The sequence below is a fragment of the Nannobrachium achirus genome (assembly GCF_963921795.1).
Source record: "Nannobrachium achirus genome assembly, chromosome: 1".
NCBI classification, from domain to species: domain Eukaryota; kingdom Metazoa; phylum Chordata; class Actinopteri; order Myctophiformes; family Myctophidae; genus Nannobrachium; species Nannobrachium achirus.
Window position 1 is genome coordinate 58,018,043 of NC_137810.1, and position 67,427 is coordinate 58,085,469.

Sequence of the window (67,427 nt, forward strand, 5' to 3'; positions counted from 1 at the left end):
GTGATCCCCGTCGTGGAAAATACATGGCCTGCTGCCTGCTGTACCGCGGAGACGTGGTGCCCAAGGATGTCAACTCTGCCATCGCAGCGATCAAGACCAGACGCAGCATCCAGTTTGTGGACTGGTGCCCCACGGGCTTCAAGGTGGGCATCAACTACCAGCCTCCCACGGTGGTTCCTGGAGGAGACCTGGCCAAGGTCCAGAGGGCCGTATGCATGCTCAGCAACACCACGGCCATCGCTGAGGCCTGGGCACGCCTTGACCACAAGTTTGACCTGATGTATGCCAAAAGGGCCTTCGTCCACTGGTATGTCGGCGAGGGGATGGAGGAGGGGGAGTTCTCTGAGGCTAGGGAAGACATGGCTGCCCTAGAGAAGGATTACGAAGAGGTTGGCGCTGACAGTGCTGGGGCAGATGACGATGAGGAGGAGGATTACTAGGCCACTTGTCTTCTGGTTTGCTGTAGGCCGGAAGTGATGGTCCTTGCTCCTGTTTTCTTGTAATTTGTAACTAACTGTAATAAATTTGTCTTTATGCTTCATTTGACTCAAGTAATTTTTTTCTTCAGTTCAGCTGGTACTCTCAAATATTTATCAGTGCAATCTGGTTATAGTATTTGTTTAAAAACCTGTGTTGGATATTGTACATTCTAAAACGGCTAGTTCCATTCCTTGATTCTGATTGGCTGGGTGCCATGGTATACCTGAGACTGTAACCCATACCTTGAATCAGTTTATATCAAAGCCAGGTGCGTTATTTCTTTCCACAGTGCTGTGAGGCTGAACTAGAGAAGCGAGCGTTTGATTTCCTCTCAAATCCTGCCGTGCGGGTGCTTTTAAGCACCGCTCGCATGCATAGGACAGTGACTGAATGGCTCTGGGCGGGGCTTGTAAAGGCAACAAGCGCCCTCTATTCTCCAGGCACCACTCGGCTGTTTAGCTTAGGTTGCTATGCTAGCGTTTTTGATGTGATACATAGCAGCTAAATCTGGATGAAAATAAACATGTGTATGGATCGAATATGGTTCTTAACTTCTTAACATGAGACTGATCTAACACAAGTGTTTCCCTATTTTTTTTTTTTTGCAAAAAGAATTACGTGACTTTGTAAACACACACTGGCTTCCGTAAGTCCTGTTCCTGCTGGTAAACGCAAGGACATGTCTCTTCCTGGTGGTGGAGAAGTGTACTTTTTTCTTTAAATAATGCAATGCTATGATATTCATGTTGCAATATTGTGACCGTTTTAGAATAAAGCAATAAGCCACAAGAGGCGAGTGGTTACCGGGGGAGTATACACCGGCTGAGAGGGTCGGAAACACTCGGCTGCGCCTCGTGTTTCCCAACGCCTCTCAGCCGGTGTATACTCCCCCGGTAACCACTCGCCTCTTGTGGCTTATTGCTTTATTCTGCTAATGGGTAGTTAATGAAGTGAAATGCTAAAAGTTTGCATAGTTGATGTAGGCTACGGCTGTGACTGACATGTGTGATCTTTTTGGGTACTGTACCCTTTGTGTTGGGCTACAACATACAACTTTTGTTTTGCTTCATTTTCTGTCCAGCTGTCAATAGATTAATAAGACCCAAAATGTACTTGAGTAGCCACATTGACATGGCTTAATTCAACCAACAGCCTTTAAAGCACATTTTATCAGTTATTTTGGTCAGTGTTGATAGGAAACTATCAACACTTTGTTTAGAGGGAGGGGGACGTGGTGTTCTCTACAAAGAGTGCAGAGGTCTACAGTACTTTCAAAGCCCCCCCATAGGGCACGTGGACACTATGGGGCGACCAACTAGAACATGGCGGCCACATCCATTGAGTTCAGAGTGGTGCCCTGTTCTAAATTGATTTGGTCCCACAAGCTGTACCAGTAAAGCCCATTCAATGTGAAACTCATGTCGGACTTGAAAATGCATCCTCATCCTGGTGACCGATGTTGTCCAATGCATGAGACGTTTTTCAACCATGTTGAAATAACATGCACTTTCAATCAATGTAGCCTGACGGCATATCGCAGGTTTGAGTCCTGTTCCTGGCGATATTTGCATGTCTCTCTCCCCGTTTCCTGTCCATCTCCACTTACATTATCAAAAGCCCCACATATCTTAAATGTGGTGCATCAGGGAGTTTTAAACGTAAAATGATTGTTTCCTCATTCATTAAAAGGATAATCTGTCACCAGAACCAGGGATGTTTTTATTGATTTTATCATGTGATATTACATACATTTCATATAGGCCTATTACAGATACACAGCAATAGATCACCCCCAGTTATGGTGCTGCGTGAGTCAGAATTATCATAGTTGTCTCCACCAGCCGAAGGCAAGGGAGAGAGTATGTTTTGGATCTGTCTGATTGTCCATATTCCATCCTGATTGGCTTTCAAGTTTGTAAGATTGCTCCGTTTTGGACAAAATGCCTCAAATCACAAACGCAGAGTGCAATTAACATGAAACCGCGCCCACACGTTTCCACTAGGCCGAGGAAGAAATGCCACTTCAAATTTTTGAAATCACTTCATGGTGGCGCTATAACAGGCCAATTTGTGGTTTTACCTATAACTCCACCGATCAGTTTCAAACTTTGTAAGCACACTCCCTAGAGGCCAAGGAAAAACCCTTTCCTTGCATTTTTCACATCAGCCTTTTATAGCGCCACCAGGAGGCCGACATATGTAAGACACATTTTTGGATATTACTCCTTCAGATTTTACCCAAAATGAACACAAATCAGTACACAGTATCTCTACAGTCATATGATCAAGACGCATCTGTCCCATATTAAAATTCCATCCTGATTGGCTAAAATTGGCCTCCAAACTTTGCAGGATTGATCCGTTTTGAACAAAATGCCTTAAATCATGAACACAGCGTGCATTTGTAATGAAATTGTGCACGCACATTCGCAAAAGGCCAAGAAAGAAATTACACTACAAAATGTTCAAATCAGCCTCATGGTGGTGCCATGAAAGGTCTTAAGATTGGTGAAGAACACATGCCACCCTTTTTACATTGGCCTATTATAGCACCACCAGGACCCCTGGCCTGGTGGAGACCTGTGCTCGGAAGAGCACTGCTTCTAGTTTTGTGTTTTGGTCTTGTGCATGCAATGATAATCACCTATTATTTGTTTAAAATAAACACATTTTCTCCACCAGGGGGAGATGTCAGACCTTTAGTCATCAGGCAGAGGCTCTGTACTGGAATGTTTGTACACGTTTTCATTCAATAGAAAGACAAGCACAAATTTTGGTGAAGTAGTTGTGCATATTAGAAATGCTTACATGATAAAGAAAACAGGTGAACCAGTAAAGTCAACAATAATGGTGGGTGGGTGGGTGTTGTGAACTTGTGACATACCTTTTGTATTTAACAGGCAGGAGAAGCTATAGGGTACAGTAGCTGTGGTGAAGGGGCGAGATGGGTTGGATTACCGTATTTTCCGGACTATAAGGCGCACTTAAAAGCCTTTAATTTTCTCAAAAAACTACAGTGCGCCTTATAATCCAGTGCGCCTTATATATGGATCATTCATTGACATTGACATTCCCTTTAGCACAGCTCCATCTGTTGGATGCATAACGCAACGGTAGCGTCTATTATGTGCGCCTTATAGTCAGGTGCGCCTTATATATGAAAACAGTTTGAAAATAGACCATTCATTGACAGTGCGCCTTATAGTCAGGTGCGCCTTATAGTCCAGAAAATACTGTATACTGAATTCGCCAAAGTTTTCACACAGCTTTTTGCTGCCATTCCTTGCTTTCCCAGAACTTGGAATACCGTAAAGGTGTTCAGTGTAGCCAACTAGTTGCTACCATTGGAAATGAATGACTGCCAGTCACTTTCACTCTTGTAGTTGCTTTTATGAGTGCAGGGTTAGGCTAAATACATTATCAGTGGGTGTGTTGTTGGTGGATTTAATCATGACAAATGAAATTATGTCTTTCATTAGGGGCTTTTAAGCCGTAACATCATTTTGTAGGCAGAGGAGAACTCTGCCCCCAGAGCATGTTCTGTCCCTCGCTATTTCAACAGATCCGAGACAAAAATAACGACTAAAGTATAATTCTAACACTTTCCTTTCAGCAACAAAGAGAAGAAAAATGTGTAAATAGTAAAAAGATTCACGGAAACTGGGGGCAGAAATTCTCCTCTGCCTACAAAATGATGTCATACTTAACAGCCCCATAGAGCTATACACTGTGCTCAGTGCCAGGGTGGAATGTTCACAGTAGCCTACCATGGGAAAACAGCCTTGGAAACAGAATTTCACCCAAGAGCAAACTGCTGTCATCAACAACACATCTGCAGGACTTAAAACAGACTAATTATCTTGGGAGTTACATAACAATATATAACGCAGTGAATACAGTAATCTGAGAATTATCTCAGTATAAAGCCAAGTTCATAAGCCCATTTCATATCATCAAACTACATGGCCGGACACAAAAGATTACATCTGCAATGGACCTCCTAGGCGGACATCTGCTCAGGGTCCACTTTGGGACCATGGCTACATTATAGCAAACTGTGAGCAGAGGTCTGCATATAAGTCATTTTCTTTTCTGTCCTTGTGAACCTGTCTCTGTGATTTATCCATTAGAAGTGCTGCTCATAATGGGGTTGATACGTTCTTAGTATGACGGCTCAAACCTTGAACTACAGTATGGGAACATATTGAATTCAGTTGTTACAACTGCCATTGTGCCACTAGCATGCACATAAACAAGATTGGAACATGTTTAATTATCTTCTGCTGTTTTAGCAATTTGTGAGTATGTACATTACATTAGCCAGTTGGTTTTAATTAGTTGATTAGGAGAAGATGATTGCATGGAATACACAGTGTTTCTTAGCTCTCTCAACTCTCATATGAAATAATAAAGGCGTAAAGAAACCTTCACTTTATACCTACATCATTACAGCAATTCAGCTAGTATGGAAAACACACATGCCCCTTTTAAAGCAGTAACAATCTAAGTCCTAATTAAACATATTGATAGATTACAGGGTTTGTGGACCTCAAGGCACATTCATCTCAAGATACCTCTAAGGTTTATCACTCTCGCTTATTTTACATTGTTTGACCAGCTGTTCCACCTCCCTCATAAAGCGCAGGCAGAGTTCATCTTGCCAGGGCAGAGCTACACACTGTACGGCCACGGGCAGCCCTTCACCTCCAGCAACAGCCTGCAAGCAAACATAGGAGTCAGTCAGTACAATATGAGTTTAAATGAATGACCCCAATTGAAACAAGCCAAAAGTTGAAATGTACCAGTGAACTGTATTGTCATGTACCTTTTCCTATGCAAACCTCTAATAAAGTCTTCAATCAATCAACATTGTAGTAAGCCTTGTGGTCAGTGGTACTCTAGCCCAGGGGTTTTCAAAGTGGGTGATGGGGCACCCTGGGGTGCCGTGATGCCAGTCCAGGGCATCAATATCAGTCATCAATATCACTACATCAATATCACTTCACTATGCTTAGTAAAACAGACCTGATTTGCACTGTACTTGATGAGTTCTTTTTCCATCTACGAACACCTCTTGTCACCAAAAATAGCTGATCCACAAGCTCACAACGCGTCACAACAATTCCTACCAGAATAGGGTTCAAGTGGTTAAACGTCAAGTATAAAGTTATTTTCAGTCGGTTCTGATGGAAACAGATATTTCTCCAATAGGATGTAAGATTCTAAAAATTAACAGTGTAATTCAGGGGTGCCGTGGATGAAAAAGTTATTTACAGGGGTGCCCTGAGTCAAAAAAGTTTGAAAACCCCTGCTCTAGCCTACAATGATGCGTATTAGCGATTCCCTACAGGGCTTTACTGAGCTGAATGTCTGTGAGTGTGAAGTGAACAAATTATTATTCTGGTGAGAAGACATTAAATTGATATATTAATCATCAAGTCCATTCTTTAAAAATAAGTCATTATGTCCTGCTCTGTCTTCCACAATTTTGATGGTTATTTTGCAACCACCACTCATACACACTCATACACGATACACACACGCAAACACCACACTAGCAATTCGAACTACACTTGAATGACAATGCCAGAGAGGAGGGGGACAGGGCTTTTTGAGTGAGCACTGTTTCCACAAGGTCCTGGCTGGACCTAGAGTGTGCTGTTGTGTACAGCAATTTAATTTTGCCAGGAACATTACATATCAATGCTCAATTTGTAGTGGGCATATGGCTGCATATCATGTCAGGACAGGACAGGACAGGACAGGACAGGACAGGACAGGACAGGACAGGACAGGACAGGACAGGACAGGACAGGACAGGACAGGACAGGACAGGACAGGGCAAGGGGGAAATATACAGTAACAAGCAATGTGCAAGCAACAGCCTTCACAATGTATAGCAGGGTTCCCCAATTAGTTTTCCCCAAGGGCCGAATTATGTCTAGGGTACCAAGCCGAGGGCCACAACATTGCAGGGAGCGACAGTGGCGTTCCCGCTACTCCAGCGACAGTTCAGATATCGTCGTTGTCGGGTGAAAATCTTGTATGTCCAAAACCGTTCATTTTGCATTTGTCATTTTAAAAATGATTTAAAGTAGTGAAAACAGCAGATCTACAAGCACACAACGCCTCGCACCGCGAGGCGTTGTGTGCTTGTAGATCTGCTGTTTTCACTACTATTGTGCGATGGCCTTGTATGATTTGCAAAAGAACGTACAAATTTGGAGATAAAAGCTTTCCACCCGACAAAGGCGATATACTAGTGTTGTTGCTGCTTTTATACCACCATTATTACAGGGGTGGGTGTGGGCCAGACAGTAGCCCCCCACGGGCCGCAAATGGCCTGCGGGCCGCCTATTGGGGAACCCTGATGTATGGGCTATAATTCAGAAGTGGCGCGATTCACGGCTTATTGACTGAACGTGAAATTATCCACTACTTTCTCACCCTTTTGAAGAGCTTGTCCAAGGGGTCCTGAAAATTGCCTTTGTAGTGTTTAAGTTCCTCCTCATCCTTTGTGGTCACCGTGGAAACAGGCACCACTCCAGCAGGGAAGTTGAGCAGATTGTAGAGCACGGTGTAAGAGAGCGCAGCTGGTGGTACAGAGTTACAGGCATATGAAGTAAGATTATCAGAATTTTATTTGGTATATTTGTATATTCGGTACTAACGGAGAGCAGAATCGTGTACCGTACAGTTGATCTTGGTACAGTAGGAAAGGTTGTAGGCTGGTCCGAGCATGGGACACAGCAGCACGTCCATCTCGAGTCTCCTCCATTCAGCTATAGTCTCATGAATGTAGTCCTAATAGGGGTGTAACGATACAGTAATTGCATCGATAATTACAATTTGGAATTCCAATGATCAAACTACATCGATATGTAAACAGCAACTACTACGTCTATATTGCTATTTGTATTGATCTGAGGTCCTTTTCGATTGTAATACTAAGAACTTGTGACTTGTATTTAACAGCGTTAAAACAAGAAAGAGGGCTTTGATTAGTTAACGCTGTGTTCCGCTACACTTCGTCTATCTATAAATGTGAGGATTATGTGTGTGACTGCTAGTGTGTCTGTCAAGGTGAGAGTTTGTCCAAATGTCTTCAAATAAAATGTCTATGTATTTGCAAGTGAATCATTGTGTTCACTTATTTATGTCCATAATAATATTTGTTTCCCTTAAAAGAAAGATCTGCACTATCCATATATATATATATATATATATATATATATCACACAGATTTAAGATTTTGACTAAATAGCTACTATATGGGTTTTAAATCACTGAATCATTGTATCGCTACAGTATAAACTAACGAATATCGTCCATGTATCTTACCATCAACCATGTTCGTGATGGGTATTGTATCGTTACACCCCTAAGTCTTAATAACGCAAAAACAAACTACATTTCCCATGGATACCACACTGTGAATATGCAAGCATTACTGGGCTGGCTGAAAGACCACAGAAAGCTGGGTTGAGTGGTGACCGTAGTGACCCGAATGTCTATCAGTAGCCTACCTCCACATCAATATGCTGTTGCCACAGAGCTTGAATGGAGCTGAAAAAGAGGGAGGGAGGATCTTTTGTTTGCTGCATGTTTACTCTCATCATGCCATGATAGGATGTATGGTACATAATGTATAACAACAGGCACGATTAGACTCACCTAACTCCACAGACAGCATCCATGGTTTCAGCCATGCGAGGAAACTGGGAAAGAGTCACACATGAGTATTTAGGCCTGACCTAGGTTTTCTGAAAAACGTCAAATGTTATTCAAAATGTATAAAAACAAATATGTTGCTACATACTGTAAATGTACTGTACTACACAAAAATGTGTTCCCGGCCTGAATGGGTTAAGCAAATATCTGACAATAATGTATTAGTAAAATAAATAATAAAAAGATATGACCACCTTTCAAGTCACCCAAGGACACATCAAATCACAATACTATCAATACTTAATATAAGTTAAAGGAGCTATAGTCAACTTTTTCATTGTAGGGCCGACTTTACATTCTAGTCTATAGACTAGGATGTAAACAAAGTGTCGGTCTGACAATGGCCCAAATGATTATTTTATCATTATTTTACGCTTTTTGTGGTCATTTATGAATAGAAACACATATATGAAGCTTATTCTTTTATAAAATATTTTCGAAACATTATTTTTATTTTAGCATCCGTTTTTCAAGAAAAAGTTGACTATAGCTCCTTTAACATAAAAAACATTATTAATGTGTACATAGCCTAATTTATGCAATGTACACATCATGTGATACATTATGATGTTTGATCCATAATCCTGTTAGACACCTTTATTTATAGACTTAGACTTTTGACTGATTATGGTACATGTGTTTAAAGGAGCTATAGTCAACTTTTTCTTAAAAAACAGACACTAAAATAAAAATAATGTCGAAAATATTTTATAAAAAAGATTAAGCTTCATATTATGTGTTTCTATTCAAAAATGACCACAAAATAAAAGATAGTGATAAAATAATAATTTTGGCCATTGTCAGGCTGACTTTGTTTGCTATGTTTGTTATGTACACATTATTAATGTGTACATAGCCTAATTTATGCTCAATAGTACAAGGGTGTGGCTTGTCAATGATAACTACCGGTATTCTGTCAGTAGACCCTGCATATCTACACTTACAGAACAGAGGGAGCACTCACCAGGGGCTTGAGCAGGATAGAGATGAGTCTTTTCACAGATTTTGGTAGTCCATAAGTGAATGTCTGCATGGTCAGAGTAGAATCCACAGGGCCTTCCCTCCTGAAACGTCACAGTGACTGGTTGTTCTCAAAGAATGTCACTGCACATTTTAAGCACTTTTTTAAAAAGTTGAAATATTGTTTGGCTAAAAGGAAAGTTTTGAACTCACGTTCCACTGATAAAGGTGGCTCCACCGTCTGCAAGGATACCCCTGATAATCAGCTCATGCATGGCATAACTGAGCCTCGGTGGAGAGTAGGACACAAACTAGATGGAGAGGAGAGATGAATAGAAACTTTCATTCATTAATTTCTGTGTGTGTTAAGTGTTTGTGTGTGTGTGTGTGTGTGTGTGTGTGTGTGTGTGTGTGTGTATGTGTGCGTGTGCGTGTGCGTGTGCGTGCGTGTGTGTGTGTGTGTCTTACAGTGTGTCCCGCTCTCTCCAGCATAGCCTTGACCTCCCTGAAGGCTCGAGCCATGCTTGGAGATGGCTGCAGGTAGCCATCGTTCTCATAGTAACCAATCCTCAGTGGTTTGGAACTCTGGTACACCTACGTGAAAAGAGAGTCCAAAAGAATACTTTCTATTATGGTATTATATTAAGTCAACATAGACAGGAAATCATGTGATACACGTGATGTTTGATCCATAATCCTGTTAGACACCTTTATGTATAGACTTAGACTTTTGACTGATTACGGTACATGTGTTTAAAGGAGCTATAGTCAACTTTTTCTAAAAGAAACGGACGCTAAAATAAAAATAATGTCGAAAATATTTTATAAAAAAGATTAAGCTTCATATTATGTGTTTCTATTCAAAAATGACCACAAAATAAAAAATAATGATAAAATAATCATTTTGGCCATTGTCAGGCTGACTTTGTTTATATCCCTCTTCTATTCTTTTCTTCTTTTTTGAATAGAAACACATAATATGAAGCTTAATCTTTTTTATAAAATATTTTCGAAACATAACGTTTTAACATTTCCGTTTTTTAAGAAAAAGTTGACTATAGCTCCTTTAAAATACCCCTGGATTCTGCAATCCAACCCACAATTTCAGTTTTCAAGTGACATTGATTGTACATGTATTAATGAGGCAATCAAGATGGCTGATTTGACTTTGAGACAAATAATTCAATGTTGAACAAAACTGTATATTGTCTAGCTTCAGGAGAGACTTCACAAATTCACAAATGTTTCCCAAGTTTCCTGTGGTGTGGTGTCTTCCCATGAATTTAGGCGATGTTTTATTTGTTGCATCACCATGTGTTGCTTGATGAAAATCGTCATAAAAAAGAATAGAAAAACATGTCAAAGTAACTGATGTTCAACTGAAAAACATCATTGCTGGTCTGGCTGCATACTGTCTCAGACCTCTATCACTGATCCCGAATGCCTATTCTTCAACCTCCCATAAAACTTTCACATCTCACCATTTCTGGCCTCCCATCACTGGCTCATCCTGTTTGCTGCTCACATCCAATTCAAAAGATTGGTGATGATGACCTACAAGTCGACCAAGGCCACGCTCTTACCTTCAGGACATTCATGACCCACCACTACACCTCTTCCCACTTAGATCATCTAACACTCTGTGTCTCTGACACCCTGGCCAATGTGTCAAGGATCCTCTCTCCTGTCTCCCAAGCTTTTTAGATATAGATGCTAGTTATGTAATCCAGATGTATTTTTGGTTAATTGTTCACCCACTGTATACTACTGTACAGTACTACTGTAAATGCACTTGACCGCTTACAGTTAGTTAATTCCCACCACTTACTCCAATCTGGCACTGGATAAACTAAATGCCAAGATTGTAAATTGGGGCTGAGCTGTAAAATGCATCGTAGAAAGGTGGACAAACCTCAAGGTTAAAAGGAATGGGTGGAACAGTCGGATCCAGGCTAAACATGTGGTCAGAGAGCAGAGCCTGCATACACAGGGAAAGGCTGCCCACATCTTTGGCCATCGGCCCAGCAGATGAAAGCACTGAAGCAAGAACAAACAGAACATCAAATCTCTAAGGGCACTCATATAGTTTCCATTTTTATGACTAGATGGGCTGATCTGTGTGACCTGTGGACAACTTTATTCAGTCTTACCTGACTTTTGTCCCCGACTCAGGGTGTTTATGCCTCGTACACTGAGTGAGAAACAAAGACATTCTGCTAAATCTAACCTGGCAGGCATTCAACCTCAAGTTTCATTGATATAATCTAGTTCAAGATCAGATCAAGATAACCATACAATATTATGTTGTGCTTTAAACATTAACGTGTTACTTACTAGTATTATGACTGTAACATTGTTACTCTTACAAACCTGATTGGAGTTAAAACACCCACCTCAGCCTCCTTGCAGTGGGCTTGAATCCACAGATCCCACAGAAGGCAGCAGGAATGCGAATACTGCCCCCTATGTCAGTGCCGATACCCAGCACAGAACCTCCAGCGCCGATGAGAGCCCCCTCCCCACCAGACGAACCACCGCTGGTCTTCTGAAGGTTGTGAGGGTTGAGAGTCTGTCCATAGATGGGGTTGCTGCAGTCATAACTGGAGAAAGGGCCAGAAGGGGAGGCCAAACAATGAAGCAATGTGCATCACAACTTTTTCTAACGATGATGCATTCCTGCGGTGCTTGCACTAACTGAACTTCTATAAACATTGAACATGATTTGAAGTAATCACTTATTGACCCTGAGATTGTATTTAACCACATGAAGGACTAGGGGTGCCTTGGTCAACTATATAATATCGGGTTCAAGTGCATGGTCAATACAACACAACTAGCTAATAGACATGGATTACCCTGAAAGACCTTGAGGCAGATTGGTTTTCACAAACGGAATTGCTCCTTGTCTCTTTAGCACTTCTACAATCACACTGTCCATCAGAGCAGGTTTGTCCAGGTGAGCAATCGCAGCACATGATGTGTCATAACCCTAAGAAAGAAAAAAAATGCAACAATTAAAATAAGATAAAATAAATAATATAGGATAGGAATCAACCCATGCTGACTGTAGTACGGATTTCTTTTACACATCATGAGAGCAGAAATGGTATTATTGGTGCTATGCTCTGACTAGATTAAATGGTGCATTAAATCAAATGAATGTTACGTCAATGTATTAGTAAATCCCCACTTCTCTACAGCACTGTTCTTAAAGTGGAGTCTGGGGATGGGCCAGTGGGTTCCAGGGGGACTCCAGCAAAATGAGTAAATATAGCATCAGGGACCGGTAAAACAATTATTTGGGGTCCTTGCCATGAAAAGGTTTGAGAACCGCTGCTCTACAGTATACAGAGAAATGTGAAACCTTCAGTCTTTTGATTTAGTTTAATCAATTCTGTACATTTCTGTGGAATTAAATGCTCTACTAAAGTGAACAATAAACAAAGATTACTGAACCTTGCAAGCTATATTTTCCTTGATGCTGACAGGAACTCCATATAAGAGGCCGTCTTTTCGGGAGCCTACAGTTTTCAGCTGGTCAAAACCATCCACCATAATCTCTGTGCAGCAGTTGACACTTTTGTCCACTTCCAAGGTCTGTGAAGAAAACAACATGGATTATGCGTATAAACAACACATACAGTAAGCATGTATGCTCACACCAGGTGTGAGCATACACCTGGTTTGATGGTTTTTATGTCATTCCACCCATTTTCAGACAGATGGTGGTGTTGTTGTGTTTTGGATTATACAGAATTAGTTGTTGGCAAAGTTAACTTGTTTCATACCTTTTCCACATAGGAATAAAACACATCTTCAGGTGTTAGGGAACCTTCCTTCAGGCGCTTTGTCAACTCAAGTAGAGAGAGCGAGAGGATGAGAGAGGCATCTCTACCAGGATGCTGCAAGACACATTTGTTAGTTCATTAGTGAAATGAGCACACAACTCAGTAATAAAATGTCATTCATAAGTGTTAGTAATAAGTCAATAACAGTGATGTCATTACGTGCGCATCCCGCATCAAAAACTCATTCAAGTCGCCCAGGGACTCATTCCTGTCATGGTCCTGGGGTCCCGGGGATGCGCCTCCATTGGAGTCCATGTTAAAATAATTTACCGGGTCGCGGTAAAAGAAAAACATTTTAAAATTCCACAGACACCACCATTGTTCATGGGTGAAAGCATCCTACTTTACCCTACGTTAACACAAATAAAATCCACGTAGAAAGTCTTAAACAGGCGATAGAAACGTCAATGTTTTGATTCCACCGACGTCCGATGCCATTTTGCGCGCCCGAATTAATTAGGGGCACATGTTTTAGTAGTTTTAGTAGTTCTAAGTTCAAACATTAGCCAAATTGTAAAATAAATATAAGAAATAGGCAAACATTTTGAAAATAGACGATCTACAAGCTCACAACGCTCGAAAACATTGTATTGAGGACTCATAAAACTTTTCCGGGACCCATTTGAATGACCACCTGTGGGTCCCGGGACCCATTACATTGAAAACCTAGTAACATCACTGCAATAATTAAACAAGTCCAAAATAACTTTACCAAGCTTTTGTACTGGTGCACAGCCTGCTCTGCTTTCCGCAGCGTTGCTGCCCTGCGGTTTCTTGCTTTCAAGATTTTCTTTTTGGCCTTTTGTTGACTGAACCATTTGACCAGTATGACCAGAGCACCTGTCCCACACAGTGTAGCGATCAGAATGGCTGTCCAGGTCGTTTCTGCTCCAAAAAGAAGTTGCATTTTCCTTTCCACAGCAAGTCACCCGTCAAATAACCAAAGCACTGAGCCTGTGTAGGTCCTACACCTTGTTTGCCTTTGAAATAAAATATATGTAGATAGGTGCATGGAGTTCACATCTAAAATGCTCTGGGCAGCAAAAAGCAAACAAAAACACGCCCATTAGACATTGTCTGCCAAGTTGGCTTGTAGCCAACAACTGCCTGATTAAGCTTTCTTTCTCCATAACTTATCTTATACTACTGTATAAATAGACCTATAAACAGAACAGTTCTGTTTAGAATGTTCTGTTCTGTTCTGTTCAGAACCTGGCAATTAACGATAACCTAAAAGTAGACACAGGCCCGTCGTACAGATTGTTGGGAGGGGGGTCAAGATCAAAGACCTGGGCCCCCCCTCCACGTGGGCCCCCTCGGTTTTTCACCTGCGCACAGCACGGGCCATAAAATGTGTGTTTTTCACAGGAAATTATTCATTTTAAAGTAAAAAAACTGTTAAAAACAGTTCTACATGGCGGCAGAACTGTTTAGGCTTAATATAATAGGGTTTATATAAAGCATGATGTCTTAATCTTACCTTGGGAGAAAGTTCTTTCACAGTCACTCAAATCTTTCCTATAGAAACTAGACTGCTCCCGAGTCCCCTTCAACGGGGGCCCCCCCCACCGCAGGGCCCCCCCTTTCCGGGAGGGGGGACAACAGTACCCTTTGCTCCCCCCTATCGGCGGCCCTGAGACAGGCAAGAAGGTTATAGATAAAGGTTATCTAGGGCCTGCAGTTCTCATACACTACTTTGATTTATCCTAAATAGCACAATTGTTTTGTAATAAATGAGTGACTGGAGTAAATGTATCTTTAGGCCAATAATGTATATATGACATTTGATCATCAAATCATGGAACATACCATTATAAGAAATGTCAATAGCAGTGGTTCTCAACCTTTTCAGGTCGGACACCCCAAAGTAATATTTGAACTGGGGACTTGGAATTGTAGATGTCGAGACATTATATTTTGTTTGACTTGTTCCACTGATAAAAAAAAGTACTTTTGACGCAGTAATGGTGTTATTATTCATTTTAGAGGTAGTAAAGGGTCTTAAAAGTTCTTAAATTCTCTACACTCGCTACCTACTGTAAGTTGGTTTGTTTACTGTTGAGTGAGAAAAAATCGACCCGTTTGAGAACCACTGATCTAAAGCATGAGTCATTTCCAGTTTTGGGCACAGTTTCAATACAACCGCCATTGTTTCCAGTATTAATGTTCCAAAATGTCATGAGAACAAATATTTGATGTGAGATTTGGGGAGTTACCTCCTTAGCAGCTTTGGTGCTGATCAGTGAGGTGGTTTACGAGATTAGCTGTAGACAAAGACACACACACACACACACACACAGGGATGGAAACATACTCTCCACCCTTGCCTTGGGCCTGAATCTTGGAGTTCCAAATGTGGGAAAAAGGCGAATCAGTGATTAAGTGGAGTGGCAGGATGGTGGACCTGGGATTATGAATTCACAAAATGTGAAAAATATTTGGCCTTCTGGCAGCATGCAATAGAAATATGACGTTGATTGAGCAAGTGGTTCACAAGATTACCCACACACGCACGCACACGCCACAACATAAAAAGAACTTCCAAGAAAAAAAAGTAGATCTCTTTCTTACATTTTTTAAAGAGCTTGTCCCAAAGGTTAAACGAATTGCCCGTATAGCATTGTTTGCCCTCAGTGTTGTGACAGGTAGGTACAACTCAAGTCAGGCAAGAGGAGATTTTATAGAAGGGCACTGGGTGGTACAGAGTAACAGGCGAGATAGAAAATAAATATGACATCTATCACATTATTGGTGCTGACATCCAGCACATTGTGTAGTGTAGTCTACAGGTAAAGTTGGTCTGAGCTTGGAAGTTGGGACACAGTAACGTTGCACCGGTCACAGTCACATGTACTCCTTATAGAAATACAAAGTTGTTTCCAGAAATCTTGAATAGAACTTCCACAGGGAAAAACCACTTACAGGCAGCAGCCGTTCGCAACTGGTAAAAAACAAACCTAGCCCAGCCCTACCCTCCCCCTTCTTTGTATATACTTACTGTTTGTTTAGACTTACTGTTTTTTTGTTTTGTTGTTCTTTTCATTTTATTTTCTTTACATATCTACTGCATAGTACTGTGTTCTATTCGTCTGTCATTCAATGTTATGAGATACTTAAATGGTTTCCTGTGGAAATAAGCTTAGTCTTTTCTAGGATTTCCTTTTAGTAGACCTTGTACCAGTGAACTGTACCGTCATGAAACTGTACCTTTTCCTATGCAAACTTCTAATAAAGTCTTCAATCAATCAATCAATCAAAGAAGGGTGATATGTTACTCTGTATGTTTTTCTCCAGTAGCCTATACAATTTGAGATAAGATACACTTTCTAGATTATACTGACCTGATTAAGGGTCCATTTGGTTCCATGTGTACACTCTAAATGAATACCTTTGGTGCTGAGCCAAACTGCAAAACAGCAGAATCATGAAATACAAGAACTCATTTTTAAAATGCTAAAACTTTATTCACAGCAGCAACTGAAACACTGTTGCAAACACTGGCGACACCACAAAAAGAGCCAATCAATCAATTAAGACAATTAAATCAAACCGTGGTAAAACAAAATGAAATAAAAACAACACATGTACAAATATATTTTGGCTCCTACACATGTATTTACATTCCTAAGGCACAGTAAAGACATGTCCACCTAATGGAGATGGAGAACCTTCTCTTCCCATACTGGACTATACTGGCAAGTATGACAATGTGGATATGACAGTTTAATAGCTTTATGATCATTATTCATTTAATACAAAATTCAAAAGAAATCCTCCTCCCCTGGGAGAATTAATTCAAAGGAAATTGGATGGTTGTTTTATGACTAGTTTGACCTCTAGAGGGGACTGTGAGGTGCAGGGCCAACGCACCACTTTTGGACTGTATGTCAGTGCAGGGTAGCCTCGTAAACCAGTCTCTCCCGGAAATCTACATTTCATTTGTTTTTTCCTAGTGAGCAAATAGAATGTCGCTCCAGGAGGAGGCAGTTTACAAGGCTAAGTGCAGGGAGGTTTGTTTTATATATTTTTTATATATACTGTAGGTCTACCAGCTACAATTCAAGACGGTCCACTGCTTTTAAACTAAAATGTGTTACTAGAACACCAATAGGTCCATGTAGAAAAGGATTTTCATGGTCTGAAACTGACTACCGTTCTTTTTCACCTTGTAACCCTGTTTTGTAAATTCATTTTTATTATGCATGGTGTCTGATTGTACATATTACTCTGTATGCTCCATTTTTGTTTTGTTACCTGTTTTTTATGTTGGGACAAATGAAAATGTGCATCTTTTGCAAAATCCTGTGTACCGTATTTACTATTTACAGTGCAGTATATGTATCGTTCATTAATACATGATGTCCCTACCATATAAACAAATAAATGACAAAGACATGTATGACTTCTTAATGGCAGTAAACTTCTTACTTAACGAGTTACTTTTAAAAGTAACATTATGCAACACTGCTCACTCTCTATTCTGTTTGATCAGCTGTTCCACCTCCTTCATAAAGCGCAGGCAGAGTTCATCTTGCCACGGCAGGGCAACACACTGTATGGCCACAGGCAGCCCCTCGCCTCCGGTCACCGCCTGCACACAAACACAGGAGTCAGTCAGTCAGTCAGTCAGTCAGTTAGTCCCATCATCTTGCAATAATCATCTTGCAATAATCACTCTCCGGGCTACAAACTTCACCTCCTGGCCATCACGCTGACTTAAGTACAGTTTTCAATTCCCCACTAAGCTGATTCTGAAAAAAGTTACTTAAGGAAAGATAAAACGTCTTGGTATTAAAGAGAAAATTCACCTAATATAGCACAACCTAACTTAATGGCTTCATTCCAAAAGTAACAAAACAAACAGATAAAAAAACGAATTTCCCTTTTTCTCCCAATGTAGATCTTATTTTATTTAGGCCCTGTCACTGCTGACCCCTACAAGTTGGCCTTGGGGAGGGCTGCAGACAGTCGTATCTTGTCTGATATACTTGTGTGGTGTCACCACTCAATTCTTTTAACCAGACAGTTAAAGTGAGGAGTTTCACCAGGAGGGTGTAACACATGCAGGGAAACAAGCTATCCCTCTCAGCTCTGCCTGATGCTGAGCAGGTACTCCGACCAACCTGTAAGAGCCGCTAGAGCAGAGGTTCTCAACCCCCCCAAAAATATATATTTTGAACTGGGGACCCCCACCCTCACGAGCACTAAGAGTTGTAAGACTTGAGGCATTACATTTTGTTTAACACAGTTCTATTGTGAAAATAGCAGATCTCACAACACCTCGCGAGCATGTAGATCGGCTATTTTCACAATTTCTGCCTCTAATATTTGACAATATGGAGAATGTTTTATTTTATTTTAGAGGTATTAAAAGGGTCTTAAAAGTCCTTACATTTTTAGCAATGTGCAGATACCCTCTATACACTTATACTGTAAGTTGGTTTGTTTACTGTTAACTGAGAAAACAATGTTAATCCATAAGCTAAACATCTGGGGACCCCCGACCCACAGGTTGAGAACCACCAGCGAACGCAGCCAAGCCGGAAGCACCATGGAGGATTCAAACCGCTAGTCTCCATGGTGATTTTTACCTTTCTAAAAAACGTGTCCCAGACGTCCCGAAAATTGCCCGTGTAGTGTTTGAGCTCCTCTTCGTCGTCTGCTGTCACAGTCGTGACAGGTACAACGCCGACAGGAAAGTTGAGCAGATTGTAGAGAATAGTGTATGACAGTGCACCTGGTGGTACAGAGTGACAGGCGAGATAAAAAAAGGAATGTGTCATAGGCATCAAGACATCTTTAACATTTATATTTGGCAATAGGGGTGCAACGGTAACCAAACTAATCGATTTAATCGATTATAAAGAATAATTACTTTAAGAAAATAATCTATACTCCAAAATAACGAAAGCTTTTTGTGCAACACCGTTGTAGGAAAAAGTAAATAAATAAGGCATAAGTAGTTACATCAGACTAAAGGCCCATTCCAACTGGGCCAGATAAATAAATAAAAAAGATCTGTCTCCATTCAAGTGGATGGTAAGATAAAGATAATAAATATCTGTCACAGATATTCTTTATCTGTTTATCTGGCCCAGTGGGAATGGGCCTTAATCGATGTATTAAAAGATTATAAAAGAAACATGCTTCTCGAGTATTTGAAAAAGTAATCAATAGAATAATCTCAAGGAAGATAATCAATAGTTGCAGCCCTATTTGGAAGCAGAATTGTGCAGCGTACAGGTAAGCTTGCCACAGTAGAAGAAGTTATAGGCTGGGCCAATCATGGGACACAGCAACACGTCCATCTCACAGCGACGCCACTCAGCAATAGTCTCATGGATGTAGTCCTGTTTATGAAAACAAAGGGCTACATTTCAGCTGGTTAACCACTTAAATCCTCTTGACCTAGTAAACTGGACTCTGTGCTCTGTGCTCTTTTCCCCCTCTACACCAAATCTCCAAAAATAGAGCTCACAACGAGTCGCAACTCGCTGTGAGCTTGTAGATTTGCCATTTTTGGCTAATGTTCCCCCCAGAATATGTATACTGGGGTTCGAGTGGTTAAACACACACACAAAGATGTACCTCAACATCAGCATGTTGTTTCCACAGATCTTTAACAGAGCTGTAAACAGAACAGGAAAAGGTTAAATGTTTACTCATTAGATTTTACATACAAAGATGATGAGCCAATTGTACAAAACATTTCTAGACTTTCCTTACCCGACTCCACAGATGGCATTTAAGGACTCTGCCATACGAGGATACTAGGAGAGAGACATAACATGATAAGATCTGTCATTATACAGAGAAGATCCTCGGCATTGAACTTTAAACCATCATTCTGAAAAAAACATAGAAGTTGTGTAGGGTTATACACTGCACAATATTGGTGTCAGTAGGACCACTGCAATTCTTGTTATCAACATACGATAAAAGGACACAAGCAGTCAAAGATACAACATAATAGCCAAAAGATTGGAAAGCAGCAAAGATTACACATACAGCACACACATCCATGTGTCACTGAAGTACAATTTACGTGAACATTTTGGCTGGTTGAAGACCAAGTTTTCTGCAGCCTGCAGCCTTCTGTATCATTTGGAGAGGCTTAAGTGCACATAATGGAAGGCCAAGGAGCTGGGCTGAATCGGACCTGAGTAGAACAAAAGGTTTCTCACTGGACTCTGAATTCTGTATCTATATCTTGCAGAACAAATTGGAACACTCACCACAGGCTTGAGGAGGACAGAGAGGATCTTTTTCACTGATATTGGTAGACCGTATGGGAAGGTCTGTGCGGTGAGGCAGGGGTCCACTGGCCCTTCCTTCCTGAAAGATCAGGATTAATAGTGGATTCATGATCAATCTGGTTCTGTTTTGAGGGGCAATGCAGTCTTGCAAAGCGGTGAATTATAGATTGTATTGATGTTCAATAATCCCGGGTATGGCAAGCAAACAGGAAGTCTCTCTTCATTAACATTATAAATGAATCATTTAAATACATTAATGAATCGATACAATAATATTTAATTAATATTAAACAATAACCTAATAATAGTTTGTAGCAGCTCTGTTTAAAATATACATCTGGTTTTAAACACTTCATATGGTTTTCATTGTTTGGAGAAAATTGTGCGCTTAAAAAAAAAGTTACAACTCACAAGTGGCTAAGCAGAGTGGTAGTTCCATCTCCTAGGAGACCTTTCACAACCAGTTCATGCATGGCATATCTGATCTTTGGTGGAGAAAAGGGCACCAACTAAAGAAATACAAAAGAGAAAGAAAAAGAGAGACATGCAGGTCATCATGAAAAGCAGGTGAAGTGCACTGTTAGGTTAATGACAGTGCTACTGTACACAACTTACAGTGTGTCCTGCTCTCTCCAGCATAGCCTTGACCTCCCTGAAGGCTCGAGACATGCTTGCATTTGGCTGCAGGTAGCCATCGTTCTCATAGTAACCAATCCTCAGTGGTTTGGAACTCTGGTACACCTAGACATGGGCAAAAGGCTTTATTTTCATATTAATTGAGGAATATCAGAGTATTCTGTAAATTAACACACAAAAGACAATTCACAAGTGAATTCAATTCAATAACATTTTATGAAAGCGTCAAATCATAACAAGTTATCTCAAGACACTTTCATATTAAAAAAGGAACATCGATTAAAACACAGAACTCGTGGAATGAATATAATCTTACAGTTTGAATATAATGAATATAATCTTACAGTTTGAATATAATGAATATAATCTTACAGTTTGAATATAATGAATATAATCTTACTGTTTGGTCATTAGTTCGGTAGATAAATATCTCCTGTCTGAGGTTAAGACACTGCACAATGAAAGCATCATGCTGTGTTTACACTTAGCAACGTCAAAGGATAAGAAACGCCATATGTGTGTTTGTGTGTGTGGCCAGCTAAATTGGGGCAGAGTCACAATTGCAGTGTTGCGCAAGCCAAACTGCGTAAAATAAATGAAGAGGGTAGGGTTAAATAGCACAGGGAAGTGGTTAATGTTTTTCTTCATTTTATGGAACGGAGCAGGAGTTGTGTAGAGAGAGAAAGGGAGTGGAAATGGTGAAACAAAAACATGTGATTGACTGTCACTGTGTCATGGGAGCACTGAGAAAGGCTAAGACAATCTCAATTTCTCAAATTGTACTGTTGGTTTGTAGCTTAACTTCTCTGGCTTCCATTGAAACTGATGTGTAGCCTGTTGCTGTGTCCCCATATTAATGCAGCATCAGGGACAATTTAACTCCAAAGAGTATACAAAAGAAACTAAATGGATCCATTTGGTTCCATTCATGCATTCTTCATTCATAGTAAAACTAAAGATTTTGCTATTTGGAGAAAGTAAGTTAACTATTATTCATATTTAGATATAACTTGGACATAACTGATGACCTGTATGCACCCATGCTGCTGTAAAACCCCTCTGTAAAAGTTATAGGAGAGTCAACAAACCTGCAAGTTAAAAGGAATCGGCGGGATAGTTGGGTCCAGGGTAAACATGTGATCAGACAGCAGTGCCTGCATACACAGGGCCAAGCTGTCCACGTCTCTGGCCATGGGACCAGCAGATGAAACCACTGAAGCAAGATCAGAGAGAGAATTGTTTAATGGTTGTGTTGTGCACTGATAATCGTATAAGTCATGTGCAAGGATGAGGCAATAGCATTTCTCCATACCTGACTTTTGTCCCGGGCAGCAGGAGCTCAAGCCTAGTGGACTGACCGAGACAAATAAAACACAATAAACAATTGTTAAACAATACCTTTTTAACCAGCTTTAAAGCACAATTAAAGTTTGGTAGAGGGTTGGATTGTGTAGTACCTTGCCATGAGACAACTCCAAATATTGGCAAGATATCTTCAATAGTTGCTCCATAGATAAAGAAAAGTTATGATCCAATATATTCTCCTTGATGACTTACGTTGCACTGGGAAAGTCTCACCTTTAGTGCACAAAGTAATGTGAACAAAGCAGGTTTTGCAATATGAAATTACAAAACCTGATTCATCTATTCATCTGTTTAAAATGATTAGCAACTGTACCATGGTCATTTTAACGCGCATAATAACAAACACAGTGGATCAGGCATATCTTCCAGATCTTCATCTTAATTAAAAATATTTCCAACAATGCTTTGTGACTTTTGTTAATATATCAACAGAACACAGAATCCACTTTGATTGTGACTTCGAGGCCTGTTTCTGGGGAATATTACATTTGATTATCTACTTTTAGTCTACAGAGCAACGACTGAAGATATCTTGCCAATATTTGGAGTAACATGATGAAAGGTAATTATACAACTCAAACCTTTACCAAACATTTATTGTGCTTTAAATCCACCAGTCAGTGTCAATGACACATATCATCTGAAGAAATCAAATCATTGTAAAAGTCAAGTAAATGTCTTGTGACATTATTGTGCGTCATCTAGTTATATTTTGGGACTATAAAGCATACGGCTACCTTTACGACCATGTTGCCTACCTCAGCCTCCTTGATGTTGACTTGAATCCGCAGATCCCACAGAAGGCAGAGGGAATGCGAATACTGCCCCCTATGTCAGTGCCGATACCCAGCACAGAACCTCCAGCCCCGATGAGAGCCCCCTCCCCACCAGACGATCCTCCGCTGGTCTTCTGAAGGTTGTGAGGGTTGAGAGTCTGTCCATAGATGGGGTTGCTGCAGTCATAACTTGAAATGAGACAAAGAGAGGGACACACATATTTAAACTAAATTATATGGGTCATTACTCAAGTGATGGCATCATGGCACACGATTGTGGACACTCTGATGGCTTGATGGCACAAAATTACATAATCGTAAAAAATAATAACAATAAAGAAATCCATGCCTGAAACAAAGACTGTTTCAGGCATGGATTTCTTGACTGTGCGAATATCTGATAAATGAGTGAATTACTTTAAAAGGCCTTGAGGTATATTGGTCTTCACAAAGGGAATGGCTCCTTGTTTTTTCAACACTTGAACAATCACACTGTCCTCTGGTGCAGGCTGGCCCAATTTACAGATCACACCACATGAAGAGTCATGGCCCTAGGAGCAAAAGAAACAGAATACACAGCGGACACAAATACACAGCTGAGGAAGCTTTACTGAGGTTGGAGTGTACAAATGGATAGATGGTCTTTGGTGGTAAAATCGAGGGGCTGAGAATGCTGATTTACCTAGTTCACTTCTTTCTGAGCACAAGGGATCTTAAAGGAGTAGTTCACCACTTTTCAACCTGTCTTCATATAATAGGTCCTCACTAATGTTCATGATAAAATAGCAAAAAAAAATTCTACTCAGTCCAAGTCTCCTAGGAGAGCTGTGGGAAGTTCAGAATCCATAGTCTTGTGACATCATCATTTTCCAAAAAAAAAAAAAAATGTAATCGATATTTTTGAAAAAAATATTTTGATTTTTATTATTGCGAGAACAATGGCTTCCACTTTAAAATTGCAACTTTTCAGGAATAGAAAGCCTGCAGTTTCTATAAGCTGGATTGGCAATCGATGATGTCACAAGACGATGGGTTTCTGACCTGCCCACAGCCCTCCTCTGAGAAAAAAAAAAAAAAAAGAAAAGCTATTTTTGAGTGAGTAATTATATGAACATAGGTTGAAAAGTGGTGGAGTGCCCCTTTAAGCATTAATAAGTCACCCGGGCAGGTCAGATAGGGGCCAGAGCTTCATTTCAACAGTGAGTAAACACCATAAGGATTCTAACAATGGTCTAGATAAACAGGTAACAATGTTTATTACACCTCTCGGACAAGAGAAGAGTATCAAAATAATTAGTTACTGCCTGCAGTGGTGGAATCGTGGCCTTATGGTTAGAGTGTCTGTCCTGAGATTGGGAGGTCGGGTTCAATCTCTGGTCGAGTCATACCAAAGACTATAAAAATGATAGGCTACCCAGTAACCAATGCCTCCCTGCTTAGCATGCAGCATTAAGGGCTGGGTTGGGGTCAAGTCCCTGCGACATACTAGCTCCAGGGGGTAGACTTGTTCATCAAGCTGCCTCCACGCTACAGAAATAGGAGATAGGCTCCAGACCTTTGGGTCAAGAGTCTGGGTAACATGGCTCAGATCATTGGTTCAAGCATTCTGGGGTGTGCCATTAGCTGAGGAGAGACGTCCCAGCATGCGTCCGGTGTGTGTATTTTTGTTCTATTAACTGTGTTACTGTGTTATTAATTGTGTTTTGCATTATGTGTTCATTGTGAGCAATGTTGTGCTATGTGTTGTGCTTTTGGGACACATCATGGGCGATATCTCCCTCATTCTGTCATTAAAGGAGTAGTTCACCCCCAAAATGACTTTTTTTCTATTGATTACTCATGCCATGGAGAGTAGAGTTCAATAATATTTTTTGGTTTTTGTCACATTCCTAAGACAAAAATGTAATTAGAGTAAATTTACCCCCATTGATTCCGGATGGTGACCCGTTTCGAAACGGGTCACCATCCGGAATGAATGGGGGTAAATTTATTGTTATCACATTTTTGTCTTAGGAATGTGACAAAAAATAAAACATATTATTGAACTCTACTCTCCATGGCATGAGTAATCAATAGAAAAAAAGTCATTTTGGGGGTGAACTACTCCTTTAACCCCTGGTTTGGTGGTTTGTTAGCTGATTGCTGTTGAGAAATGTTGCCATGCTTAATTGAACCCACAGTTCCAATTAATTGACACATGATAAACCAATTAATAAAACTGTGATTGACACATGTTCAGTAGTTTCAGCCCCACTCTTGTGCACACATTACCTTGTAATCAATGTTTTCCTTGATGCTGACAGGGACTCCATAGAGTAGCCCTTCTTTACACGTGCTCACATCCTTCAGCTGGTCAAAACTCTCCAGCAAAACCTCAGTACAGCAGTTCAGCCTGTTGTTTACCTCCAAAGCCTGAGGGGGGGCACAGGGCAGTTAGTATACACAGGTCTTTTCACACCAAGCAAAACGTTTAAGGAAAGCTAATCTCTCAAGACAGATTCAGCAACCACTAGCCAGACTTCTTTTCTTGTTTACATTATAGTAAATGGATTACTCATTATCATATGGTAGTGAATAATACACTGACATTGGGGCTAGACTGACTTGCAGCCATAACACTTGAGGTCAAAGTTCTTGTAAGGTATGAATGATACCTTTAAATTGCTTTTGTTTTGTACTCTGAGTGTGGTGGAGTTGAGCCTTTTTGGTCTTTAAGTGTACAAATGGAACCAAATGGTCAATTTCTTTACTCTAAATGGTGCGTTTATATAGTGCCTTTTCCAAGGCGCTTTACATAGATTGTGCATTACATTCACACCTAACATTCATCACTCACACACACACACACACACACACACACACACACACACACACACACACACACACACACACACACACACACACACACACACACACACACACACACACACACCACACCCACAGTGCAAGGCACGAACTGGGAACCTTGTGGTTCCCAAGCAGCCGCTCTACCTCCTGGGTCACTGCCACACGACTCTGAATGAATGAATGAAACTCTGGGTTTCATTCATTAATCATTAACACATGTGACTAAAAAGTGTAGAATTGTAGATTGGGGTGACAGACATCAGATGGGGGTCTATGGTCAAATACACATCAAACTGGGGGATCTTGAAATGTAAACATCTTTACCTTCTCCATGTATGAGTGCAGCACGTCTCCAGGGCTCAGAGATCCTTCCTTCAGGCGCTTGGTCAACTCCGACAGGGACAGAGAGCAGATGAGAGCGCCGTCTGTCCTGGGATGCTTGAAGACAAGTTTAGGCTATTTAAGACCTGTGGTTCTCAATCTCAAAGTGGGTTCCGGGGACGGTCAACCCCCCAGGGGTCCTTGAGGGGCTTTCAGGGGGACCCCAGCAAAATGTGTTTATATAGCTTAACAAAAAAGTTTGATCAAAATAACGTTTTGATTGATTGAACATTTTATTAGACAAAAACAGAACAGTAGCTAAGTCTACAAGTATAGTCAATACAATAGAAATGTAGTACAGTACAAAGGAACACCCCAAATAAGTCATTTTACAGTCTTTTTTACGTTGGAAGTCCTAGGTATTCAATTCATGGACAAGAAATAGCTGATCTACAAGCCCACAATGCCTAGTGATTCTACATGAGCTTGTAGGTTTGCTAAAAAAAATAAAGATTTTTTACACATATCTTCTTGGGGGTTCTTGGCACAAAATATTTTCCTTTGTCAGATAGCTACATACAGTATCAATTTTGAAAATGAAAAAGCTTGTAGATTTGCTAAAAAATATATATTTTTACACAAATCTTCTTATGGGGGTTCTTGGCACAAAATATTTGGCCAAATATCTACATACAGTATATGAAATTTGGGGGTCCTTAATGACATGAAATGTCTTGAAATGTAAACATGAAAATAGACCACTGATTATGCAGATGTGACTTGCAAGATTGGAATATGTGACCTGCTGCTGCTGATTATCCTGACAAAAACAATGAATGATTAAAAAATAAATAAAAAAAAATAAAACTAAAACAATGAAGCTCACCATCTCTCTGTAGTGACGGACAGCCTCCTCTGCCTGTCGCACAGTCTCAGCCCTGTGGTTTCTGGCTTTCTGTATTTTATCTGTCGCTCGTTTTTGGCAGAAATAATTGATCATAATGAGCAGTGCTCCTGCGCCACACGCTGCTGCTGTCACAACGGCTTTCCAGTTGAACGTCTCCGCTTCAAAAAGTTGCTTTAGCTTTTCCATCGTAAGGAGTCTCTTCTTCTATCAATGCCACAAGAAAGATTAGCTGCCTGCAACTGCAAGAGCAGTTTGCATTTGTTTACAGATGTCTTCAGTTCGTTTCGTTCTGCCCGCCTGCAACTGCAAGAGCAGTTTGCATTTGTTTACAGATGTCTTCAGTTCGTTTCGTTCTGCCCGCTAAATTACCTACAGATTAAGAAGAGTGTACTGTGTGTACTTGCCTGCGTTACAAAGCATTATGTGGGTGACCATGGCACTAGCTACCAAGGAGTATGAACCAAGCTATGAAGAAGGAAAGGTCAGGCAATCGCGGCAAACTGGGACATGTGACATGTCACATGACATGGTGTTCGATCTGGAGTCAGGGGTCATCAAGTAAACGGACACATGTTTCTTTTATACACACCATTATGATTCTTATAAGTATAATTAATTATCATGATAAGACCCAATTACTGAATGTCAGTAACCTGGCTTTCTTCAGAATATGTATGACTCTGATTTACTATTGATTGATTGAAGACTTTATTAGAAGTTTGCATAGGAAAAGGTACAGTTTCATGACGGTACAGTTCACTGGTACAATGACACTATGGCATAGTGGTTCTCACTTCTCAACTGTTTTATTTGCAAGGACCCACACTCAGTGTTACATAGGCCTACCTGTTATCAGGGCTATCTCTTTATGTGTTTCTGGTAATATTATTGTCATCTAATTTTTATGTCCGTGGCAAAAAAAGAAAAAAATGTCCACCACAAGCCAGCATATGGCACGTGCTCGCCTCTTTCCATAATTGATTAAAAAAAATGTACAGATAGGAAAACAAGAGATTAAGGCGAAAACAGTGTGATATGATCATCTGTGTCTATTTTCCTGGGCCGATTTATTACTTTACAAAGGTCACAGAGCAGTGTCTATTTATGTCTGTCTGACTTTTCCTTCTTTACATAGCCTTGCTAGTTATCAGGAAGTGTAAGCACGGAACGCCCCGCCCATAGAGATCAGCTGTTTTACGAAAACAGTTACCCAAATAAAACCTCAAATCAACTAAAAAGTTAAGTAACAATTAAACCAAACATGTTAAGTCTTTAGTTAAGTCATGTCACACATGCATAACTTAACTAAAATTAGCTTTTTAAACGACTCCAATTAATGTTTTATTTATGTTTCTTCTTTATGACAGTTTCTTCCCTTTTGATATCCTCTTCAATCAATCCATCCAAACACCTTATTGTGTCGGAGCGAGGAGCTGTCTCAGCCTGTCTGTCCGTCTTCTTTTCTGACACCCAATACAGTAGTATTGACCGCAGGGGGCGCTAGGCTGGCTAAAACTCCAGTATTTGGAGCAGATATTGCATTCACTGCTGAGAATAAACACTTTCACTTTCCCCTATGACAATTATTTCATTTCAAATACCCAAGATAAAAGCTAAGAGATAAGATGCACAGAATACACTACTCTACTGTATGTTTATGATCATCATAGACGCACAGCATGCCCTGGCTGCACAATTTCTAATCTACAGTATGTTTATATGATAATCATAGCCAATTCCTGACTGAAATATACACTAATTCTCTAATATGTATAACATTTACAGAGGTCGTTGTTTTTTTTGTTTTTCACCTCAACAAGGTTTCCCCCCTCAATGCAACCACCAGCAGATACAATGCAACCACCAGCAGATACATGTAGACTTTATAGCATCTCCGTCAGGAGGCCCTCTATTAAATAATTGACTTTACATCCTTATATCATAATTTTAGGAACTGTATATGTATTTGGACAGATGAGACAATTCATTTTAAGACCAAGAACATAGTGCAGTTTATTGAAATGCTCTCACAAATGCTTTTCTTCCTTCAATACTTAATGTACAATTTATTCACATGAACAAATACAGTGTGCACTAGCTGTATCATACACTAGATCTGCAGCCAGATCTTTCTTAAAACCACATAATTGTCATATTTCACATGAAGAATCTATTGAATCAATTTGCCAGCAGTGCAGACCAGTAGGACTTCATTTGACAGAATGGAAGAGCTTTCCTGACACCTAGAAGGAAAGGTACAGATGTTTAGGTAAAAGATGACCCTTGTGTCTTACATTAATTGTCAAATAATTTTCCACTGCGGTTCAAATCCAACATTATTGATAAAGTTACAATCAACGCATCAATGTGACACTTTGTGGGGGGAATTCTCAAAATCAAAGCATAATTTGTAGATTGAATTATGGAAAATAATTTAATTTGAAAAATTACCAGGATTCATACTACCGTCATTCTATAGCTCAAGAGATAGGCACTGCAGGTAACCACAGTTGGATTATTTTTGTTGTGTGTGATATACTGAAAATGACACCCCCAGCTTAGGTAAATAATCATGAAAATAATCATGAATTAGCCGTACTGTTATTTTTAAATAAAGTGAAAATAAATATTCTTATTGTTAAATACATTTTGTTTCACTCTGAAGATGCCATGCCATTGAAATGTCAGTGTCTTGTACCCAATAAAATATATTTATTGGAACATCCTTGTGCATTACTTGCATTGTCCAGTACTTTCCTCTAATAAGCAAAGCAGAGTAGAGAAAGAATAAGACCTTGGTGGTTTGAAAGCTAAGAATTAATAAAAGGTTCTTGGCAGAGTCACCTGTTATGAAAAGTGGTAAAAAAAAAACAAAGAAAGGAGCAGGCGTCACGTGATAACGGGAAAAGGCAAACAGAATACACTATACTGCAACGCTATTGTCTGGAGAGGTGGCAGAATCACTGGAAAAAGCTTATTAAGAGCTTAGGAGTATCGTGTCAGTATCAGCTGATTCAGTCCATTAAAACCCTGGAAAGCATCGGTGTCGTTTTAGATCTGGGCAATGGCTATAAAATAAAAAAAAGCAGATCTCCAAGCTCACAGTGTGTCACTTTATGCCACGCTGCAAGCTTGTACATTTGCTATTTTTTTTTTTTTTTTTTTTATCTTGGGCTATAACATTAAAAAAAAGCAGATCCTCAAGCTCACAGTGTGTCACTTTATGCCATGCTGCAAGCTTGTACATTTGCTATTTTTGATTTTTTTTGGGAAAAATCTTGAACGTGTGAGAAATACTGATTAGAAGGCATTTGTAGGGGTGCCTGCTGGCCTACTGCTCCAGGCGCATAGCACTTAGGCATTGCCACATAGGCATGGGTGCCTGGCGGCGTCACAAGTTCGATTCCCGATCCGGACGACCTTTGCCACATGTCGCTCCCCATCTCTCCCCCCATTTCCTGTCAGTCTACTGTCCTATCAATAAAGGCATAAATGCCCCAAAACAAATCTTTTTTTTTTTTTTAAAGAAGGCATTTGTAGAATCAGCCTCAGGTTAAACAAAGGCAGACATTATATGCACAGTGGTCCCTATAAGGCATATATACTGTACATATATACATACATAGTGGTCCCTGCTATAAGGCAGATATCATACGTACACAGTGGTCCCGAGCATGAATGAAGTCAAAGAGCTCCTCTGTGCAGTCCTCTGTGGTTTGGGAGCGAGAGCCAACTCTGGTCTCACACTGCTCTAGTTTCTCTTTAAAATTGACACAATGATGAGTCTCTTCACACTTCTGCCTCATGGCATCAATAGGATCCTACAACAGGAAGTTACAATTAGCCATTTGATGGATCATTCAGCCATTACTACCAGCAGTTTAATCGCTTAAACTAAAAGTGAACTCTGCCATGCCGTGAAACGTATTTCACATGTCCTGGATTTGCTTCCATACGGTACAGCTCGGTTTCAGGTAAGGTTCACAGAACCTGACGTATGGGAATTCAGAACTAGATCTACAAGCTCACAACGCGTCACCGCTAGATGTGCCATATTTGTTTTGTTTCGAATTAGGATATCCAGAACGGTCAGCACCAAGACTTAGTACTCAATACTATTTTTTATTTATGCAGCACCAGTGAGGCGGAACACTCAGCCACACTTGTAACGTGAGGCTATCACACTCGAGCCATGAGAGGAACTGTCAAGCGAGCCGTTAGGTGAGTGAGTCGCTGTGCCATTGTTACAAAGTCTGCTTCAGGCAACTCAGCACCGTTCAAAGTTACATCCCGAAAGGGACAGAATCCGCCCCCACCCCCCAGTCTCATACCCCCGAGACGTCAAACGCTTGCCGTCTTGGGAGTGTGAATGCCTTGTTCCTGGGGCGGAGTGGGTTCTGGTGCCAAGAAATACTTGGTGCCTACCACTCCGTGGTCGCAGATTTCCGTGGTGCAGAGAAGGTATTGGTGCCGAATACAAGAACACTCGCCCGAAAACACACTCGCTCCAGGACCGGTTATCTCTGTCCAAAGTCTAGTCTGTTCTCACCAAGCGGGCAGAGTGGTCCGCCAGGCGGAGGACAAACGTTCTGCGTCAAGCGGGCACAGTGGTCCGGCCACGGGAGTTACTCATGGTGGGGCAGAGCGTGTTTAGGGCGAGCGTTCTGGTTACCTTGGTGCAGACTGTTCTTGTATTCCTAATTATTATAAACGGAACAAAAAAAGCATCACTTTTCAGCCAGGATGGAAGGTTCTGGGTGACCTTTTGTAGTCAGAAATTCGCCATGATGCCGTGATTATGATTGTATGTACACATGATACGCATAAACTGACCCAATGGCATGTTGACCTATACAGCAGGGTTTTCAAAGTGGGTGACGGGGCACCCTGGGGTGCCGCGACGGCAGTCCAGGGGTGCCGCGAGATCATTTGATAATATTTGGAATTTATTTGGACACTTGAAAAAAATATTATTTAGTATCATTTTAAACTTGAAGTACAAAGTTATTTTCAGTCAGTTCTAACCAAAATGGCTATTATCTCAACGTTTTCCTCGCAACATAATCACTAAAATATCGTCACTGTCGGGCAGAAACCTTGTATCTCCAAGTTTCAAATGTGTACGTCTTTTGCCTAGCTTCATCATACAAAACTAGTGAAAACAGCCGATCTACATGCTCACGCGTTGTGTACATGTAGATCTGCTGTTTTCACTAGTTTTGTACATTTTATAGATGATAAATACAAAACGAACGGTTTTGGACATACAAGGTTTCCACCCGACAACGAATATGATATGCTATAAATATAAGGTCTTGGGAGTGAAAATTATAATGTAAGGGTGCCTCGGATTAAAAAAAATATTCATGGGGTCAGGGTGCCCTGAGACAAAAACGTTTGGGAACCCCTGCTATACAGTATACTCTGTAGTGCACTGTACACACAATATAATGCTCAGCTCTGGCTCCCATCTGGTCCTGGCCTGGCACCAAGGGGAGTGGGGACCCCTATACTGCTGGCTTTACCAGGACGTTCACTCACTTCTGGTTAACCGCACTCATTTGTTTAGACGAGTACTAAGAACTGGAACACCTTGATTCATACTTTATGCTACACACTGGCAGTAAAAGGGGTTCCGATAGTGGGTTGGGATTGGGAACAGACTTTTATTTGAAATGAGTTTAAGAACATACCACCATCTCTTCTTCCTCCTCCTCCTCCTCTTCCTCCTCCTGAAAATAAATTCACAATCTTAAATCTAAAAGATTCAGGACCACCGATTATCCCACATCAAACTAGAGCATGTAGTTTGTGAAAGGAGTAAACAAAAGCACACCATAATGCCAAAGCAATGCCAAACTGAACTAACGGGTGTAGCATAGGATAGCTATAGCTAATGTTGTTTAGCAAACACTAGCTAGTTTTGTGTCGTGAATGCCTAGTAGTAGGGTTATAATATCTAGTCCAGGTCCATCCATGAAGTGCAAGGTTAACTAAACCCTGGCTCAATGCATAGATAGGCGTCTTACATCTTCAGGCTCTCCGTTCAGGATCATCTTCTCTTCGAAAACCATGATTCTGATGCTCTTGTCCTTAGGTGACCTGCTGTCAACAACCCTGCACACTTTACAGAGGACGATTTCTACTGCAGCAGGTTACGCACTTCCTTTTCCACAGCCGTAGACATTTATGATTGGCTAGTTTGTTGCATGGTTGCCGGGCAACAGCTGACGCAAGGGAGGATGTCTACACTCATTTTCCTTGTGTGAAACTATACTGCCACCGTGGGTTTGGTTTATAGAATACATGTATTTGATGATTTTCTTCTTTCCCATGTTCTTTTCAATGTCCCAAATATTACATGCTTTGCAAACGGATACATTTTTAATCTGTACTCTCCCCCTGGTAAATATTATATCCCCTATCATTGAACTATGTCATTAATATACCTTTGAGTTGTTTCAATATTGAAAATGGGTGGTTCTCCCCTTTAAGCAGTGGTGTGTACAATCTCATGTATTACTTCACTAAAATGTAGAACTACTCTGTTAAAAGTAAAAGTCAGGAATTAAAAATTTACTTGAGTAAAAGTACAAAAGTATTGGTATCAAAATATACTTTAAGTACAAAAGTAAAAGTATTCATTATGCAAAATAGGCATTTCACAAGTTTTCAGATGTATAAAATGTATTTAAATGTTTTGAAAATTGCAGATCTACAAGCTCACAATGCGTTGTGATGCGACACGTGAGCTTTTAGATCAGCTATTTTCAACTGGTAAAAAATGATATAGGGCTGAAGTGGAATGTATGTTTTGTAGTAACTAGCCCTTACCCGTTCAAACATATGAGCTCCGAAATTATGTGCAGTGTGTGGGTTATGGGATGTGCACTGTGCACACAGTATGAGGGATGGAAAGTAACTTTAACTGGTGCTTGCATGATAATATGTAGGAGCATCAATGTAAGAAATACCCGTTTTGTTTAATGGCTATAGAGATACTGTGTACCGATCTGCGTGATTTTTGGACAACATCTGTAACAGGGCAAGACAAACGACCCCCCTCCCCGCCCACCCGCCTGCCTGCCCACCCGCCTACACACACACACACACACACACACACACACACACACACACACACACACACACACACACACACACACACACACACACACACACACACACTCACACACACACACACACAGAGCTGGTTAAACATGTTGCCTCATGCTAGATGCAGAATAGACATGCCTCAAGCTAGATGCAGAATAGATATAGATACACCATAAAAATGCTAATATACAGCATATGATTTGTGAAAGTGACAAACGGGCTTCACAGTTATGTCAGGTGTGTTCATATGCTAATGGTGATGCGATTTCAGATCAATTGCTCCAGCCACTGAGGAGAAACGCTGTGACAGACAGACAGACACTCACTCAGACAGACATTCGGAAAATTATATGTTTGATAATCAAAAATAATCTATTATTTTTTGTAGTGGAATAAAAGTACACTATTTACAGATGTAGTGGAGTAGAAGTAAAAGTACACTAAATGGGAAATACTCCAGTAAAGTAAATGAACCTCAAAATTGTACTTAAGTACAGTACTTGGGTAAATGTACTTTACACCACTGGTCGTGGGTAGCCCTCCTAGGCTGAAGGGCAAATCAACAACCTATGATTATCATGAATAAAGAGATCAAGGTCCAGGATAAGTAGCCTAGTGTTTGATTGGATTTGTGCCAGCAGCAGCAAAACACCAAGCTGGCCTTCCTCTCATGCTGCGTTGTTGTTGTTCTTAAATTCACTTTGTGCAGAGGAGCTTGTGTTTATGAACATGGGTTCTGTCTCTCCTGCATCTGGGCCATCTTTGTGGCACTGGTGGGATATTCAGAGTATCCTCCTCTTCACCGTGACCTTCTTGATATTTGCAGACTACTTCAAGAACCGTCGGACAAGCAGCTTCCCTCCTGGACCCAGAGCTTTGCCTTTCCTTGGCAACATGTTTACTGTTGATTTTAACAGGATACATTTGAGTCTGACTCAGGTAAGACATGTTTTTGTGTACAACTGAGCCACCACACTGTGTATTGATGGGGTTATTGAGCTACAGTTTTAGTTAAATCAAATGTATGCTTGTATGCAATTATTTCTCAACATAATGTTTATATGCTTGTCTTAAACCCTTTCTGCCTCTCCGTATTTATTTATCATTACCATTAAGATTAATGACCTGTGGGCTGTGGCCATTTTAAACCTTTTAAGTTGATTTTTAATTTGTTTATTTTATCTTACTACATTTACTGCCTTGTGTGTGCTCTGCTGATGAGAGCTGCTGTGGTTTTTAATTTTCCTCCAGGGATTGATAAAGTATTTGACAGGCTATTCTATTAGCCTGTCAAAGCAGCTAAAGATATATATGGATGGATACAAAAACAACAAATTACAAAACAAAACATAAAGAATAAATGTACAAAACGTACTTAGTAGTCTGCTTTTCTCTTTCCAGTTGTCAGAAACATATGGGGATGTGTACAGTGTGAGAATGGGTCAGACATGGATGGTGGTTCTAAATGGGTTCAAGATCCTGAAAGAGGCTCTGGTAACCCAAGGAGACAGCATGGCAGACCGACCAATATTGCCCCTCCAGAACGACATATCCCACAATCGAGGTAGGCCTAAGTGAGAACAGAACTCTCATCTGTCAAGCACACAGTGAATGCATAATGAATGGGTGCATGGATGTTACATGGATCTGTCCTAAATTAATCTGACATATCGTTGTATCAAATTCTCTCAGGAACTGGTTTGTTCTGTTACATCAGTTTGTTCTGATTGATGTATCTCCTCAGGCGTGATTATCACCAGTGGACACATGTGGAAGCAGCAGAGGCGTTTTGCTCTTTCCACACTCAAATATTTTGGAGTTGGTAAGAAGTCCCTGGAACCAGCCATCTTGGAAGAGTTTACACACTTAGCCAAAGAACTGTCTGACCATAAAGGTAAATATACAGTAGTGTAACCTCTGATCAAAAGCCTTCTTTCATGGGAGCTGCGTACAAGTTGCCAAAACTTACGTTCAAGATCCAAGGTTGTACTTTATTGTTACGTCTTTTGTACATGTGCATAATAGTAACACTTATTTTTAGTTCGGCTTTCTTTCAGACAATGCAGTGGAATATATAAAATAACAGCAAAACAACAAAACACAACACATCTAAAGATAACATTATAAGTAATAATGACGTAGGAAAGAAAGAGAGTGCAAAAGAGCAAAGAGAATGAAAAAAGCATCCTCAGCTGTACATGTGCATAAAGTTTGGTATATTGTGTACACCGATGGCATTATTTTCCTGTGGTAGCTACTGTACTTTAACTTTTTGTAAACAACTTCACAGTGTGTGCTATGTGCAACAGGTTGGTGTAATTAAAAACTTCACAGTATATATATTTATGTACAGTAGGTGCAGTTCATCCTCACAGTATCTATTTATGTACTGCAGGTGAGGCTCGAGCATAATAGTGCAGAGAAGGGACAAGTGGGATGAGGGGGGGTCGGCTAGCAATTCTTGAAACTTTTTTGAAACAAACAAACAAACAAACCTAAAAACAGATAAATATATATAAATGAATGATCTCTGTTTAGGTGGTCCATTCAAGCCTCACTTAATCCTCAGCAACGCTGTCTCCAACATCATCTGCACCCTGGTGTTTGGTCATCGCTTTGACTACAGAAATGAGAGGTTCTTGAAACTGATGGGGAAATTTGACAGTGCATTCGAGATAGAGGGTTCCATCTGGGCACAGGTATAGTTGCTGTACGGTACATGCTATTCAAACTCACTACACTGCAATCTTTTATATTATAGAAAATCTGCTTGATGCATAAGACACAACACCTTTTGGCTACATTTTCACACAGACTAAATGTAAATGTTGCTCAATCATACAGCTTTACAACTCTTTTCCCATGCTGATGAGATGTTTACCAGGACCACATCAGACCATGAAACACATCTGGGAGGAGGCGAAGGAGCTGATGAGAGAAGAGATCAAAGAGCACAAAAAGGATTGGGACCCCACAGAACCCAGAGACTACATCGACTGCTACCTGACTGAGATTCAAACGGTGACCGAAAGCTTCAAATATGTCCCTGTCCTAATGTAAACCAGGCATAGACTGTAGAAAATAGATGTAAACCTTATGCAAACGTTTGCAAACAGTCTACCATTGCTTTATGAGTATGTGCTCCATTCACACATGTTTGTGTTGATGTATTGTAGTACTATACACAATCAATATCTACTGTTGTGTGACATGCTGTCGGTAGGTAAAGAGTCAAGGTTCCAAAGTGCAAATCTGATATGTACTGTATGTATGTCCTCTCTTTGACAACCCATTTCCAAGCCCTTGCCTTACCCAATATATACTTGTTGTCCCTGATACTTGGAGCCCTCTAAGATAAAAGATATGTAACCATGTAGTGAAAGCAAATTATCTATAATTATCATCAGCAATGGCATGATGGAATGATAGCCAATTTTTCCCATTATTACTTCCACCAAGGATGTTATGTTTTCAACCCCATCTATTTGTCTTTGACCAACATGCAACAAAGAAAGTATATTTTAGATTTACATTTTAGAAAACCTTTGAATATAGGGCTTAAGTGTTTAATATTGCATTTTTATTGTCGTTCTTAGAGTGAGGGGGATGCAGGGACAACCTTTAACGAGGACAACCTGGTTATATGTACCCTGGATCTGTTTGTGGCTGGCTCGGAGACCACCAGCACCACCCTGCGCTGGGGGCTCCTCTATATGACCAAGTACCCTGAAGTCCAGGGTAGGATCAACAGGCTAATACTGACACGTTTGTGTGGCAGGCTGTGAACAGCACTGCCATGATTACTGCTTGAAAGAACTTCTCTCTTCAGTTCCTTCTTTAAATTAATGGCGAATCTTTGCTGCAAATCAGATGTTGCTTGGTTGTCACTGGGAATAGTTTGGGGCTCAACTAGTTTGTGCAGTCTCCCCTCTCCCCCTTTCTATGCTCTAGTTTTCCTGTCTTCCTGTCTATCCAAATAAAGTATAATAGGTCAAAGTGAATTAAAGAAATATTATATATATATATATATATATATATATATATATATATATATATATATACACTGTATACCGTATATTCTTTTTTTTTCTTAAATTCATATCAATCAAGTTAATGACAAGACAAAATCAGTTTGATAAATTATTCTTCCCACTTTCTCAATAAAATCTTTGTTCATCAGCTGATTACTTAAAATACTGAAAAAGGTTTCACCACACAGACGTGTTCTTCAGTTGAAATACACCTAAAAGTCACTTAAAGTTAGATCATTTGCCAAATCAGCAAACTGTTGCTTCCTTTGCTGTCCCGTTCCGCAAAATGTATACTTCATTACTCCATCCATCCTCCCCTGTGCAACAGAAAAGGTCCAGGCTGAGATTGACAGTGTGATTGGACAGTCCAGACTGCCATCCACGGCAGACCGAGCCAACTTGCCTTATACTGACGCTGTCATCCATGAGATCCAGAGAATGGCAAACATAGTTCCTCTCAGTCTACCTCATATGACTACTAGGGATGTACAACTGGGAGGTTACACTGTCCCGAAGGTCATTCCCAATCCCAATGTTAATGTAAAAAAGTAAAAGTCGACAAAAACTCTTGTAACATTTATACAGTACATGATACAATATAGTTGTTTGTGTTAGTACACAAACAATTAGTTGTGTTTTTGAATTACTTTTGACTGTAATCTAATCAACAGGGTATAACAATAATTCCCAATCTGACTTCGGTGTTGTTTGACAAGAACGAGTGGGAGACGCCAATGACCTTTAACCCTGGACACTTTCTGAATGAGGAGGGCAAGTTTGTGAGACGTGCTGCATTCCTTCCTTTCTCTGCTGGTAAGAATGTTCAGCCATTGATTCCTAAAGCCCGAGTTATACTTACAGCTGTAGAGAATGGCAGATCTACATCTACAAGATCTCAATGCGCTACTGCAGTGTTTCTCAACCTTTTTTCTGCATGGGCACACTTTTCATGTCCCAAGAATCCATGGGCACACGAACATAATACGGGGATGTAAATATCGTCACTGTCGGGAAGAAACCTGGTATTTCCAAGTTTCAAATTTGTACGTTTCTTCGCAAAGTAAAGCCCTGCTTCATCATACAAGGCTGTCGCACAACAGTAGTGAAAACAGCAGATCTGGTGCGAGGCGTTGTGTGCTTGTAGATCGGCTGTTTTCACTAGTTTAAATAATTTTTAAAATGATAAATACAATACTGGCTTTCAAGCAGTTTCAAGGGGCACACTTGACCCTTCTCAGGGGCACACCAAAGGTCCCCAGGCACAGTGGTTGAGAAACACTGCGCTACTGTGTTATATTGTATATCAGCCAGTGGTTTAAAGTAACAATTAAGTACTTTTACTCAAGTACTGTACTTAAGATTTGAGTCTTTTTTTTTTTTTTACTTTAATACTGGAGTATTTCCAAATTTCTTTTACTTTTACTTCTACTCCACTACATCTCAGAGGCAAAAATTATACTTTTACTCCACTACAATTATTTGACAGCCCTATTAAACATTTTGTCCATTTGAAAATAGCCGATCTACAAGCTTATGATGCGTCGCATCGCGACCCATAGTGAACTATTTTCAAAATATTTGTATACATTTGAAAACCTGTGAAATGGAGCATTCTGCATAATGACTACATTTGTACTTTAAGTACATTTATATACTAATACTTTTGTACTTTTACTCAATTCAATGTTGAATTCCATACCTCTAACTTGTAACAGAGTATTTCTACATTGCAGCATTGATACCTTTAAATAAGTAAAACATTTGAATACTTTTTCCACACCAGACAGGACAGCTGATTCTGTTCTTCTCTCCCAGGTAAAAGGGTATGTCTTGGTGAGAACCTGGCCAGGATGGAGCTCTTCCTTCTCTTCACTTCCCTCATGCAGAGGTTCTCCTTCTCCATGCCTGCCGGTGTGAAACCTGTGCTAGACTATCGCTGTGGGCTCACCCTGGCACCCGTCTCCTATGACATCTGTGCCACCCTGCGTTAATAGTGACCAGCGACGTGCTGGGCCCCTGATTCAGCCCGGGAAAAAGAGTTGGAGAGGCCCTCATTGCGCGCTATAGAGAGAGATCTCTCTCTATAGCGCTGCTGCTACTCAAAGATTTGCCATTTCAGATCATGACAAGTGACAAGCCAGTGGGCCAATTACATGAGTTATATTTCGTCGTTGTCGGGTGGAAACCTTGTATGTCCAAAACCGTTTGTTTTGTATTTATCATTTAAAAAATGATTTAAACTAGTGAAAACAGCCGATCTACAAGCACACAACGCCTCGCGGTGCGAGGCGTTGTGTGCTTGTAGATCTGCTGTTTTCACTACTTTTGTGCAACGGCCTTGTATGATGAAGCAGGGCTTTGCTTTGCGAAAAAAATGTACAAATTCGAAACTTGGAGATACGAGGTTTCTGCCCGACAGTGACGATTTACTTTGTTGGCCGCCCAGCCCCCAAAATGTAACGAAGGCCGACATTTTGTTTGTATTTTTTTCCTAATGGCCGGCCTGGGCTGGCCGGGAATCAACCGGCCATTCGGGAGTTGTCCCGCTTTTCCCAATGGCCAGCACGTCCCTGATAGTGACTATGATGTGCAATGACGAGTCCTTCAACAGACAACAATAACTTTTCTTGTCACCAATGGTGATTGTGTTCTTTCTTTGGGACCCTTCTAAATCTCATATGCTGCTATCAATGGGACCTTCACTGTATCTTATGTTATAATTAATTCATTATTATTTCATTAATAAATTAGCATTATTAATTATTTCTTGACTTGATTACTGAGTGTGTGTGTGTGTGTGTGTGTGTGTGTGTGTGTGTGTGTGTGTGTGTGTGTGTGTGTGTGTGTGTGTGTGTGTGTGTGTGTGTGTGTGTGTGTGTGTGTGTGTCCGAGGGGAGCAAATTTGTCTTGTTTCTTGTGTTTTCATATCATGTTATATTTATAGAAACTGAGCACAATTCTCAAACACAAATACTTTTGCTCTGACCTCCATTCGCCTTGTGCATTAGAGTCAAGCGTTTGTTTATGCCTAACCATTAACCACATAGTACTGCATGCCCATATAATATAGCAGTTAGTATGCAGACTATCTCATTTCAAATATCAGGTATAATGCCAAACTGTCAAGGGATTTGAAAATACTAGTAAAACTAATACTAATTCTCAAATAGTAAGACAAGAGTCAATGATGGCTACACAGAAAAGGGACAAGTGGGCGGTCCCTTTTCGAGTATGAGGACAGGTCGAAGCTCAGTCACAGCCCAATTTTATTGGTCTGTTGCAGTTCAGATATGCATATAGGGGCAGAGGAGTGTACTTAACTTTACCGTAGTAGGAAAGTTATTCTCTCCAGTAAACACGGATACACAATTACGTTTAAACTGCATGGTCAAAGTGAAAATATGTCTGGACTGAGTGGACTATCCTTGTGGCTCTGGTTGGATATCCAGGGATTACTTCTAATTTCTGCAGTGGTTTTATTGTTTGCAGACTACATCAGGAACCGTCGACCAAACAATTTCCCCCCTGGACCACTGGCAATGCCATTTGTGGGGAATATGTTCTCTGTCGACTTCAATAAGGCCCATGAAAACCTGATACAGGTAAGTTGACTTCTACAAGATGTTCTGCTTATAAAAGAATAGGGTTGCACATTAAGATTTGAAGACAGAGTCTCAGGCGTTGTAGGATATAGACATTCCGAAAGAAATAACACTAGACCTGTGCCCGGGGGTATGCGCAGTATATGAGTGCACAGTATATGAGGGATTGAATGTCCCTGAGGAGTCTCAGAAGTAATGTTGGAGAACCCAGACTGGTGCCCGTTGGGCAAAATAGTCACCATTGACGTCCAGTTGTGCAATACCCGTTGTATCCGTCTGTCTGTCTGTGTCCCATTCATGCCCATACATTATAAGGAGAGCTCTTATCCCTGTCTGTCTGGCTCTCTTTTATGCCCATATACAGTATGGTGTTCTGTGTCCAGGCCAGTCTGTGATGGCATCTCCAAATTTGGGCACTGTAGTGATGTCAGTCATCTCCAAATTTGGTCACTTGTTTCATCATGTCAGACAAACATTATTTGGTCAATGTTTCAGCATGTGACACTGTTTAATATCAGTGATGTCAGAATGCAGACTGTTTATGCCCATATATGGTGTCAGTCAGTGATGTCGGGAATTGTTTAAGCATGCGGCTGTTACCATGGCGGGTACACTGTTTAACATCAGTGATGTCAGCATACGGAAAGACAATTTACGGACAGACATTCCGTAAATTAATAATTAGATAACAATCAAGCAACAGGTTAATAGTTTATGTCTAAAAGTCTATTTGTCTGCTTGCAGTTGTCAGAGAAGTATGGAGACGTGTTCAGCCTGAGAATGGGCCCCACATGGCTGGTAGTGGTGAACAGACTAAAGACCTTGAAAGAAGCTCTGGTGATCCAGGGAGACAGCGTGGCAGACCGGCCAGTGATGCCCCTCCAAGATGAGGTGGCCCCTAATCAAGGTAGATGTGTTACCCACCAAATGGAGTCTAGAACAGAGGTCTTCAACTGTGTGATAGGATAATTCTTTTTAAATGAACAACTTGAACCCTCGCATCCCTATTCTGAGGAGAACTTTACCCAAAAATAGCAGATCTACAAGCTCTCAACGCCTCGCAGATCGGCTATTTTTGGCAAATAGGTTTGGTGTAGAGGTAAAAACAAAGATCAGACCAAGTACAGAGTGAAAGGTCAAATTTACTATCAACGTAGTTAAATGTCTGAAAAGAAAACACATTAATGAGGCATTCTACCGAATTGGTTCAAATTCAGAGTTGGAAATTGTGTGAAATTTGTAAGCTATTTTGGAAAAACTTTGACCATATCCATGTAGCTCCAGTTCTAAGGAACACATATTTAGTAAAAGCACAGTTAATCTTCATATTGTATTTTCATACATTTTTGGAATATATTTCCTCTCCCAAAATATGTCACTACCGAAACATGAACTTACCTTCAGAATTAAGATAATTATATTAATCTATTCATATTTTGTTCTATTCCCCCATGTACAGGCTATTTTATGTAGGTGGTTTCCACAATTAACTACATTTAAATTAACATTTAATTTAATAATTAATAAGTCATAGGGTGGTCGAAGGAAAACTTTGATGAACTCCTAAACCAATGACATCAGAACCACCCTCCTGTCCTGGTCCTGATTCTGACCAAGTCGTGGGACAACTGACCAGCTCTTTAATCTTGCAGGGATGCTGTAGAGGGCCCGGGAGTATGCATATCCTGTCTACATGCGTCTCGCTGCACCACTTTTTAGCATTTTTGGTGTTTTATTTCTCCCTGCACAAATACAATAGCACTCATGAAAAAAATGGTATTATTATTAATAATAATAATAATAATGACAACAGCATATGTATTAAACTAATGAACATACCTTTTTGTCACTACCGAAACCATAATGTCACTACCGAAACATTACATTAATGTGTTATTTGTTTCGGTAGTGACTGTTTCGGTAGTGACAATTTAATCTATTTGTTTAGCTTTACTCAACAATGATAGGCTAAAAATGGCTAGCAAACACAGTTCTGAACAGGTGTACACAGATAAAAACATAATATCATAGCATTAAAAAACAAAAGTGTTAATAAATTGCAGAAATTATGTGTACGGTAGTGACATTCCAAATGAAGACAAGCTGATTTTCAGACTTTGGAAGACATTTACTTCAGACTGATGTAAACCTATCACTCACCAGGTGGCCATTGAGGATCAGGAAGTCAGTGCCAGTTTCTGGATGATGTTATTTAGGGTGTGGTCAAAAGCAGGCTCTGTCTATGGACTAAAACTCTTTGTGTTTCGGTAGACATGAAAACAAGGGACAGCATTTTTGACATGAAGTTTTTCAATTTAAACAAAATCCACAAAATCAATCTAATAATTTCAAGTTCCCTATTAAAGAAATCAACTGGGTGTATTTAAAAACAGTGGCAAAAAAAATTGCAAAAATCATTTAAGTACTTTTTTCATGAATTGAAATTTAGGGGCTAGAGGTGGGGACAGCCACCTTCCAATAGTAAGTGACATATAATGGCTTATTTTTTGGAGCTGTGTGAAGCACAGGCTCCCTATACGTGGCCGTGTGGGTCTGTCTGTCTGTCTGTCTGTGTGTGTGTCTGTGTGTATGTAGCCTGAACTTCCTAAACTTCGGCACGCTACTAGTCCCACAGTTTTGCCACCACACACTCGCGCCATATGTCAAATCGACCGGCTTACTCGGGAATCGTGGGCTAGTAACTTGCTAAGAGAAAGGTTCAATAGTTTAATTGATATTAATTTATTAGTGAATTAATTTTCCCCATTGACTTATAATGGGAATCGCAAAAAGTCACATTCAATTATTTGTCTCTCGCAAACCATAGGGGCTAGAGTTTCAAGACTTGGAGAGGAGGTTCATAATGATTTCAAGGATTAAATAAAAAATAATTGTGTCATTTGGCCGCATGGTGGCGCCATAACACCCCACTTTACGTTTTGGCCTGTAACTCTTGAACCGTAGGTCGGAAAATTAAAAATATTTTTTCCCTGGATTCCTTGGGTCATGACGCATCTCCCCATATAGGCCACGCCCATTTGCGCCATGATAGATTTTCCGCCATCTTGAATTTTCTCCAAAACACCCTTTTTCCTCCTTTTCCTACATATTTTCTTCAAATGTCACAAACATCGGTACACATGATCCACACACACACACACACACACACACACACACACACACACACACACACACACACACACACACACACACACACACACACACACACACACACACAGCTCCACTTCACACGGGTGTGATTTTTATATATTTAATTATGTATTACCTCAATTAATATATTGTGATTAATTAGATCACAATATGATATTTGTACACATGCAAAGTCTGAATACTTAAATGTTTTTTAAAATGTGTTTTTCATAGTGGGACAGCAATTTGCACCAATTCGATAGAATGCCTCTGAATAACTTATACCGATGACAGTGTTGTCAAAGAAGTCAATGAAAATCTGCAACACAATTTCATACAATATGTAGAGGGGTCCCTGCTTTATCTCCCTCTCAGCTAAGGGGTCCCTGGCCTGAAAACGTTGAAGACCCCTGGTCTAGAGCAGTGACAGTCAGTGGTTCTCAAAGTGGGGTCCGGGGTCCCCCAGAGCAGAGGTTCCAAGCGGTCAGTTTAAAGGACGGCCATTTTCATAGCTTCATATATTTGGTCCTCACTAATGCTCATATCAAACATATCATTTTCCAAATGTCTGTCTGTCTGAGTGAGTGTCTGTCTGTCACAGCGTTTCTCCACAGTGGCTGGAGCAATTGGTCTGAAATCGCATCACCATTAGCATATGAACACACCTGACATAACTGTGAAGCCCGTTTGTCACTTTCACAAATCATATGCTGTATATTAGCATTTTTATGGTGTATCTATATCTATTCTGCATCTAGCATGAGGCATATCTATTCTGCATCTAGCATGAGGCAACATGTTTAACCATCTGTGTGTGTGTGTGTGTGTGTGTGTGTGTGTGTGTGTGTGTGTGTGTGTGTAGGCGGGTGGCGGGCGGGGGGGTTGTCTGGCCCCGTTACAGATGTTGTCCAAAAATCATGCAGATCGGTACACAGTATCTCTATAGCCATTAAACAAACGGGTATTTCTTACATTGATGCTCCTACATATTATCATGCAAGCACCAGTTAAAGTTACTTTCCATCCCTCATATACTGTCTGTGTGCACCGTGCACATCCCATAACCCACACACTGCACATCATTTCGGAGCTCATATCTTTGAACGGGTAAGGGCTTTAAACCTTTCATTCTACTCGGTCTGTGTCTCTTTGCAGGACTGTGGACACTTCAGAAACCTGTCTACCAGTGAGATTATCAATAGGCAGATTTTATTTAAATTCTCCAAACAATCGTTGTTGTCACGGGTAGGTGGGTTTCTGAACTGTCCAGAGCCCTCCTCTGAGACACAGTCAGGGTAGACAAAAATGAAAGAACGTTTCTACTATTAAATATGACTGGACTATTCTACACACGCACCTTTCTGCAACACGTCTGAATATGTATTAATATTAATTCTGTTACACCATATATCTTTTAACAGGCATCATAGGTACCAATGGACACATGTGGAAGCAACAAAGGCGCTTTGCACTATTCACTCTCAAATACCTTGGAGTTGGCAAGAAATCCTTGGAATCTGCTATTGTGGATGAAAATACATATCTGTCCAACGAAATTGCTGATCATAAAGGTACAACAATATGTGCAAAAATAACTTGTGTTTATAATATGAGGATGCCTCCTCCTGTAGGAGTTTTGGGGATATATATATATTAAAATTGAAATAAAAAATCAAACCTCGGTTCGAAGTAGAGCGGTGAATCTGAGTATAAAATTGTCTAGAGCTACAGAATTCTGAATTCTGAATGATTTTATCTGGAGGGCCGGATTGTCATGTGAAGCTTGACCAATCCTTTTAATCATCCGATCATCAGACCGGGACGGACACTACACACATATTCTGGACGTACGGGACAGATGAAACCTGTTCATTCTGGACTGAAATGACCATATATGGACATGGGGGACACACATGGGACACACATTTACGGTCAGATAAAACCTGTTCATTCTGGACTGAAATTACCATATATGGACATGAGGGACACACATTTACGGACAGATAAAACCTGTTCATTCTGGACTGAAATTACCATATATGGACATCGGGGACACACAAAGCCACTCCTTGGAAGCGGCTTTCACCGCTTCAAAAAACACTGTGAAAAATGATCATTTACCATATTATGTTAAATACTACAAAGTATGCCATTTGGAACGGACCCCAAAACAGCTTATGATTGCTTGTCTAACTGTCCAGGACGACCCTTTAATCCCCACATACTCATCAACAATGCTGTTTCCAACATCATCTGCTCCCTGGTTTTTGGTCATCGCTTTGACTACGATGATGAGAAGTTTGTGAACCTGTTAAAGTGGATGGACAAAGCTATCCAGATTGAAGGCTCCATTTGGGCAGAGGTACTGTACTGCTAGCTATATGGAGTTTGTTGTGTGCTATTCTTACAGCCCAGTGGATTCTATTAAGGATCTGATATGCATATGTCAGGAGTTTTCAAACTTTTTTGACTCGGGGCACCCCTGTAAATAACTTTTTCGTCCACGGCACCACTGAATTACACTGATCATTTTTTGACTCTTACATCATATTGGAGAGATATCCGTTTCCATCAGACTCTTTATACTTGACGTTTAACCACTTGAACCCCAGCATCCCTATTCTCGGGGGAAGGTTCGCCAAAAATAGCCGATCTACAAGCTCACAACGCGTCACAACAACACATAGTGAAGTGATATCGATGAATTCCAAATGTTATCAGATCATTCCGAGGCACACCTGGACTGGCGGCACCCACATTTGGGAATCCCTGCATGGCATATGTGACAATAGATTACTTTTTTCTTTCTTCTTCTTATTTTTTCCCCAAACTCATCCACACAACACTGACTGTACTGACTACTTTACATACGAATGGTATGTGCAATCGCAAGAAACGATTGCACTTAGCTCACAACAAGCTCACAATTATCTTTATCTGTGCAGATGTACAACTCATTTCCTGCGCTGATGAAGTGTGTTCCAGGCCCACACCACACGGTCCAGACAATCTATAGGCACATGATGGACTTTATGAGAAGTGAGATAGAGAAACATAAGGAGGACTGGGACCCCTCAGCGCCCAGAGACTACACCGATTGCTACCTAACTGAGATTCAGAAGGTTTGTTCCTCAGTGCATACAGAAATAACCCTCCATTTGATGATGTTGCCACTTTCCTCCTTCATTCTCAGTACTTCTATTGCTTTCTATTCATTTACGTGATGCTCTTATCCAGAGTAGGTTGCAATGTGTGCAACAGTAATTGTTAGATCAACAAAACATCCAGTGGTGAGGAGTTAGAGGGAAAGCCACAAACCTACGAGGACATTTATACCAGTATGAACAAATGTATGTTTAGTACTATTTAAAACTGTGATTCACTGGAGGACTAAAAGGATCATATTAAGTAGTATCTATAGTTTTTTGAAGATCTGTTGAAATGCAAGGATGATTCCGTTATCCTTCACTATCCACACAACTCATACACACAACAACTCTTATCCTTAAACCTCCCTGTAACAAGGCTAAACAATCAGAATAAAAGGTTGACGATATAGTTACGGTAAATTAGGCTACCTTTTGATTTGTTCGGAATGCTTCTTGTCTAATTGTGATTATATGTTAAAATGATGAGATCCTTCATTATTATGGTTAAGGTTAAGACAGTGATGCAACTTACTGGTTACGAGTTACAACAAGAGTTAGCATAGTAAATACTAGTAATAGTAATATAGTGTCATATTTGAGTAACAATCCAATGCAATGTAACATTCAGAATCATGTAAGGTTAAAATATTAGTTTTTCCCTCAGAGTAAAGGTGATGCTGATGCTGAGGCCACTTTTTATGAGAATAACCTGGTGACTTGTTCACTGGATCTGTTTGTGGCCGGGTCTGAGACCACCTCCACCACCCTGCGCTGGGGTCTCGTCTACATGGCCAAGTACCCCAAAATCCAGGGTACGGGAACATCAACAAATAAGTCCAGGTTGCATCAGAAATATGGTGGTCACAGAAAGCCATGTGAAAGTTGTTGCTTGTGGACAGTGGTCCAAAAAGTACTGAAATATACATAGAAATACTCTGTTGCAAGTAAAGGTCCGGAATTCAAAATGTACTTGAGTAAAAGTACAAAAGCATTGGCATCAAAATGTACTTAAAGTACCAAAAGTTAAAGTGCTCATTATGCTGAATGTCCCATTTCAAAATAAAGATCTACAAGCTCACAATGCGTCACATCACGACGCTTTGTGAGCTTGTAGATCGGCTATTTTCAAATGGCCAAAATGTATATAGGGATGAAGTGGTTAATGTATGTTTTGTAATAATAATGAAAATCTACAAAGTAACTAGTCGGATCCAAAGTACAATGTTTGGATTCGAGATGAAAAGGAGTAGAAGTAGAAGTATTGAACATTGGAAATACTGAAATAAAGACCAAATACCTCAAAATTGTACTTAAAGGGGAAGACCACCCATTTTCAATATTGAAATATGTCATTAATATACCTTAGAGAAGTTGTGTGGAAATAGAAAAAAAGTTCTCCCCCTTATGTGTTGCCTAGAACTGGAGGATTGATTTTGGGGTTTGTATTGTAAAGTACAATGTGTGATGTCATCAAGTTGTACTTTACAATACAAACCCCAAAATCAATCCTCCAGTTCTAGGCAACACAGAAGGGGGGGAACTTTTTTTCTATTTCCACACAACTCCTCTAAGGTATATTTAATGACACAGTTCAATATTGAAAATGGGTGGTCTTCCCCTTTAAGTACAGTGAGCCTACTTCAGTAAATGTAGTTACTTTACACCACTGGTCACAGAAAGCCATGTGAAAGTCGTTGCTTGTGGAAAATGTTATGCACAGTATAATCGGTGAATCCAATCTTTTTGGCTGCTGTTTCCTTTATTGAGCTGTCCCACAGAAGAGGTCCAGGCTGAGATTGACAGAGTGATTGGACAGTCCAGACAGCCATTCATGACAGACCGAGCCAACTTGCCTTATACTGACGCTGTCATCCATGAGATCCAGAGAATGGGAAACATAGTTCCTCTCAGTCTACCTCATATGACTACTAGGGATATACAACTGGGAGGATACACTGTCCCGAAGGTCATTCTTGAAAGTTTATTACTTCCATAACTTTGATAACATGTGTTGTGCATCATTGTGTGCTAATGAATGACTTTTGACTGGGTTATGTGACCAACAGGGTGTCACAATAATTCCAAATCTGTCCTCGGCGTTGTTTGACAAAAACGAGTGGGAGACGCCCTCGACTTTCAACCCTGGGCACTTTCTAAATGAGGAGGGCAAGTTTGTGAAACGTGCTTCATTCATCCCCTTTTCAGCTGGTAAGAGACTGGGACAAAGCCACTTTGACTCTCATTTATCAATCTAAAGATTTGTTTTTTGGGGGCTTTTGCCTTTATTGGATAGGACAGTAGACTGACAGGAAATGGGGTAGAGACGGGGAGTGACAATTGGGAAAGGGTTTTCCGGATCGGGAATCGAACCGGCAAACACGCCAGGCATCTATGCCTATGTGGCAATGCCTAAGTGGTATGCGCCTGGACCAGTAGGCCAGCGGGCACCCCTCATTTATCAATCTAGAGGTATACCAATGCAGGAATCATCTCACAAGCGTTCGTGTGTGATTTGACACATTTGCATGCATACAGTAATTAGGGACAAATGCGGATATGACCACCAAAATGAATTACAACCAGATCTATTGTAGTACAGTATACAGTACAGCATATGATTCAGATAACGTCTGTACATAGCATAAGAGTTAGTTATTATTTATCATTCATTCTTATTTCATGAGACATAATGAAGACGATGATGGACACATTCTCTTCCAGGTAAACGAGTATGTCTTGGTGAGAACCTGGCCAGGATGGAGCTCTTCCTCTTTTTCGTCTCCCTCATGCAGAGGTTCTCCTTCTCCATGCCTGCTGGTGTGCAACCTGTGCTTGACTATCGCTTTGGGTTCACCCTGGCACCGGTTTCTTATGAAATCTGTGCTACTGAGCGCCAAGTGTGATTCAAGTTCAAAGACTTTATGGTCCGCTTGGCGGAAAATAGTTTTTTACCACCAGCCACTAATGCTTGCCATTCATCATAATAGTCACAGCCACAACTAAACAACCATCAACCAACCATAAAGGAAGACAGATACACTTATCACTGTATGATGTAATGTACATTAGATTATCTTAAGGGTGGTGAAAAGGTTTATACCAGGGGTCTTCAACTTTTTCAGGCCAATGACCCTTTAGTTGAGAGAGAGATGAAGCAGGGACCCCCCCAACCTTTTCAGAGATGACATTAGCCTGGTTAATAAACCAGACTGCACAACACCACCCCCTGGTGGTAATGGTGGTGTTGTGTAATATCCCACACGCAGTGAGGAATTCACCCTTTGTCAAGTCCTGCCCGTTGTCCCGCCCATTGGTTGCTGTGTCTTGGTGGGACACTCGGTGGGACACTCCATCCACTACCATTTTAATTCAGTTGCTTCGTATTGTTATTCTGTGTGTTCAATTCTAATATCCAACTTGGTTTCAGTAATATGGAGCTGCTCAGTGGCAATATAGTGACTCAGCATGTTTTTAAAATCTTTTTATTTCTCAAAGAATTAGGTTTTAGCTAACTCACCATAAAAAAGGCGGAACCAGGGCGGGACAATGCAGATAGAGCCTGCTGGTTGGTCAGTCAGGGACCAACCAGAAGGCTGACAAAGGGTGAATTAGTATGAGCAACGCCAGGCTAAGATGACATCGTTTCATTGTTTGATTTTGGATTCATTCAGTTTGTGTTTTCAGATATTTAATCACTTGAACTGTCAATAGGCCTACTTAATAAACTTGACCTTTCACTCTGTACTTGGTCTGCTCTTTTCCCCCTCTACACCAAAGCTGTTTGCCAAAAATTGCCGATCTACAAGCTCACTATTTTTGGCTAAAGTTCTCAGAATATGGACACTAGGGTTCAAGTGGTTAATATAAAAAAGGAGAAAAAAAAAAGGTTTCTATCACACAAAGATTTGGAGGACCCCCTGTAGTAACTCTGAGGACCCCCTAGGCCTAGGGGTCCCGGACCCCCTGTTGAAGAATCTAAATGACCTTTGTGTCTTCCACCAGGGTGTCCACATATGTCATGTTTAGAGTTGCCTGCTTTACAGGTTTAGGCCTAGAATTATTGAATGCTTTAGCTATTGAAAAATAGCAGATACACAAGCTCACAGCGCGGCACCGAGTGCCGCGCTGCGAGCTTGTAGATCTGCTATTTTTGAAAAAGTCGTGAAAATGTGTGCAAATCTTTCAATATATGTATTTTTAAAGCGAACGTTTGTAACTCAAATTTTGCTTCTGGGGGGGTCCCTGGAACTAACTATTTTGAGATGGGGGTCCGTGGCCAAATACATATCATTTTAGGGGTCCTTCACATGAAAAAGTATGAGAATCATTGACATAGTAGTCTCTCAAGAACAGACTAACTGAGCTCCAGTTAAGTGAAAAGGACCCTTTCTTTGATGATGGCAAGCCAGATTGCTGACATAGAAACATACCGGTAGGTTTTTCAAAAAACCTTAGAAGGATTCAAAAGACACTTAAAGAATCCAAATTTTCACGATTTTTCAAAAATTGCAGATCTACAAGCTCGCAGCGCGGCACTCGGTGCCGCGCTGCGAGCTTGTAGATCTGCTATTTTTCAATAGTTAAAGCATTAAATAATAATACACTTTAATGTGTACCCGTTCTGAATGGATTAACTGCTGTAAATGTTTCACTGTTGGTAGACGGTACATTGCTGATTATACTCACTGTTGATTGACTGTACATACAGTACATATACCTACTGTATTGGCTGACTGACTCTGTATCAGCCTCATTTCTAATGTAGATTTTCTAGATTATGCTTTACATTATACTTAGGCCTATTAGGGCATTCACGAATAGTGATTTTTAGTATTCGAATATTTCGACCTCAACGTATTCAAATAGTCGAATATTCGACAGGACAGGCCAAACTGTCAAATATTAAGTAAGCAAGAGGCAACATTGTGAAAATAGACGATCTACATGCTCACAACGCCTCGCAACGCATGTACTGTAGCATGTAGATCTGCTATTTTCACAATATTTATCTGCGGAACCGAGTCACATTAAATGTAATAGCTACAATTCCAAGTGCTTGTCAGGGTGGGGGTCCCCAGTTCAAATATGTTTATTTTGGGGGTCACAGCCTAAAAAGGTTTGAGAACCCCTGGTATAGAGCGTTAACAAATTCATCTACCAGGGGCATCATTCTTATGACTTCCTATCTCGCCAAGCTTTATAAACTATATATTTTTTAAAGAGAAAACAATAAAATAAAATAAAAATAAGAGAATATTCGACTTCGGTGAACAACGTCGAATAGTGACTTTGATATTCAAATATTTGCATATTCGAATATTTGGTGAATGCCCTAATGCCTATATTTATTACACTAACCCAATCGATCCAAGTGCAGATGGCCAGGTTAAACGTTTAAGTCTACCTATTTTTATCTTCATTACATTTGAGCATTTATTCATATTTTAATCTATGTATCTCTCTACTTTTACCTGTATTTGTTCCTGTTTTTCTTTCCATGCCTACTTCAGTGCTGCTATAACACATGGGGATCAATAAAGATCTGTCTGTCTGTATGTCTGTCTGACTATCTGCCTGTCTTATCTATCACATAATGCCAATGTTTTGATGGATAACTATTCCATTAATATCGGGACAAACAAACCATAAGCTCAGAATAAAGTGATGTCTGCACAGAGCTAAAGTGTCCGGAAATGTCTTCATTTTGTGAGGGTCGATGTGGGATAGCATAAAAAAATATATATAAAGAAATGCAGAGTCTGTCATATGTAAAGATACAAAACAAATATCACATTTAATAACATTCAGCTGCCATATGCAAACATCACAATAAACTCAATGAACATTTCGGATCTGCAATATACTAACACACAAGTGTAATTGACAGTTGTCAGTATTAGAAATCATTTTGTAGCATTCAAAATGTCTAAATCATTATGGGTCTGTGCTTGACAAATACCTTTAGGTTTGCTACACTTCTAAAGCCTAATTCATATGTTGTTAGCTTGGGAATCAGTTAATGTTGACAAGCGCCATGAGGCATAAGTAGGCTATCTCTATAAAAGGCATACAACAGCATCTACTTTCAAACAAACACTGTCGGTCAAAAGGAGTTATTAGAACTTAATGACATGATATGCGTGGTTTATTCAGCAGTGAAGTGTGACGTCACTTCCGTGAAATGGCGTGAAATGTCGCCCTCTAGGGGGTTCATGCTGGTATTGTTTTGTATTGAAATCGCCATTGGAGAATTTGCGATTACCGCATATAAGAATTGTGTTAAAAATATAAACACACCATGCTCTCGAATTGACCCAAATGGACATTAAGCATCGACTAAGGTGGAAATATACAGACTTACCCAAAGAGTAACACAATAAACGCTAGAAACGAGCAGGAAACGAGTTACACAAAACACAACAACTACACTTCCCATGAACGCCGCTGCTGCCCGGCGCACAGAACATACGTCACGGGCAGTACTTGTTACCGCCAAGCAACACACAGCTGAGCTATTTTCTCATTCTGAAATCTGAACAAGAACGCGGACGTTACACTTGTTTCAACGAACTCAAAAGAAAAACTTTACAAAAGAGCAGAAATGGTACTGTGTTTTGTTCCCGACTGCAATCATCGCAGCGGGGCAAGCGGCCATGGTTGTTCTTTTTATCGTTTTCCAACCGACGAGTGGACAAGACGCTGTTGGACTGAAAAGATACGGTGAGTTCTATTCATGGCAACTTCGAGCCAAAATGTTACTGCTAAATGAGATTGTGTGCTTGTCAAAGGACAACTCATAGATTTATTGAAGAATGTATTAGAAGTTTGCAATAGGAAAAATGAAAAAGTAAAGTTTCATAACAGCTCAAATCACTGGTCAACTAATAGGAGATCCTAGTAAGCATCTTATTTACACTGGAACCACTTTATGTAGGCCCATCTCGTATAACATTGATAGACATACGGATAGAACATAGGATAGCATCAATTCAATATTAGAAAAGCAGAAAACATAATGTACAAAAGGCTGGCCGTCAAACGAGGGCTGGTGCGTGCTCGTTGGTTCGTGCTCGTTAAGCGCGTGCAAGGGACATTGTGTGCGTGTGCGCACCTGCAAGTGGTAATCAGTGCGCTGCCTGAGCAAGCGTCTTTCAGACATAGTTCACTTTACTTTTCTCAAACCAATAAAGTAAATGGATGAATCAAATGTATTTGTTATGGTGAGGAAAGCTCACGGCAGGTAGGGTACTGCCATTGGTGTAAAGTAACAAAGATGTTTTCACCGTTGTAATGCGTGGGATCCATTACATTGAAAACCTAGCAACGTTACTGTGTACCAATTTTGTACAAAGTACAGTTTTGAGGTATCTGTACTTTACTTGAATATTTCCTCTTTCCAATACTTTTACTTTACTCCACTACATCTCAAGCCCTAATATTGTACTTTTACTCCACTACATTTATTTGAAAACATAAGTTATTAGTTACTTTGTAGTTTGATTATTATTACAAAACATACATTAAATGCCTCAACCCTATAGACATTTTGGCCATTTGGAAATAGTCTATCTACAACACGCTTGTGACACATTGTGAGCTTGTAGATCTATTTTCAAAAGATTTGTATACATTTGAAAACTTGAAATGGGACATTCTGCATAATGAGTACTTTTTGTAAATGATTTTGCCATTACTTTTGCTAAACCATTTGAGTACCTTTACCACCTCTGGGTGTCTGTTTTGCTGGGTTATCAGGGCAGCAGTGTGGCAAGCTGAAGCTGGCTCCTATCCTGGTCTCCCCCTGTTACAGTTGGAGGTTATAAACGTGTATCTGATTCATTAGCTCACCCACTGAAAGCAAGGGGAGATATTTCTTCATAGAAGTTTAGAACCTGATGAGCCTGCCAACCTACAGCCTTTAAATGAGTAGTTCACCCCCAAAATGACTTTTTTTCTATTGATTACTCACGCCATGAAGACTGAGTTCAATAATATTGTTTTGTAGTTGTCGCAATTCCTAAGACAAGTTTGATTATTATAAACTTACCTCCATTGATTCCGGATGGGGCCCCAAATCAATTTCCCGGAATCGATGAGGGTATATTTATTGTAATACATTTTTCATGCAGCAAAAAAACTAAAACATATATTATTGAACCCAAGTCTCCATGGCGTGAGTTATCAATAGAAAACAAGTAATTTTGGGGGTGAACTACTCCTTGCAGCCCTGCCTGCAAGCAATGTTCTTTGGTTTGGGCCTACTACATTTTTGTAGACAGCTCCTTGGGTAAACATGCTTGTGACTGCCCTATTTGTCTCTCTAAATAATAATGTCTAACATCTTTTTTCCCCTCCTTTTTTCTAGACGGAAAGACCGGAGGCCCAGTGAAGATTCGCGGGTCTGCAGCTGCCATTTTCCTGCGGGTAAAACCAAAGGGCCCATATGGTTCGAGGGGAGAAAAGACCCTATGGTTAGGGTTAGGCCCCGTTCTGCAGGTATGCAACCTCAAGCTATTCACCTCCACTTCCATACATCTTATGTGTTTAATGTTCAACATCATCCACTTCTACATCATCTGCCCATAAATATGCTTACACCTCAATCTTTTCATGACTAAGTTACGTGTGTGTGTGTGTGTGTGTGTGTGTGTGTGTGTGTGTGTGTGTGTGTGTGTGTGTGTGTGTGTGTGTGTGTGTGTGTGTGTGTGTGTGTGTGTGTGTGTGTGTGTGTGTGTGTGTGTGTGTGTGTCCTCAACTCCAGTAAATCCAAGCACCTCTGCTGCAACCGATCCAGGCATACCGAAAGCTTCACCCAAAAGACCAGTTCCATGCGTTTCATGTATGTGGTTTTTAATGGTGACCTTCATTGATAGATTGATTGATTGAATACTTTATTAGAAGTTTGCATAGGAAAAGGTACAGTTTCATGACGGTACAGTTCACTGGTACAAGGTCTACTAAAAGTAGATCCATGAAAAGACTAAGCTTATTTCCACAGGAAACCATTTAAGTATCTCATATAAAATTGACAGCCGAATAGAACACGTACTATGCAGTAGATATGTAAAGAAAAGAAAAATGAGAGGGAAAAAAAGAGTCTAAACAGTAAGTAAGTATATACAAAGAAGGGGCAGGGGAGGGTAGGGTTGGGCTAGGTTAGTTTTTTTTTACCAGTTGCGAACGGCTGCTGCCTGGAAGTGGTTTTTCAGGGCAATTTTAAAGGTGCTAGTGATCCACACTCCTTTCCACTTCTACATCTGCCTGTAAATAAATATAACTTTTACCTACGTTTTTTCATGACTAAATCTCTCTCTCTCTCTCTCTCTCTCTTCCCCCCCCTCAGCAGCAAATCCAAGTACCTCTGCAACTGATCCAGGCACACTGGAGTCTTCACAGGAAATGCCAGTTCCATGCATTTCAAGTATGTTTTTAATGGTGAACTTCATCAACTTCTACATCTGCCTGTAAATAAATATAACTTTCACCTACATTTTTTCATGACTAAATCTCTCTCTCTATCTCTCTCTCCGCAGCAAATCCAAGTACCTCTGCAACTGATCCAGGCACACTGGAGTCTTCACAGGAAATGCCAGTTCCATGCATTTCATGTATGTTTTTAATGGTGACCTTCAACTTCTTCATCTGTGTGTAAATGAATATAACTTTCACCTACATTTTTTTCATGACTAAATGTCTCTATCTCTCTCTCCGCAGCAAATCCAAGTACCTCTGCAACTGATCCAGGCACACTGGAGTCTTCACAGGAAATGCCAGTTCCATGCATTTCAAGTATGTTTTTAATGGTGAACTTCATCAACTTCTACATCTGCCTGTAAATAAATATAACTTTCACCTACATTTTTTCATGACTAAATCTCTCTCTCTCCCTCCCTCTCTCTCTCTCTCTCTCTCTCTCTCTCTCTCTCTCTCTCTCTTCCCCCCCCCTCTCCCCCCCAGCAAATCCAAGCACCTCTGCAACCGATCTAGGCACAGTGGAAGCTTCACCAGAAATGACAGTTTCATGTATGTTGTTTTTAATGTTGAAATTCATCCACCATCATCTGCCTGTAAATATACTCCCACCTTCATCGTTTAATGACTAACCGTCCATTTCTGTCTTTCTGTCCCTGTCCTTCTCATGCAACCACCAGCAAGTCCATGCACCTCTGCCACGGCACCTCCTGTTAAATCCACCTCTGCGGATTGGCCAAGAATCCAGAAAATCATTGACGATGCTCATCATGAAGAGTGCATGAGCGAGCTGGAAACTTTACGGGAGAAGAAAGAGTACTGTAGGGTGAGGTACTCTGCCTCTGAACTACCTGAAGATGTCCTCCGCATGGAGACAGGTCTGCCCGACAGAGCAAGGTTCTTGGATGTTGTTTTTTATGTGGGACTGTTCAAGGACTCTATTGTTTATTTCAGTGGATGGAACGTGGAGGTTCTCTCACTGGAGGACCAAGTTCTCATGACCCTCATGAAATTGAGGAAGAACTACCCGAATAAGCATCTTGGCCAGTTGTTCCACTGTAGCACTGCCACAGTCAGCAATATAATAACCACTTATATCCATGTACTACATGAGATTTTCTTTAAAGACCTCATGAGTAAAGTGCCAAGTAAAGAAAAGAATCAATTAAGCCTCCCTGCTTCCTTCCAGAATGATAAATACAAAAACTGCAGAATGATCATTGACTGTACTGACATAAAAATAGCTGCACCTCATCCAATGGATGAACAGAAACAGACCTATTCTGCATATAGAGGGATGCACTCCTTCAAGTTCTTGTTGGGAGTTGCACCGAATGGTGTCATTACTTACTGTAGCAATCTGTTTCCCGGTTCAGTTTCTGATAAAGCTATAGTGCAGCAGTCTGGCATCCTTAATCATTTTAAACCCGGAGATTTAATTCTAGCAGACAAAGGCTTTTTAATTTCTGACATCCTGCCAGAGGGAGTATCAGTCAACATCCCACCTTTCCTCAACAATGGAAAGTTCACAGAAAGCGAGGTCCTGCTAACAAAGAGTATTGCAAGTAATAGGATTCACGTTGAGCGAGCTAACGCACGTATAAAAGACTTTAAGATCCTCAGCTTCATTCCACCCTGTATGCGATGCTATGCTGATGTGCTAGTTCAGGTCTGTTGTGTTTTGGTGAACATGCAGGATCCTTTGATAGATAAAATGAAGGATTCTCTGGTATGTAAGTGACATTGCCAGATTTGAATTGATTCTCCCCTCTCTTCACGCTTTTCTAATCTTAAAAAAAAAACGAAAAAAAAAAAAAAAAAAAAAAAAAAAAAAAAAAGGATTCTCTGGTATGTGAATGACATGGCCAGATTTGAATTGATTCTCCCCTCTCCGTGCTTTTCTATTCTAAAAAAAAAGAAAAAAAAGACCAAAAAAAAAAAAACAAAAAAAAAAAGGGGGAAAAAAGATATTGTTAGTATGTAAACGGTCACAGCTTGTCCGCATGTATGTGCTGTATTTATCTCTGTCACTCCTGACTGGTTCGATGGGTTTGTCGCTCTGACATCATGCTCTGGATTCACTGTGATGTCACACTAACAGAATCCTTATTATGTCCATATAATATGGAGTTCCCTAAGCCCATATCTAACAGGACTTCATATGGGAATGAAGTCCTATGATGACCCCTGTTACCCATATATGGAGATCCATGTACTGTATATAGAGATACGCTTTGAGAACCCAAACATGCTTACTCAGTTATTAATGATGTGAAAGTCCTATGACGTCTGACGTCATACCCTTTTATGCCCATACATGGAGATCCCTGTCTGTAGAACCAGCCACACAGTTATGGGTTGTCTTGGCCATGGATTCTGTTAGTGTGGTACATGGCCGATGTGGCCTCCATATACTGTAGTATGGTGTAACTGGTCAGATATACATCACTGGCCAGATGGCCAAGAAATGGCATGTCACCCTGAGGTGTCATACTAGTTCAGGGGTGTCCAAAGTTCGGCCCGGGGGCCAAATGCGGCCCGAGGACACATTTTATGTGGCCCTTGGCTTCTTTCCCAAATTGTATTATAAACGGCCCGCCAGCACCGCCAAACAAGAATATTTTCCCAGAGTATAATTTGTCAGGATTGTTCCCGGTTGTCTCATTGTGAAGAGGTTGAAGAAAGGCAAATTTACTGTATTGTTTTACCTTGCATGGTTAAATTTGGTAATGTGAAATAAGGATGAGTTATTCATGTTTTGTTCAGAGCAGACACCTGACAAAAGACCATTTATATTGAATATTGATGATGATAGTTAAATAAAATCCTTTAAAATCGATACATTTATGTGACTTTGTTATGGTCCGACCGAAAGTACATTATTTGAGGAGATAGTCGGCCCTTGGGCGTTTTAACATGTTCTAATGTGGCCCCCTTTGAAAAAAGTTTGGACACCCCTGTACTAGTTGTATACAAATCAGCCTGGGGCAATTACAGAAGACAAACGCCAGAAGTTGCGTGACCGATTCAGGGGGAGATGTGTACCATTTGGATTCAACTTTTCCCCAGAACCAGAAAAGGTTTCCCAATCGTGACAGTGTGGACATTTAGGACCGGCTGCCATCCTCTGCAGGATGGAACTGACAGAGGAACAGCAGCAGATCATCCAGTCCATGACTAGGACAAGCAGGAGTGGCATGATCATAGACAAGGACGTCTTACAGCCAGCAATTTTGGATGTGTACTCAAAGCCAAGCGCATCTCCCCAAGCCTCCTGAAACGGCTACGTGGGGAATACAACCTTGGCAGAGTAAAGGCAGTGCAGCACTGTGTTTGCAACGAGCGGGAGGGGGTCAATGCCTTTGAGAAGGAAACAGGAAAAAAGGTTGAGCAGTGTGGACTCTTCCTTACAATAACTGGAATCCTCTGTGCCTCTCCTGATGGCCCTGTAGGCACAAACAGCCTCCTTGAAGTCAAATGCCCTTATCGGGATAGGAACCTGACACTCAAAGAGGCAGTTCTCAACAAAGACTTCTGTCTAGCGCATCACCCCAAGCCTCCTGAAACGGCTACGTGGGGAATACAACCTTGGCAGAGTAAAGGCAGTGCAGCACGGTGTTTGCAACAAGCGGGAGGGGGTCAATGCCTTTGAGAAGGAAACAGGAAAAAAGGTTGAGCAGTGTGGACTCTTCCTTACAATAACTGGAATCCTCTGTGCCTCTCCTGATGGCCCTGTAGGCACAAACAGCCTCCTTGAAGTCAAATGCCCCTATCGGGATAGGAACCTGACCTCGAAGAGGCAGTTCTCAACAAAGACTCAGAGGGAAGGTGGGACCTACAGCCTCAAACAAGACCATGTGTACTGGCACCAGGTCCAGGCACAAATGGCCTCCTTGAAGTCAAATGGTGTCAGACAGCTGACGTAATCTAGGAATCTCAGGAATGTTTTGATGGAGCTGGGTTTGTTAATTTATTTTATATTGGCCTATATTTTTTTTATTGACTATACTTGTACTGTTCTCAATTTCTGTAATAATATTCAATCAATCCTCAAAGGCCACTGGTGGAGTTTACCATATGAGTTAACATTACATAAATCAACCTCATAGCCTATTTATTGATATTTTACTAATACACTACTTTATGTATTAGCAATGATACTACTACTACTAGCTGACATGTCATTTTTTAAAGAAGAGAAAAGCGTGAAGAGGGGAGAATCATTTCAAATCTGGTCATGTAGAACAGTGCATGTATGCAGATGGCCAATTAACTGGACTGGTCAGGTACTAGCAACTGTATGTTACTCAGTCCAAGTGGAGGTGACTGTCAAATTTTAAGGCTGATTTATTTGTCTTTTAATCTTTCATTTATTACTTAGAAAGAAATCTTGGCAATATTTATTTCCAACTGCACACAACAGCTTTGGTATGATTCACTGAACATCTTGTCACTTGGCAGGTCTCCTTGGGGAATGCATCTGTTTCAAACACAGAATTGTCTTTGTGCAGTTTCTAACTTTTCAGACAGTGTTGATTAAAATGTCTCTTATAATTGAATTGTTTGATTTGTTATTAAAGATGCTTGGGAATATTTTAAGTGTCTGTGCCATTTCCCTTAATGTTTTATACAATTCCGAACCATGTTTGCCACAGGTTATTGGTCCCACAAACCTACAATGTCAACTCTGCCCATAAAATGTACCTTCAAGACGAGGAGAACAAATCAGTACAGGTCACTTACAGAAGACGAGCATCAGCAGTTGAGTAACCAATGGAGGGTTAGATGTGTACCTTTAGGATTTCCCCAGAGACAGAAAAGCACTGTTCATCTGCTTAATCACCTGCTTAACCATTCCAGAAATTGTGGCTCAGTCGACATCATCTAGGACAGGCTTTTGCTTTTTTTTAGCCTTCATCAGAAACACGAATTTGGCCTACTAGCCTTTCCTTTTCCCCCTATTATTGCAGATTTACTGAATTGTTAACTGACAAAGAAACAATAACTTTATTCTCAACAACAAATACAAAATGTCTACATGGGATGGCACAAATGATTTTTTTTAGTTAATGACATTTCAAAACTGATTACTGGTTAGTACTGTCTGAATCATGGGCCAGGGGTTGACACTAAGGTCTCTCTAAGAGGCACTTGCCAGTCGGGCAAGTACAGGTCATGTTCTACTTGCCCGAAATTCAAGCCCACTTGCCCGAAAAGTAAATTGTGCATTATAAAATGATAGGTAAAATTTGAATTATGTTTCAATTTAACACTTATTTAGTTTTACTTTTTGGGGCTGTGCGATAAAAACTGTCATACCAAATGTTTTATTCAAATACCTAAATAGCTATGACTATCGGTTCACACGCACACCCATTTTATATTTTTAAGTGTAGCAACAGTGAAAACAAGGTAAACAGCGCTCTATTCCACAGACCAGAAGACAGAGCGCTCTGGCCACGTTCAGGTATTTAGACATGTTGTGTTTATAGAGGGTTGTGTCCCATTCTCAAACAAGCACTTGCCCGGTCGGGCAACCTGAAAGCAAACTCCACCTGCCCTAAGGTTTTATTTACCTGCCGGGGGCAGGTGGGCAAGCCTTAGTGTCAATGTCTGAGTTGGGTCTTCAACTGGGGGTCCACACACTGTAATCACAGGGGGGCCGCCAAATCTTTGTGTGTTGGGGAACATTAGCCGAAAATAACAGATCCACAAGCTCACAACGCCTCGCTGCAAGATGTGAGTTTGTAGATTAGTTGTTTTCAGACAGAGTACAGACAGAGTACAGAGCAGACAGAGTACAGAGCCAACAATAAAATATACTAATCATTAAGGGTTTCAAAAGTTAACTGTCTGAAAAAACACATTAACATGAATCCAACACATTCATGCCCAATTGCAACAATAAAATATGTAAAAGTCTATGAAGTAAGAACCCATGAAAAAAGTTCTGCAACAATTCTATTCAATATAGCGGGGGTCCCTGCTTCATCTCTCTTGGACTGAAAAACATTGAATACCACTGGTCTAAATGTTATGAGGGGGATGAAGGGTGATATGGAAGCACCGGAACCACATGCCACAAAGCCGTTATGTCTTGTCTGGTGTGTCAGGTTTCTTTCTGTGAGACGCATCCGGACAGTACTTTCAGTTTCTTGATTCAGTATTGAATGGTGTATTTATTTTATCAGACACGCCCTGCCTAATCACTTGCTGACATAAGTTGGGAGCATGTGGACTTTGTAGAAGGCCTCCAAAGCTGGAATGTTATCCTTCCAAGAGTCATTGTAGGGGATGGGAATGATGACCACATCTTTGGTTGTCCACACGACAAAGAAGCAGGTGGTTCGTCCAGTTATGTGGAGCTGACCCTGGACCTGGTGCCAGTACATATGGTCTTGTTTGAGGCTGTAGGTCCCACCTTCCCTCTGGAGACAGAAGTCTTTGTTGAGAACTGCCTCTTCGAGTGTCAGGTTCCTATCCCGATAAGGGCATTTTATTTCAAGGAGGCTGTCTGTGCCTACTAGGCCATCAGGAGAGGCACCGAGGATTCCACTTCTTGTAAGGAAGAGTCCACACTGCTCAACCTTTTTTCCTGTTTCCTTCTCAAATGCATTGACCCCCTCCCGCTCGTTGCAAACACCGTGCTGCACTGCCTTCACTCTGCCAAGGTCGTATTCCCCTCGTAGCCTTTTCAGAAGACTTGGGGTGATGCGCTTGGCTTTCAGTACAGATCCAAAATTGCTGGCTGTGAGACGTCCTTGTCTGTGATCATGCCACTCCTGCTTGTCCCGCTGGCCAACAGTCATGGACTGGATGATCTGCTGCTGTTCCTCGGTCAGTTCCATCCTGGAGAGGATGGCAGCCGGTCCTAAATGTCCACACTGAGCCACAATTTCTGCAACAGTTGAGCAGGTGATTGGGGAACAATCTTTTCCTGGCTCTGGGGAAACCTTTTCTGGTTCTGGGGAAAAGTTGAATCCAAATGGTATACATCTTCCCCTGTATCGGTCACGCAACTTCTGGCGCTTGTCTTCTGTAAGTGCCCCAGGCTGCAGGCTGCAGTACTCTGTATCTCGGTGGTACAGATTATGGGCAGAGTTGACTTCTTTATTAGAAGTTGGCTTTTTCCACCGACATTCTGTATCAGTGGCACCAATGTTGTGGGTGGCAAAGATTGCCAGTGCTGCTGCATGACTGCACTTAAACGACCCCCGTGGGCATTCACAACTTGTGGATGCAATCCCTGCATTCCCCAAGGAGACCTGCCAAGTGACAAGATGTTCAGTGCATCATACCAAAGCTGTTGTGTGCTGTTGGAAATAAAGGAAATAAATATTGCCAAGATTTTTAAAAAAGTAGGCTAATATAAAATCATTGAAAAGACATTAGAGATTAAAAGAAAAATAAATCAACCTTAAAATGTAACAGTCACCTCCACTTAGACTGAGTAACATACAGTAGCCTATGATTGCTAATACATAAAGTAGTGTATTAATATATAGGCTATAATATCAAAATAGGCTATGATGCTGATGTATGTATTGTTAACTCATATGGTCAAATACAATCCACCAGAGGCCTTTGAGGATTGATTGATTGATTGATTGATTGGATATTTTATTAGACAGAAATGGAGAACAGTAGGCTACAATACAAATAAAAGGTGTACAGTACAAGTACAGTTAAACACCCTGCCTAAAAGGAGCATCCCAAATAAGTCCCTTTACGGTCTTGTTTATGTTGTTAAAAGATGCTTTTGCAGGTGAATTTACCAATGGGGATCAATTAATGTTTATTTTATTTTATCTTTTTTAATTAACTACTTACCGAAACGCGATATAATCGATCGCGCATGCTGGCCCTGACCAGTCCAGTTAATTGGCCATCTGCATACATGCACTGTTCTACATGACCAGATTTGAAATGATTCTCCCCTCTCTTCACGCTTTTCTCTTCTTCTTTAAAAAATGACATGATGTCAAACACAGAAACTGCCATTGTGAATTACTTTTGAATTAACTTGAAATAATTATATATGTAACAATGATGATTCACTGCGTTGTGTCACTGACAGCTGACGTAAAGGAATCTCTGGAATGTTTACTAGTAGCCGGGGCTGCGTGACGTATTTTAGCAGCGACAGTCTGTCCCAGACACGAGTTTCTCTCTGTAGTTTCCAACATTTAGTAGGACAGCGTTGATTACATTTTCTCTGACAACAGGCTATATCAGATATGAATGAATATCATAAACTATGCAGAACCCCCCCGCTGACAGAAACGCGCACATGGTGTGTTTATATTTTTAACACAGTCCTTATATGCGAGGAACGCAGAATCTCCAATGGCGATTTGAATGCAAAACAATACCAGCATGAACCCCCCAGAGGGCGACATTACGCACAAGTGACGACATAGCTTCGTTTCTCTATAGCAGCTATATGTTGTCAAAATAGGCTGGGAGATAGCCTACAGTAGTTTTCTCTGTTCTCATACTATAGCTGCATTTCATCAGTTTTATTTCATCAGGTAAAAACCTAGCCCAACCCTATCCCTCCCTGCCCCTTCCTTGTATATACTGTACATACTGATTGTTTAGACTTACTGTTACCTGCCCCTTCCTTGTATATATTGTATATACTGTACTTACTGATTGTATAGACCTACTGTTTTATTTTTTTTATTTTTTTATTTACATATCTACTGCATAGTACTGTGTTCTATTTGTCTGTCATTCAATGTTATATGAGATACTTAAATGGTTTCCTGTTGAAATAAGCTTAGTCTTTTCATGGATCTCCTTTTAGTAGACCTTGTACCAGTGAACTGTACCGTCATGAATCTGTACATTTTCCTATGCAAACTTCTAATAAAGCCTTCAATCAATCAATATAGGACATATCTATCTTGTTTTCCTAAAATAATGTTGTTACATTTAGTGGGATGTGCGAGGACTGATATAGCAAATTAGGCAACTGTTGAGGCAACGGTGAAAGGCAACACTACAATGTGTCATGGTGCAATGTGTTGTTAGCTTGAAAATCAGCTCTTGTTCATAGTAGGCAAGTGACATCAATGTGTGATGAGGTATAAATTAAGCGGAGATGCCTCAGCAGGTCAACTGCCTTGCAGTGATTACATGACACGTCCCTGTTGAACTGTGAAACTCTGTTTTTTAACCACAGACCTCTTAATGGCTACAATAGATACATTCTGCCGATGAAGACAAAGATAAGTAGAAGCGACTCGTTTCTGTGCATTGTACAATACACAATAATGGGGGTTAAATTGTATGAGTAAATTACACCATTATACAATTACACCATTGCTTTTGTGTTTTACTCAGTTCAACATTGCAGTAAAGCCCTGCTTTGTCTTTTTTAGGGCGCCTTGTTTTTTGAGGTTTTCCTTCAATTACAGAAAAGCATCAAATAAAGGAAAAGACAAAGAGCCCCAGGGCCAAACTTGTATGTATGTTATAGTTGTCCTAGGGTGTATTGCTAGGTCTATGGATTCCTTATTATGAAGTTAGAGACCTTTCAATTGCCCTTCAACCACTTAAAGGAGTAGTTCACCCCCAAAATGAATTTTCTTCTCTTGATTACTAGTTTTTTGTTGCATTCCTAAGACAAAAATGTTATTACAATAAATGTATCCCCATTGATTCCGGATGGGGACCCAAATGCATTTGGGTCCTCATCCGGAATCAGTGGGGGTACATTTACTATAGTCAAATTATTGTCTTACAAATGCGACAAATATTATTGAACTCAAGTCTCTCT

The 67,427-nt window shown here is 40.5% G+C and overlaps 5 protein-coding genes across 6 annotated transcripts in view; 3 read left to right on the forward strand and 2 right to left on the reverse strand.

Annotated features, from left to right (window-relative positions):
• The window catches only part of LOC308284132 (tubulin alpha chain-like), a gene marked incomplete at its 5' end in the record, with an annotated part of 1,983 nt that extends 1,442 nt beyond the window's left edge, over nucleotides 1–541 (forward strand). Inside the window, one exon of the mRNA XM_080724676.1 lies at nucleotides 1–541. This exon is cut by the window's left edge and continues 538 nt beyond it. Coding sequence (XP_080580802.1) covers nucleotides 1–440 — 440 coding nt within the window. The 3' untranslated portion in view covers nucleotides 441–541.
• A 4,175-nt stretch (nucleotides 542–4,716) lies between these two features.
• faah (fatty acid amide hydrolase) lies at nucleotides 4,717–27,542 on the reverse strand. The gene is made up of 30 exons (XM_080730424.1): nucleotides 27,107–27,542; nucleotides 26,224–26,337; nucleotides 25,324–25,464; nucleotides 23,470–23,603; nucleotides 23,035–23,241; nucleotides 22,224–22,264; nucleotides 22,000–22,124; nucleotides 20,891–21,016; nucleotides 20,687–20,784; nucleotides 20,255–20,354; nucleotides 19,746–19,789; nucleotides 19,608–19,647; nucleotides 19,261–19,369; nucleotides 18,611–18,756; nucleotides 17,492–17,610; nucleotides 13,732–13,930; nucleotides 12,960–13,073; nucleotides 12,628–12,768; nucleotides 12,027–12,160; nucleotides 11,565–11,771; nucleotides 11,322–11,362; nucleotides 11,084–11,208; nucleotides 9,640–9,765; nucleotides 9,385–9,482; nucleotides 9,176–9,275; nucleotides 8,155–8,198; nucleotides 8,007–8,046; nucleotides 7,176–7,284; nucleotides 6,928–7,073; nucleotides 4,717–5,197 (listed from the first exon to the last, which is right to left on the reverse strand). The coding sequence occupies exons 1-30, from the start codon at nucleotides 27,311–27,313 to the stop codon at nucleotides 5,057–5,059; spliced, it is 3,516 nt and encodes a 1,171-aa protein (XP_080586550.1). The 5' UTR covers nucleotides 27,314–27,542; the 3' UTR covers nucleotides 4,717–5,056.
• A 1,572-nt stretch (nucleotides 27,543–29,114) lies between these two features.
• uqcrh (ubiquinol-cytochrome c reductase hinge protein) lies at nucleotides 29,115–33,253 on the reverse strand. The gene is made up of 4 exons (XM_080724094.1): nucleotides 33,157–33,253; nucleotides 32,821–32,859; nucleotides 30,787–30,948; nucleotides 29,115–29,370 (listed from the first exon to the last, which is right to left on the reverse strand). Exons 1-4 carry the CDS (start codon nucleotides 33,199–33,201, stop codon nucleotides 29,338–29,340), a joined length of 279 nt encoding a protein of 92 aa, XP_080580220.1. The 5' UTR covers nucleotides 33,202–33,253; the 3' UTR covers nucleotides 29,115–29,337.
• A 1,629-nt stretch (nucleotides 33,254–34,882) lies between these two features.
• Nucleotides 34,883–40,519, forward strand: LOC308293521 (cytochrome P450 2J6-like). The gene is made up of 9 exons (XM_080736089.1): nucleotides 34,883–35,179; nucleotides 35,642–35,804; nucleotides 35,985–36,134; nucleotides 36,779–36,939; nucleotides 37,085–37,261; nucleotides 37,837–37,978; nucleotides 38,600–38,787; nucleotides 38,943–39,084; nucleotides 40,087–40,519. Exons 1-9 carry the CDS (start codon nucleotides 34,964–34,966, stop codon nucleotides 40,260–40,262), a joined length of 1,515 nt encoding a protein of 504 aa, XP_080592215.1. The 5' UTR covers nucleotides 34,883–34,963; the 3' UTR covers nucleotides 40,263–40,519.
• A 648-nt stretch (nucleotides 40,520–41,167) lies between these two features.
• Nucleotides 41,168–51,916, forward strand: LOC308293505 (cytochrome P450 2J6-like). 2 transcript variants are annotated; one of them, XM_080736069.1, is made up of 9 exons: nucleotides 41,168–41,873; nucleotides 42,618–42,780; nucleotides 46,445–46,594; nucleotides 47,225–47,385; nucleotides 47,969–48,145; nucleotides 48,825–48,984; nucleotides 49,951–50,138; nucleotides 50,239–50,380; nucleotides 50,894–51,916. In XM_080736069.1, exons 1-9 carry the CDS (start codon nucleotides 41,673–41,675, stop codon nucleotides 51,073–51,075), a joined length of 1,524 nt encoding a protein of 507 aa, XP_080592195.1. In that variant the 5' UTR covers nucleotides 41,168–41,672; the 3' UTR covers nucleotides 51,076–51,916. The 2 variants fall into 2 exon arrangements, with proteins under 2 accessions (XP_080592195.1, XP_080592196.1); XM_080736070.1 differs by having other exon boundaries at nucleotides 41,170–41,873; nucleotides 48,837–48,984.
• The last annotated feature ends 15,511 nt before the right edge of the window (nucleotides 51,917–67,427 follow it).

What these genes read in the sequence shown, in the direction of transcription:
- faah (XM_080730424.1), bottom strand. Translation starts at nt 27,313, where the DNA reads ATGGAAAAGCTAAAGCAACTTTTTGAAGCGGAGACGTTCAACTGGAAA. An exon ending in TGCACTCATACATGGAGAAG is followed by an intron (nt 25,465 to 26,223) that starts GTAAAGATGTTT and finishes GCCCCCCCTCAG; the next exon opens with GCTTTGGAGGTAAACAACAG. An exon ending in ATACCTCAAGGCCTTTTAAA is followed by an intron (nt 23,242 to 23,469) that starts GTAATTCACTCA and finishes TCTCATTTCAAG; the next exon opens with TTATGACTGCAGCAACCCCA.
- LOC308293521 (XM_080736089.1), top strand. Translation starts at nt 34,964, where the DNA reads ATGAACATGGGTTCTGTCTCTCCTGCATCTGGGCCATCTTTGTGGCAC. An exon ending in TACATTTGAGTCTGACTCAG is followed by an intron (nt 35,180 to 35,641) that starts GTAAGACATGTT and finishes TTCTCTTTCCAG; the next exon opens with TTGTCAGAAACATATGGGGA. An exon ending in AGAACTGTCTGACCATAAAG is followed by an intron (nt 36,135 to 36,778) that starts GTAAATATACAG and finishes ATCTCTGTTTAG; the next exon opens with GTGGTCCATTCAAGCCTCAC.
- uqcrh (XM_080724094.1), bottom strand. Translation starts at nt 33,201, where the DNA reads ATGGTTTTCGAAGAGAAGATGATCCTGAACGGAGAGCCTGAAGAT. An exon ending in TGAACGGAGAGCCTGAAGAT is followed by an intron (nt 32,860 to 33,156) that starts GTAAGACGCCTA and finishes ATTTATTTTCAG; the next exon opens with GAGGAGGAAGAGGAGGAGGA. An exon ending in AGGAGGAAGAAGAGATGGTG is followed by an intron (nt 30,949 to 32,820) that starts GTATGTTCTTAA and finishes TTCCTGTTGTAG; the next exon opens with GATCCTATTGATGCCATGAG.
- LOC308293505 (XM_080736069.1), top strand. Translation starts at nt 41,673, where the DNA reads ATGTCTGGACTGAGTGGACTATCCTTGTGGCTCTGGTTGGATATCCAG. An exon ending in TGAGGTGGCCCCTAATCAAG is followed by an intron (nt 42,781 to 46,444) that starts GTAGATGTGTTA and finishes ATCTTTTAACAG; the next exon opens with GCATCATAGGTACCAATGGA. An exon ending in CGAAATTGCTGATCATAAAG is followed by an intron (nt 46,595 to 47,224) that starts GTACAACAATAT and finishes CTAACTGTCCAG; the next exon opens with GACGACCCTTTAATCCCCAC.